This window comes from Salvelinus namaycush, unplaced genomic scaffold (assembly GCF_016432855.1).
Source record: "Salvelinus namaycush isolate Seneca unplaced genomic scaffold, SaNama_1.0 Scaffold21, whole genome shotgun sequence".
Classification (NCBI taxonomy): Eukaryota; Metazoa; Chordata; class Actinopteri; order Salmoniformes; family Salmonidae; genus Salvelinus; species Salvelinus namaycush.
In genome coordinates this window covers 374,980-447,068 of record NW_024058897.1, presented here as the reverse complement: position 1 = coordinate 447,068, position 72,089 = coordinate 374,980, and the positions used below count along the sequence as shown (strand labels likewise).

The following is a 72,089-nucleotide window of genomic DNA, read 5'->3' as shown; positions in this document are numbered from 1 at the left end:
TCTCTGGTCTGATGGGTCCCTTTAGTGGTGACCTTGAACACAACACTCTCTGGTCTGATGGGTCCCTCTAGTGGTGACCTTGACACAACACTCTCTGGTCTGATGGGTCCCTTAAGTGGTGACCTAGAACACAACACTCTGGTCTGATGGGTCCCTTTAGTGGTGACCTTGAACACAACACTCTCTGGTCTGATGTGTCCCTCTAGTGGTGACCTTGAACCTAACACTCTCTGGTCTGATGGGTCCCTCTAGTGGTGACCTTGAACAGAAAACTCTCTGCTCTGATGGGTCCCTTTAGCAGTGACCTTGAACAGAAAACTCTCTGGTCTGATGGGTCCCTCTAGTGGTGACCTTGAACACAACACTCTGGTCTGATGGTCCCTCTAGCGGTGACCTTGAACACAACACTCTCTGGTCTGATGGGTCCCTCTAGTGGTGACCTTGAACACAACACTCTGGTCTGATGGTCCCTCTAGTGGTGACCTTGAACACAACACTCTCTGGTCTGATGGGTCCCTCTAGTGGTGACCTTGAACACAACACTCTGGTCTGATGGTCCCTCTAGTGGTGACCTTGAACACAACACTCTCTGGTCTGATGGGTCCCTCTAGTGGTGACCTTGAACACAACACTCTGGTCTGATGGGTCCCTTTAGTGGTGACCTTGAACACAACACTCTCTGGTCTGATGGGTCCCTCTAGTGGTGACCTTGAACACAACACTCTGGTCTGATGGTCCCTCTAGTGGTGACCTTGAACACAACACTCTCTGTTCTGATGGTTCCCTTTAGTGGTGACCTTGAACACAACACTCTCTTCTCTGATGGGTCCCTTTATTGGTGACCTTGAACAGAAAACTCTCTGTTCTATGGTATATAGTCAAATATTTTATTTCCTCTGGGGTTGAGCGCTCTCATTGTTTGGATTTGAAAATACAACAGTTGTAATGGAAGGTGGCGGCTCTCAGGGGCTGAGCGTGTGAGAAAGGGTGCGTTACACAGCTAAAGCGAGGCGACGTAACAACCAATGGTTGCGTGCCACGTCACCAACTGTGTCATCGACTGGAGAACATATGCTATGGTTAGCTGATACTTAACTATCCAGGCGTTGTAAGATCTGTCAGGAGTCAACAATGTCTAAGCATAGGAATGCAACAAGGAGGAGAATCAACAGTAAAAGCACAGCCCCCTTCATTATCAACGCATCGTGCGAACAACATCAGAAAAGCCTTTCAAGACTGAAGTCAGCAGGGCGTTGAGTTAGTATCAGCCAGACTTGTTGCTGGGTTACAGGGTTAAATATTCATTCAACCAGTTTGGAAAAGAGAAAACAGAACCTTCTGCTCCATTGTTACACTCCCATTGTAAAGTGGAAGGGTTCCATTATATTAGAACACAACTGTACTTTAGAACCTTCTGCTCCATTGTTACATTCCCATTGTAAAGTGGAAGGGTTCCATTATATTAGAACACAACTGTACTTTAGAACCTTCTGCTCCATTGTTACACTCCCATTGTAAAGTGGAAGGGTTCCATTATATTAGAACACAACTGTACTTTAGAACCTTCTGCTCCATTGTTACACTCCCATTGTAAAGTGGAAGGGTTCCAATATATTAGAACACAACTGTACTTTAGAACTACAAGAGACTCCACTATCAAAATAAGAAATTATGGTCAACTGTATAGACACACTGTCACACCCTGGCCTTAGTTATCTTTGTTTTCATTATTTTTTTAGTTAGGTCAGGGTGTGACATGGTGAAGTATGTGTGTTTGTATTGTCTAGGGTGTTGTATGGTTTAGGGGGTTAAGTAGAGTAGATGGTTTAGTGTTCAGTGTAGGTGTCTAGGAAAGTCTATGGTTGCCTGAATTGGTTCTCAATTAGAGACAGCTGGTTATTGTTGTCTCTGATTGGGAGCCATATTTAAGGCAGCCATAGGCTTTAGCTGTTGTGGGTAATTGTCTAATGTGTAGTGTTTGTGTCAGGACTATCTGTATTATTAGCTTCACGGTCGTCAGTTTTGTTATTTTGTTCGTGATTAGTTGTTCGTTTCTTGTTTGTTTTTTCTCTCTTCTTCAAATAAAGAAGATGTATTTTGCACACGCTGCGCCTTGGTCCAAAAACTCACAGCAAGACGATCGTGACAGAATTACCCACCAATCCAGGACCAAGCGGCGTGTCAAGCGGCAACAGGACCCACCTACACAGGATTCATGGACATGGGAGGAGATATTGGATGGAAAGGGACCTTGGGCACAACCGGGAGAATATCGCCTCCCTCGTGAAGAGCTGGAGGCAGCTAAAGCCGAGAGGAGGCGATATGAGGAGGCAGAACGGAAGCAAGGCTGGAAGCCCGTGAGTACAACCCAAAATTTTCTTGGGGGGGGGCCTTAAAGGGAGTGTGGCGAAGTCAGGTAGGAAACCTGCGCCTACTCCCTGTACTTACTGTGGAGAGCGAGAGTACGGGCAGACACCGTGTTACGCAATAGAGCGCATGGTGTCTCCTGTACGCGTGCATAGCCCGGTTCGGTACATTCCAGCTCCACGTATCGGCCGGGCTAGATTGAGCGTTGAGCCGGATGTCATGAAGCCGGCCCAACGCATCTGGTCACCAGTGCGTCTCCTCGGGCCGGCTTATATGGCACCAGCCTTACGCATGGTGTCTCCGGTTCGCCTACATAGCCCGGTGCGGGTTATTCCACCTCCCCGCACTGGTCGGGCGACGGGGAGCATACAACCAGGTAAGGTTGGGCAGGCTCAGTGCTCAAGGGAGCCAGTACGCCTAAACGGTCCGGTATTTCCGGCGCCACCTCCCCGCCCCAACCCAGTACCACCAGTGCCTCCTCCACGCACTAGCCCTATGGCGCGTGTCTCCAGCCCTTTACCACCAGTGCCTAAACCACGCACCAAGCCTCCTGTGTGTCCCAAGAGTCCTGTGCGTCCTGTTGCTGCTCCCCGCACTAGCCCTGAGATGCGTGTCCCCAGCCCGGTACCACCAGTGCCGGCACCACGCACTAGGCCTAATGTGCGTCCCCAGGGTCCAGTATGCCCTGTTCCTTCTCCCCGCACTAGCCTGAAGGTGCGTGTCCTGAGCCCAGTGCCTCCAGTTCCGGCACCACGCACCAGGCCTACAGTGCGCCTCATCCGGCCAGAGCCATCCGTCTCCCCAGCGCCGTCTGAGCCGTCCGTCTCCCCAGCGCCGTCTGAGCCGTCCGTCTCCCCAGCGCCGTCTGAGCCGTCCGTCTCCCCAGCGCCGTCTGAGCCGTCCGTCTCCCCAGCGCCGTCTGAGCCGTCCGTCTCCCCAGCGCCGTCTGAGCCGTCCGTCTCCCCAGCGCCGTCTGAGCCGTCCGTCTGCCCAGCGCCGTCTGAGCCGCCCGTCTGCCCAGCGCCGTCTGAGCCGCCCGTCTGTCCCGAGCCGTCAGAGCCGTTAGTCAGGAGCCGCTAGAGCCATTCGTCAGTCAGGAGCCGCTAGAGCCATTCGTCAGTCAGGATCTGCCAGAGCCGCCAACCAGACAGGATCTGCCAGAGCCGCCAACCAGACAGGATCTGCCAGAGCCGCCAACCAGACAGGATCTGCCAGAGCCGCCAATCAGACAGGATCTGCCAGAGCCGCCAACCAGACAGGATCTGCCAGAGCCGCCAACCAGACAGGATCTGCCAGAGCCGCCAACCAGACAGGATCTGCCAGAGCCGCCAACCAGACAGGATCTGCCAGAGCCGCCAACCAGACAGGATCTGCCAGATCCGTCAGCCAGCCATGAGCAGCCAGAGCCGCCAGCCAGCCATGAGCAGCCAGATCCGTCAGCCAGCCATGAGCAGCCAGATCCGTCAGCCAGCCATGAGCAGCCAGATCCGTCAGCCAGCCATGAGCAGCCAGATCCGTCAGCCAGCCATGAGCAGCCAGATCCGTCAGCCAGCCATGAGCAGCCAGATCTGTCAGCCAGCCATGAGCAGCCAGATCCGTCAGCCAGCCATGAGCAGCCAGATCCGTCAGCCAGCCATGAGCCGTCCAGCCAGGATCCGCCAGAGCTGTCCAGCCAGGACCCGCCAGAGCCGTCATCCAGCCAGGATCCGTCCCTCAGTCCGGAGCTGCCGTCCCTCAGTCCGGAGCTGCCCCTTTTCCTGGTGCTGCCCCTTTTCCTGGTGCTGCCCCTTTTCCTGGTGCTGCCCCTTTTCCTGGTGCTGCCCCTTTTCCTGGTGCTGCCCCTTTTCCTGGTGCTGCCCCTTTTCCTGGTGCTGCCCCTTATCCTGGTGCTGCCCCTTATCCTGGTGCTGCCCCTTATCCTGGTGCTGCCCCTTATCCTGGTGCTGCCCCTTATCCTGGTGCTGCCCCTTAGTCCGGTGCTGCCCCTTAGTCCGGTGCTGCCCCTTAGTCCGGTGCTGCCCCTTAGTCCGGTGCTGCCCCTTAGTCCAGTGGGGTTAATGTGGAGGGTGGCCATTTGGAGGAGGCTACGAAAGCGGGTAGTGACTATGGTGGGGTGGGGACCACGACCAGTACCAGAGCCGCCACCGTGGACAGACGCTCACCCAGACCCTCCCCTCGACTTTAGGCTGGTGCGCCCGGAGTTCGCACCTTAAGGGGGGGGTTATGTCACACCCTGGCCTTAGTTATCTTTGTTTTCATTATTTTTTTAGTTAGGTCAGGGTGTGACATGGTGAAGTATGTGTGTTTGTATTGTCTAGGGTGTTGTATGGTTTAGGGGGTTAAGTAGAGTAGATGGTTTAGTGTTCAGTGTAGGTGTCTAGGAAAGTCTATGGTTGCCTGAATTGGTTCTCAATTAGAGACAGCTGGTTATTGTTGTCTCTGATTGGGAGCCATATTTAAGGCAGCCATAGGCTTTAGCTGTTGTGGGTAATTGTCTAATGTGTAGTGTTTGTCAGCACTATCTGTATTATTAGCTTCACGGTCGTCAGTTTTGTTATTTTGTTCGTGATTAGTTGTTCGTTTCTTGTTTGTTTTTTCTCTCTTCTTCAAATAAAGAAGATGTATTTTGCACACGCTGCGCCTTGGTCCAAAAACTCACAGCAAGACGATCATGACACACACATAGGCTGGGATTCAATCCAATACTGTATAGACACACATAGGCTGGGATTCAGTCCAATACCGTATAGACACACATAGGCTGAGATTCAATCCAATACCGTATAGACACACACAGGCTGGGATTCAATCCAATACCGTATAGACACACACAGGCTGAGATTCAATCCACTACCGTATAGACACACATAGGCTGGGATTCAATCCAATACTATATAGAGACACACAGGCTGGGATTCAATCCAATACTATATAGACACATATAGGCTGGGATTCAATCCAATACTATATAGACACACGTAGGCTGGGATTCAATCCAATACTATATAGACACACGTAGGCTAGGATTCAATACAAGGGGTGTTATAGAACACTAGACAGCTGACAATGCAACTTCAGCAGACATTCTTAGTTCTGCGTTTTTTGAACGGGGCATGCTTATCTAAGATGGTGAGGAAGTTACTTTTAAAGAATGACCAGGCATCCTCAACTGATGAGATGAGGTCAATATCCTTCCAGGATACCTGGGCCAGGTCAATTAGAAAGGCCACTCGCAGAAGTGTTTTAGGGAGCGTTTGACAGTGATGAGGGGTGGTCGTTTGACCCGTAGCGGATACAGGCAATGAGGCAGTGATCGCTGAGATCACAGCAGAGGTGTATTTGGAGGGCAAGTTGGTCAGGATAATGTCTATGAGGGTGCCCATGTTTACATATTTAGGGTTGTACCTGGTGGGTTCCTTGATGATTTGTGTGAGATTGAGGGCATCTAGCTTAGATTGTAGGACTGCCGGGGTGTTAAGCATATGCCAGGTTAGGTCACATAGCAGAACAAACTCTGAAGCTAGATGGGGGGTGATCAATTCACAAATGGTGTCCAGGGCACAGCTGGGAGCTGAGGGGGGTCGGTAGCAGGCGGCAACAGTGAGAGACTTATTTCTGGAGAGATTAATTTTTAAAATTAGAAGTTCGAACTGTTTGGGAATGGACCTGGAAAGTATGACATTACTTTGCAGACTATCTCTGCAGTAGATTGCAACTCCTCCCCCTTTGGCAATTCTATCTTGACGGAAAATGTTATAGTTGGGTATGGGGGAAAAAATTGTGGCCTTCCTGAGCCAGGATTCAGACACGGCTAGGACATCAGGGTTGGCAGAGTGTGCTAAAGCAGTAAGTAAAACAAACTTAGGGAGGAGGCTTCTGATGTTGACATGCATGAAACCAAGGCTTTTTTGATCACAGAAGTCAACAAATGAGGGTGCATGGGGACATGCCAGGCCTGGGTTTAGCTCCACATCACCCAAGGAACAGAGGAGGAGTAGGATGAGGGTGCGGCTAAAGGCTATCAAAACTGGTAATCTAGTGCATTGAGGACAAAGAATAAAAGGAGCAGATTTCTGGGCGTGGTAGAATAGATTCAGGGCATAATGTGCAGACAGGGGCATGGTGGGGTGCGGGTACAGTGGAGGTAAGCCCAGGCACTGAGTGATGATAAGAGAGATTGTATCTCTGGACATGCTGGTTATAATGAGTGAAGTCACCGCATGTATGGGAGGTAAGACAAAGGAGGTGTCAGAGGTATGAAGAGTGGAACTAGGGGCTCCATTGTAAACTAAAACAATGATAACTAACCTGAGCAACAGTATACAAGGCATATTGACAATTGAGAGAGACATACAGCGAGGCATAAAGTAATCGCAGGTATTGATTGGGAGAGCTAGCTAAGACAACAGGTGAGACAACAGCAGCTAATCAGCTAACACAACGACAGCAGGTAAAATGGTGATGACTACGCAGAGAGGTATCGGATTAACTACACCCAGAGCCTGAGTTCGCTGCTGGGGCCGACAGATAAAAAATAAAAATAAAAAATAAACAGAATGGAGTACCGTGATTAATGGACAGTCCAGCAGGCATCAGCTATGTAGCCAAGTGAACATAGTGTCCAGGGGGCAGCAGTAGATGGAACAGGGAAGCCGCGGAGTAGTCGCCACACGGCGTTTAAAGTTAGTAGCCCGGGGCTAGTGGGAGCGTCTGCTCCAACGGAGGCCGGTTGAAGGCACAGCGGGTGGAGTATTCGTTGGCAGACCAGTCTTGGTGGTGCGGCGGGGCGCCGTGTCGACAGAGGATCCAAGCCAGAAGGCGAAAGAGGTATTGTAGAATTTAGTTTGCTAGCCAGGAGATGCGCCTGGCTCACGGCTAACTGGTGCTAGCTCGTGGCAGGGGCGTTAGCCACTAGCTAGCTGTGAAGATCAGAAGTAGTGGTCCGGGGAATACAGCAGGAAACAGGAAACCGGCGTTGTAGTGGAGAGACAGTCCAATAGTGGTAGATTGGCGAGTATTATCCAGGCTAAAAACAGGGCTGGTATCTGTGCAGAAGGTAAAAGCCGCTAGCATTGGCTAATAATCCCTAAATAGCTTGTAGCTAATTAGCTGTTAGCTTCTTGTGGTTCTAGAATGTGTTCTAAATTTCAAAATAATAGCGATTCCGTATCACATTGGGTGAGGCAGGTTTCCGGAAGGTATAATGGAATTAAAATGGAAAAGAGTGAAAATAAAATAAAAATATATACAAAAAATAAGAAAAATACAAAGTACACGAGACGACAAACAAAAACACGTCTTCACTGCTACGCCATCATGGTAAAAAAAAAAAAAGTGATCTCTGTGAATGAGAAAATTGCCTTGGAGGCATTATCAGCTTTCTAGTACACTGCTCTGTTACATACCATGGATTGAATCCAGGCCGTAGTGCTGTTCTTTACTGCTACCTGAGGTCAGAGCATTGGGCCAGTAACTGAAAGGTCGCTGGTTCAACTCAAGGTGCAGACAAGGTGAAATATTTGGCCGTGTGCCCTTGAGCAAGGCACTTAACGTTATTTTCTCCAGGGATGCCGTTTTTAATCATGGCAGTTATCTACAGTTTCTCTTTCCCTGTTTGGAAACATGCAGAACTAGTTCATCATCGTTCCATTGGATAATAATGGACATGAGGAAACATGCAGAACTAGTTCATCATCGTTCCATTGGATAATAATGGACATGTGGTAACATACCGAACTAGTTCATCATCGTTCCATTGGATAATAATGGACATGTGATAACATACAGAACTAGTTCATCGTCGTTCCATTGGATAATAATGGACATGTGGTAACATACAGAACTAGTTCATCATCGTTCCATTGGATAATAATGGACATGTGGTAACATGCAGAACTAGTTCATCATCGTTCCATTGGATAATAATGGACATGTGGTAACATACCGAACTAGTTCATCATCGTTCCATTGGATAATAATGGACATGTGGTAACATACAGAACTAGTTCATCATCGTTCCATTGGATAATAATGGACATGTGGTAACATGCAGAACTAGTTCATCATCGTTCCATTGGATAATAATGGACATGTGGTAACATGCAGAACTAGTTCATCATCGTTCCATTGGATAATAATGGACATGTGGAAACATGCAGAACTAGTTCATCATCGTTCCATTGGATAATAATGGACATGTGGAAACATGCAGAACTAGTTCATCATCGTTCCATTGGATAATAATGGACATGTGGTAACATGCAGAACTAGTTCATCATCGTTCCATTGGATAATAATGGACATGTGGAAACATGCAGAACTAGTTCATCATCGTTCCATTGGATAATAATGGACATGTGGTAACATGCAGAACTAGTTCATCATCGTTCCATTGGATAATAATGGACATGTGGTAACATACCAAACTAGTTCATCATCGTTCCATTGGATAATAATGGACATGTGATAACATACAGAACTAGTTCATCATCGTTCCATTGGATAATAATGGACATGTGGTAACATGCAGAACTAGTTCCTCATCGTTCCATTGGATAATAATGGACATGTGGTAACATGCAGAACTAATTCATCATCGTTCCATTGGATAATAATGGACATGTGGTAACATGCAGAACTAGTTCATCATCGTTCCATTGGATAATAATGGACATGTGGTAAAAGATCAGATAAGTATCTAAAGAGACATCGGCACTTGTAGGAGGCGTCACAAATGGCACCATGTTCCCTTAATAGTGCACTACTTTAACCAGGACCCTAGTGCACTACTTTAACCAGGACCCTAGTGCACTACTTTAACCAGGACCCTAGTGCACTACTTTAACCAGGACCATAGTGCACTACTTTAACCAGGACCCTAGTGCACTACTTTAACCAGGACCCTAGTACACTACTTTAACCAGGACCCTAGTGCACTACTTTGACCAGGACCTTAGTGCACTACTTTGACCAGGTCCCTTTCCACTACTTTGACCCGGGCCCTAATGCACTATAAAGTAAACAGGGTGCCATTTGGGATAAACCCCACAGGTATCTCCCACAACACAAAGCCAATGGGGAAATGTAAGTTCCCTAAATCTCGTATTCAACATCAACACAATATTTAGAGTCTCTGTAATACACATGATATACAGTGTTCTATGTGTGACACTCAAGGTGCAGGTTTATAGTCAACAGACTTGTTATGGTTTGTTCTCATATCTGTTGATTTAGTGAATGACCATAACATCCAAGACTATAATAAAAAGAATTAATCTTGTTCTACACTTCCTGTATATACTCTTTGTTTCTTGGTAAAGTCTGTTTGTTCTGAGAGGTGGAGGAAAGAACAGGAGACAGAATGAGTGGAAATATATAGTCAAGAAGAAGGAGATTTAAGATGGCGTGTTGACAGTAACAGCATTTGTTCTGACGGTGGTACTGTAGCAGCACCAGTAGTAGTTCAGAAGGTGGTACTGTAGCAGCACCAGCAGTAGTTCAGAAGGTGGTACTGTAGCAGCACCAGTAGTAGTTCAGACGGTGGTACTGTAGCAGCAACAGTAGTAGTTCAGAAGGTGGTACTGTAGCAGCACCAGTAGTAGTTCAGAAGGTGGTACTGTAGCAGCACCAGTAGTAGTTCAGAAGGTGGTACTGTAGCAACACCAGTAGTAGTTCAGAAGGTGGTACTGTAGCAGCACCAGTAGTAGTTCAGAAGGTGTTACTGTAGCAGCACCAGTAGTAGATCAGAAGGTGGTACTGTAGCAGCACCAGTAGTAGTTCAGACGGTGGTACTGTAGCAGCACCAGTAGTAGTTCAGAAGGTGGTACTGTAGCAGCACCAGTGGTAGATCAGAAGGTGGTACTGTAGCAGCACCAGTAGTAGATCAGAAGGTGGTACTGTAGCAGCACCAGTAGTAGTTCAGAAGGTGGTACTGTAGCAGCACCAGTGGTAGATCAGAAGGTGGTACTGTAGCAGCACCAGTAGTAGATCAGAAGGTGGTACTGTAGCAGCACCAGTAGTAGTTCAGAAGGTGGTACTGTAGCAGCACCCGTAGTAGATCAGAAGGTGGTAGCAGCACCAGTAGTAGTTCAGAAGGTGGTACTGTAGCAGCACCAGTAGCAGTTCAGAAGGTGGTACTGTAGAAGCACCAGTAGTAGATCAGAAGGTGGTACTGTAGAAGCACCAGTAGTAGATCAGAAGGTGGTACTGTATTAGCACCAGTAGCAGTTCAGAAGGTGGTACTGTAGCAGCACCAGTAGTAGTTCAGACGGTGGTACTACTGTAGCAGCACCAGTAGTAGATCAGAAGGTGGTAGCAGCACCAGTAGTAGATCAGAAGGTGGTACTGTATTAGCACCAGTAGTAGTTCAGAAGGTGGTACTGTAGCAGCACCAGTAGTAGATCAGAAGGTGGTAGCAGCACCAGTAGTAGTTCAGAAGGTGGTACTGTAGCAGCACCAGTAGTAGTTCAGAAGGTGGTACTGTAGCAGCACCAGTAGTAGTTCAGAAGGTGGTACTGTAGCAGCACCAGTAGTAGTTCAGAAGGTGGTACTGTAGCAGCACCAGTAGTAGTTCAGAAGGTGGTACTGTAGCAGCACCAGTAGTAGTTCAGAAGGTGGTACTGTAGCAGCACCAGTAGTAGTTCAGAAGGTGGTACTGTAGCAGCACCAGTAGTAGATCAGACGGTGGTACTGTAGCGACATCAGTAGTAGTTCAGAAGGTGGTAGCAGCACCAGTAGTAGTTCAGAAGGTGGTACTGTAGCAGCACCAGTAGTAGTTCAGACGGTGGTACTGTAGCAGCACCAGTAGTAGTTCAGACGGTGGTACTGTAGCAGCATCAGTAGTAGTTCAGAAGGTGGTAGCAGCACCAGTAGTAGTTCAGAAGGTGGTACTGTAGCAGCACCAGTAGCAGTTCAGAAGGTGGTACTGTAGCAGCACCAGTAGTAGATCAGAAGGTGGTACTGTAGCAGCACCAGTAGTAGTTCAGAAGGTGGTACTGTAGCAGCACCAGTAGTAGATCAGAAGGTGGTAGCAGCACCAGTAGTAGATCAGAAGGTGGTACTGTATTAGCACCAGTAGTAGTTCAGAAGTTGGTACTGTAGCAGCACCAGTAGTAGATCAGAAGGTGGTAGCAGCACCAGTAGTAGATCAGAAGGTAGTACTGTATTAGCACCAGTAGTAGTTCAGAAGGTGGTACTGTAGCAGCACCAGTAGTAGTTCAGAAGGTGGTACTGTAGCAGCACCAGTAGTAGTTCAGAAGGTGGTACTGTAGCAGCACCAGTAGTAGTTCAGACGGTGGTACTGTAGCAGCACCAGTAGTAGATCAGAAGGTGGAAGCAGCACCAGTAGTAGTTCAGAAGGTGGTACTGTAGCAGCACCAGTAGTAGTTCAGAAGGTGGTACTGTAGCAGCACCAGTAGTAGTTCAGAAGGTGGTACTGTAGCAGCACCAGTAGTAGTTCAGACGGTGGTACTGTAGCAGCATCAGTAGTAGTTCAGAAGGTGGTACTGTAGCAGCACCATTAGTAGTTCAGAAGGTGGTACTGTAGCAGCACCAGTAGTAGTTCAGACGGTGGTACTGTAGCAGCACCAGTAGTAGTTCAGACGGTGGTACTGTAGCAGCACCAGTAGTAGATCCTCTTGCAGGTGTTTTATCGGTGTACATTTTTGTGGTTCAAAGGCTTTAAAAAGACTGAAAGATCCTGACATATAAAGATGTGGAAGATAAGAGGTTGGAGTGGGAAAACACTCAGAGTGATTTAAGTGTAGCAGTAGAGTAGATTAATACTGTACAATGAGAATCAACAGACGTCAGATACACTGAGTGCAGACACACGTATTTTCTTTTTACATACAATGATTGGTAACACTTTACTTGACATCCAGCATCATAACAGGTTATGACACGGTCATAATCATGTATTAATATGTCATAACAGGTTGTAACACGGTCATAATAATGTATTAATATGTCATAACAGCTGACATAACGTGTCATAATAGGGTCATAACACTGTCATGACACATGTATTTAGATCTCTTGTAACATATATTGCAATATTTTATGGCTGGTTATGACACCTACATAAGAGTGTCAAAACCCACACAATCTACCACACAAGACAAACATTCCATTACACCATAGCCTACTTGTCAACAGTAGGTTTATGTCAGATAACATTTTCTGAAATGTACCATATTAAATTATCATTGTAATTGCTCACACGTTGATGTCAGACAAGCACCTACCCCAATGCTCTGTTGCTGATGACTGGGATGAATGCAGGAGCAGATTTCAGGAACAGGACAAGACACACTCTTTTTGACTGATGACTGACATACTGTAAGGGTATGATAGGCCTATCTGGCATAAATGATTATGATGACCATAATGCCTTATCACAGTGACATAATGCCTTATCACAGTGACATAATGCTTTATCACAGTGACATAATGCTTTATCACGGTGACATAATGCTTTTATCACAGTGACATAATGCTTTATCACAGTGACATAATGCTTTATCACAGTGACATAATGCTTTATCACAGTGACATAATGCTTTATCACAGTGTCATAATGCCTTATCACAGTGACATAATGCCTTTTCACAGTGACATAATGCCTTATCACAGTGACATAATGCCTTATCACAGTGACATAATGCCTTATCACAGTGACATAATGCCTTATCACAGTGACATAATGCCTTATCACAGTGACATAATGCTTTATCACAGTGACATAAAGCCTTATCACAGTGACATAATGCCTTATCACAGTGACATAATGCCTTATCACAGTGACACAATGCCTTATAACAGTGACATAATGCTTTATCACATTGTCATAATGCCTTATCACAGTGACATAATGCTTTATCACAGTGTCATAATGCCTTATCACAGTGACATAATGCCTTATCACATTGACATAACGTGTATTTTCTTAGTCCAAGTAAAGGGACACAGGAGCGACATAATGCTTTATTTTGAGACAATGTTTAATTTAAAATATGATTAAAAAATAGAATTCATTACAACAACAAGGACTTAAGAAACACTTTCAAACGAAAGGAAACTTCTTGGCAGGGTCATAACCAGTCATTAAATAACGCAATATACGTCACAAGAGGTGTAAATATATGGGTCATAACAGTGTTAGGACCATATTATGACAGGTTATGCCAATTTATGTCAGCTGTTATGACATTATGATATGGTTAAAAACATGTTTTTTCCTCATAATCTTATGTAGGTGTCATAATCAGCCACTACAGTGGTAAGTTCTGTGGGGTTTGTCTCTTATGTAGGTGTCATACCCAGCCATAAAATAATGCAATATATGTTACAAACGTGTCTACATATATGTCAAGACAGTGTTATGACCATATTATGACATGACATGGTTATGGTTATGGTTATATATCATAATATGTTTTGATGCTGGGAGTAAAGTATAGTGTTACCATTTTAAGTGTTTCTAAAATCCTCTATGTGAAAAATGAATGGTGGGAAAATGATTGGAACCATTTCCCTGTTTGACAGCTGGGTTTTATGGGTATTATGACTCATACTGTGGTAATCTATGGAGTTGGAAGGAGAACAAACAGATCTGGGACCAGGCTAGACAAGTATAACATTACATTTGAAAATGTAGGTTAATTTGTTATTTAATTTGTAACTTTTTTCTCCCAGGAGACGTCAATGTCTTTCATTTTATCTGATTCTGGCAAGCAGCCAAGGTTAAAAAGTGACACCAAATCAGGATTCAGATCCTACCTGTCCTGAGTAGAATAATGTTTGCCTAGCAACACTCTCTCATTGGCTAGAAATGACTAGTTTCTGTGAAAAGGAAACTTAACAGAATGTAAGGTGCAGCACATTGGGCGCTTTAGTTACGCATTAGTTTTAGACCATTCGATTGGTCCTTAAGGTAAATCTCCACCCACCAGGGGGACCTGGCTATGCAAAACCAGCAGGCCCACTGCTTCAGGTCTCTCAGTGACAGCAGGGGACAACAATATACAGTATTCTGTACCTTGTTTAGAGCAGAGATTGTGCAGTATACTGTACCTTGTTTAGTGCAGAGATAGTGCAGTATACTGTATCTTGTTTAGTGCAGACATAGTGCAGTATACTGTATCTTGTTTAGTGCAGACATAGTGCAGTATACTGTATCTTGTTTAGTGCAGAGATAGTGCAGTATACCGTATCTTGTTTAGTGCAGAGATAGTGCAGTATACTGTACCTTGTTTAGTGCAGAGATAGTGCAGTATACTTTACCTTGTTTAGTGCAGAGATAGTGCAGTATACTGTACCTTGTTTAGTGCAGAGATAGTGCAGTATACTGTACCTTGGTTAGTGCAGAGATAGTGCAGTATACTGTACCTTGGTTAGTGCAGAGATAGTGCAGCATACTGTACCTTGTTTAGTGCAGAGATAATGCAGAATACTGTACCTTGTTTAGTGCAGAGATAGTGCAGTATACTGGACCTTGTTTAGTGCAGAGATAGTGCAGTATACTGTATCTTGGGTCAACACCCATCATATTGCAGGTTGTTGCTGTGAGGGACACACCTGGAGGTTTTTATCAGTACTGACTAAGGTTGCATTCCACTGCTTAGACGTTGCATGCATCAACCAATGGTTGACTGACAGACTGCTGAAACACACGATGTGGTTAGCTGATATGTAAAATACCTATCCAGGCGTTGTAAGATCTGGTGTCAGCAACGTCTGAACAGAGGAACAGAGGAACACATGCTTTGTGTTCAGACACCTCCTGATTTACACATTAAGTACTGGTTTCAGTTAATCTGATTACACTTAATTATTGTCTGAACTCTTCCTGTCTGTCTACACAGTAGCTGTGCTGTTTGATGGTAATGGAACACGACCTCTAACTGGTCTACCTGGTCTTAACAGCAGCAGCCAGGAAACGGTAGAATAATAACCATGTTTAGAATGTCATTTGCTACACATGTGAGTACGTTATGTTCACCTGATGTAGGCTACTTTGTTAACTTCTTGTCAATATGGGGGCGCTGTTTCCCCATTGGAAAAAATCGTGCCCAAATTAAACTGCCTCGTACTCAATTCTAGATCATACGATATGCATATTATTATTACTATTGGATAGAAAACACTCTGAAGTTTCTAAAACTGTTTGAATTATATATGTGATTAAAACAAAAATCATTTGGCAGCAAACTTCCAAACAGGAAGGGAAAATTCTGAAAATGGGGCTCTGTGTCAGGGCTTGCCTATTCAATTGCCTTATATTTATGGATCTGTATGCACTTCATACGCCTTCCACTAGATGTCAACAGGCAGTAGAATGTTGAATGGGGTGTCTAGCTTGATGTGAGACCGAATGAGAGCTTTTGGAGTGACAGGTCCGCCCTATTGGCAGTATTCAGCTGCGCACAAGGGAACACGACATTGTCTTCTGAAATGCGTTAGGTATACACGACGAAATGCTCCATCTCGGACTTTAATGGATACATATGAGAAAATTATCATAAAGATTGATTTTCAACTGAGTTTGACCAGTTTATTCAACGTTTATTGTGACTTTTGAAATTTTTCGTTCCATGCGCCAAGAGTTGATGGACATGTGCCCTCCACAATGCTAGCCAAAGTTGCTAATTTGACAGAAGAAATGGACATTTTAAAACAAAACAACGATGTATTGTGGAACTAGGACTCCTTGCACTACATTCTGATGGAAGATCATCAAAAGTAAGAGAATATTTATGATGTTATTTCGTATTTTTGTGGAATATGTTGGCTCCAACATGGCGGAGAATTGCTGGGCGCTGTCTCAGAATATTGCATGCTGTACTTTGTACTAAAGTTATTTTTTTAAATCTAACACAGCGGTTGCATTAAGAACCAGTGTATCTTTCATTTGCTGTACAACATGTATTTTTTAGTAAAGTTTATGATGAGTTTTTTTGGTTAGATTATGTGACTGTCCAAAATTTCTCCGGACAATTTGGTGCATCATGGCTACGTATTCACAATGTAAAACCACGATTTGTACCTCTAAATATGCACATTTTTGAACAAAACATAAATGTATTGTATAACATGATGTTATAAGACTGTCATCTGATGAAGTTGTTCAAAGGTTAGTGATTCATTTTATCTCTATTTGTGGGTTTTGTGAAAGCTATGTTGGCGGTGAATAAATGGCGTTGTGTGTTTGGCTATTGTGGTTAGCTAATATAAATATATATTGTGTTTTCGCTGTAAAACACTTTAAAAATCGGAAATATTGTCTGGATTCACAAGATGTTTATCTTTCATTTGCTGTACAACATGTATTTTTCATAAATGTTTTATGATGGGTATTTAGGTATTTCACGTTGCTCTCTGTAATTATTCTGGCTGTTTTGGTGCTATTTGTGATGGTGGCTGCAATGTAAAACTACAATTTATACCTATAAATATGCACATTTTTGAACAAAACATAAATGTATTGTATAACATGATGTTATAAGACTGTCATCTGATGAAGTTGTTCAAAGGTTAGTGATTCATTTTATCTCTATTTGTGGGTTTTGTGAAAGCTATGTTTGCGGTGAAAACATGGTGTTGTGTGTTTAGCTATTGTGGTGAGCTAACATAAATATATATTGTGTTTTTGCTGTAAAACATTTTAAAAACCGGACATGTTGGCTGGATTCACAAGATTTGTATCTTTCATTTGCTGTATTGGACTTGTTAATGTGTGGAAGTTAAATATTTCAAAAAAATATTTTTGAATTTCGCGCGACGCGAAGGCAGCGGAATGTTTTGGGTGTTCCGCTAGCGGAACCCCGGGGCGAGAAAGGTTAACATGAGTATGGAAAGAGAGTTTACAGTCTAGCCAGACACCCAGGCATGTCTAGTGATGTCATCGTTTGATTATGTCTGTATAAATGTCAACAGATGTCAACAGGTTAAAAATGTGTCAATGTGCCCTTGAGCAAGGCACTTAACCCTAATTGTTCCTGTAAGTCACTCTGGATCAGACCGTCTGCTAAATGACATAAAATGTAAAAACATAAAAAACATATTTGAGGTTCTAGACAGCATTTTGTTTCTCTATAAACTGAGCAGGACAGTTATGACTAAAACAATGACATTAGAATACCTAGGCAACTATGAGCCTTAGTGCCAGTCTGTCATTAAATCTCCTTCTCACTCATTGTCATGGCTTGATAGTGATCATTGGAGTTGGAAAGAGAGCAAACTGATCTGGGACCAGGCTAGACAACTACATAGTTACATTTGAAAATGTCTTATTTGCTATTTTAATTGTAACCTTTTTCCCAGAAGAAGATGTCTGTGTCCAACACATTTCATTTTACCCAGAGTTGTGGCTAATCCAAGGTTGAGTTGTCAGAAGAGGTTGATAATAGTGACACCCAATCAGAATTCAGCCTCTGCCTGTCCTGAGGTGAATTCTTTCTCTCATTGGCTAGAAATTATTAGTTACAGGTGAAACGAAACTTAACTCAGACTATAAGGTGCAGCACATAGCTTCAGCTCTCACAGTCACAACAGGGGACAACAATTAACAGATACGTGCAACTACACTAAAAGTGAGTATTCAACTACCTTACTAATTAAATGTACAACAATGTATTGTAATCACTGTAGCACAATATTGAGTAAACATTTTATTTATACCAGGTTTGTTGACATTGATGCATACATAATCAAACGATGACATCACTAGACATGTCAAGACAATAATGAATTATTAATTATTAATTAATATTGTATAACAATGAAAGGAGAATTATGTTTTTCACTTTTACCTGAAACATTTATCTTGTTTTATTGAATAGAAACCAGAGGGTCTAGGACAAGGTAGTGCAGCACAGGTGTTACGTTCCCCAGTTTCTGTGTTCTGTTTTGTATTTTAGTGTGTGTATTTCAGGAGATGGCTTCCTGAAGTACTCCCCAACCAGCTGATTGGTCAACCCCAGGCTAATTGGTGATTGGAGCTGACCCCGCCCCCTCGTCAAGAAGCAGCTGACTCTAATCACCATTGCCACCTGAAGATAAAAGCCAGTGTTCTGCCCAAGGAAGAGAGAGTAGAGGAGAGAGATGAGATAAGGAGTAGAGATTTGGAGATTGAGAGAGAGAAAAATTAGATTGTGATATGGTGTGGGTTGTGTATCAGAAAGTGTGGTATGTACTGTTGTTGTTGGTAGCAGTTTTTCTATGTCCTGTGTTTGTGAGTGTTTGTGAAATCGTTAATAATTACTCTGTTTCATTTGTTCCCAGGGGGGAAGGAGAAGGCACTTTGGGAGTGTTTAGGCAAGAGGCCCGAGGGCATACATATACGCGTAGTATATTTACTGTCTAGGCACACTAGGTAAGACCTGGGCGGACCACCCCCTGTATTTTGGTTAGGGCACCAGGCGGTGTTAAGTTAGGTAAGTTAAGTGGGTAGGCAGGTTAGATAGGAGAGGGGGAACTTTGATATTTACTTTCTTTGCTTTGGTTCCGTCCAGCCCCTTTTCCCCATATTACCGTGTAAGAAAATAAATTCTAGTAAACGGTAAATTCTGCTTTTGTGTCATCCTTACTCGCACCTGCAGTCCATACCTCTTGCACTTCAGAGAGTTGAGTTGTAGCAGGGAGTTGCGTTCCCTCTTCTCAGAGGCGTGCGTAACATAATGGGGGCTCATCCGGGATTCCATTAAACCCACCGGACCCTGCTGCACTGAGCTCTCTGTGGTTAGTGATTGAGGTGTGATGGTAGGTTGTGAGTTTGGATGACTTGTTTAGTTTGTGTGTTCAGTAGATTGTTGTGTACAAGATGGCTGCCTCAGCCATCTCCAAGTTCATTGAAGCGCCCTCTATTGATTGTTTGGTAAGGTTTCGAAAAGTAGACCTTATAGCTATAGCTGACCATTATGGATTTGTTATCCCTGAGAAAGCCCTAAAGGCTGAGCTTTTGGTGCTAGTCAGGGAGGGATTAGTAAGAGAAAGAATTCTCTCATTGAAAGGAGAGGAGACGGGTAGACTTTCCGATGCCAAGTCGGAGGACAGGGCAGAGGAAGGGGTTGCTCGTACCCCCTTTACATTGCCTCGATTCGATCCTTTATCTTCTGCTTCAGGTCGTTCAGACGGGACCGCTAGACTGAAGGTGAGGCTGGCCCGGTTAGAAATGGAGCAAAAAGATAAAGAGAGACAAATGCATTTTGATCTTGAAATTAGGAAAATAGAAGCCGACAAGGAGGTGAGGATCCGACAACTGGAGCTAGATGCTGGCTCCAGTGTGACTCCAAAAGCTGCTCATTATCAAGCCCACTTTGATGTAAGTAAAAATATAGCTTTAGTCCCACCATTCCGAGAGTCGGAAGTGGATTCCTATTTTTCTGCATTTGAGCGTGTGGCCGCTGCGCTGCATTGGCCACTCAAGGTTTGGCCACTCCTGTTGCAATGTAAATTGTCTGGGAAAGACCAGGAAGTATTAGCTGCTCTCTCCCTGGAAGACAGTTTACACTATGATACAGTTAAAACTACCGTGTTGCGGGCTTATGAGTTGGTGCCTGAAGCTTATAGACAGCGCTTCAGGAACCACAAGAAACCCTCTCACCATACTTTTGTTGAGTTTGCTAGGGACAAAGAGTCTCTGTTTAATCGATGGTGTTCAGCCAGCAAAGCTAACACCTTTGCTGATATTCGGGAGTTGATGCTGTTGGAGGATTTTAAAAACAACCTCCCTGATAGAATTGTAGTTCATTTAAATGAACAGAAAGTGGTGACATTGGCCCAGGCAGCAGTGTTGGCAGATGAGTACGCTTTGACACACAAGACTGTCTTTGGTGCACCTCGTTTTGAAGGTAGACTGATTACGTCATCAGTGCCTCATTCAGGTCGGTTTTCCTCTGACAAGTCTTTTCATGAAATCCGTGAATGTTTTTACTGTCACCAAAAGGGTCACGTGATTGCGGACTGCCCAGTTTTGAAAAATAAACCGAAACAGTCCCAGTCACCGTCCCCAAAAAGGAAAAGTTTGGGTTTAGTCAAGTCTTTGGCTCGTCTGTTGGTCCGAGGTATTGATTCAGCATTTGAGAAACCGGATCCTGTTTATGCTCCGTTTATTTCTGCCGGTTGTGTTTCCTTAACTGGAGAACAAGCTGATCAAAAGCCAATTAAAATCTTACGAGACACCGGGGCGGCGCAGTCAGTAATTATTACTGATGCTTTACCCTGGTCTCCTGAAACGTATTGTGGCTCACATGTTATATTACAGGGCATAGAGACAAAAACAGTACCTGTACCATTACACTGGGTCCACTTAGTGTCAGATTTGGTGATCCAGGTCTATGATATTTACCTAAGAGAGTTCAAGGGTTAAGTAGCCTGCAGGGATCATCAGCTAGATTCAGCCACGTTACGATAGTTTTTTCTGGAGGGGACGGTCGGGGGTCGGAACATAATTACAAATCATTTGTAGACTGCAAATTGACCGCAAGAAGCCCAAACAGATATGTTGACTAAAACATAATAATTTCATAACTTGCTTACATTTGTGTACGATCACATCTCTATGTTATTCGTGAGAATACTTGGGAACAGATTTCTTAAATAAAAATGTATTGGAGCCGATTTCCTCGTGTTGTTTCAGTCTTAATGTTTTGCTCATAAAAATTGGTGGGACAAATTAAACCACCTGCGGGCCAAATTCAGCCTGTGTTCTGCGAGTTGGGTAACCCTGCTATATATCTTATTGAAGTGGGCAAACCTTGAGTCAACACAACTTATAGCAGGTTGTTGCTGTGAGGGACTGACCTGCAGGTTTCTTGGTACTGAGGGACTGACCTGCAGGTTTCTTGGTACTGAGGGACTGACCTGCAGGTTTCTTGGTACTGAGGGACTGACCTGCAGGTTTCTTGGTACTGAGGGACACACCTGCAGGTTTCTTGGTACTGAGGGACACACCTGCAGGTTTCTTGGTACTGAGGGACACACCTGCAGGTTTCTTGGTACTGAGGGACACACCTGCAGGTTTCTTGGTACTGAGGGACTGACCTGCAGGTTTCTTGGTACTGAGGGACACACCTGCAAGGTTTCTTGGTACTGAGGGACACACCTGCAGGTTTCTTGGTACTGAGGGACTGACCTGCAGGTTTCTTGGTACTGAGGGACACACCTGCAGGTTTCTTGGTACTGAGGGACACACCTGCAGGTTTCTTGGTACTGAGGGACTGACCTGCAGGTTTCTTGGTACTGAGGGACTGACCTGCAGGTTTCTTGGTACTGAGGGACTGACCTGCAGGTTTCTTGGTACTGAGGGACTGACCTGCAGGTTTCTTGGTACTGAGGGACACACCTGCAGGTTTCTTGGTACTGAGCATCTCCATTCATCTGGGGTCTGTTTGGAGACTTTGAGTGCATTCCTGACTGACTACATTGATGATGCATGACAGATATTACAACGCCTGGATAGGTATTTTACATACCAGACAGAGGAGGCTGGTGGGAGGAGCCGTAGGAGGGATGGCTTATTGTAATGGCTGGAATGGAATACATTTAATGTTACCGACACATCAAACACATGGAAACAACGTGTTTGACACCGTTACAGCCATTACAATGAGACCCTCCTCCTATAAATTATCCCACCAGCCTCCACTGATATCAGATATCGACATCATATGCTATAGCAATCTGGTGCCCGACAGCACAGTTGATGATGTTCCATGCAACCATTGGTTGATGCAATGAAACTCCTGTGCAGGGAACCGCGATCATACTTTAGCCCCAGCTAACACACCTGACTCAAATAATCAACTAATGATGGTCTTCAGGTTAGAATGTAATTAGTTGAATCAGGTGTTTTAGCTGTAGGGCTGGGGGAAAAGTGTGACACCAATCAGGCCCCAGAGAATTGGAGTTGCCCATCCCTGGTGTACAGGAACTGGTCCATCTGGTCCCAACACACTGCAGAATGTCAACTGTAGAATGATAAGCATGTTTAGAATGTCATTTGACACCCCCTATATGAGTACATTGTGTTCACCTGATGCTGGTTATGTTGTTAGAGAATGTACTTTGTTTTACAACAGTTACACCACATAGCATCACTCTTCTTATAGTTCACATTGTTTTAAAGCGAAATAGCTGAGAAGAAATTCCAATTTAGTTCATGTGGACTTAGTTTTTGTCATGAGGTTATCGTCTGTTTCTGATTGTTTTTGATTGGCTGACTGTAGAAGCAATGGAACGAGGAAGAGGAGGGACTCTGAAGATTCTGTTCCTGTTGACACTCTGTCTGCTAACCTTCACTTGTCAATGCCAAGGTACAGAACACACACCCACGTACACACATGCGTGCACGTACACACACCAGGGCAATGCACAGACCTTTCAGGGGCAGGTGCTCAAAATTAGAAATAAAATAAAAATTGCCTCTGTAGTGTACATTTTAAAGGTTATTTATTTCTGCAACAACACACTCAGTTCAGTGCCTCCTAAAGACATGATTGACATGGGGAAAAGACGACGGGCTATCAGCTCATCATTGATGTTGATGATTGATGTTAATCTTCTTGTTTTATTTTTTTTATTAGCTTTATTTATTTTACTGATTGTAATTTACCTTTGTTTTTTCTTACCCTCTCTGCTGCTCCTATTAGCCAATCAGACTGAATACAGATGATGATGTAGGCTAAATCAAGCGTTAAACAAATGTTAAGGTCTCTCAAGCTGGGCGTCTCCTTACAGGGTAGACTGGGAAACAAGCACAACCAGTAGACGGGGTTGAACTTAACAACTTGCGAGCGGTGGGTTCTGAACAACAATGGCAGACACATTTGTAAAATGGCGCCGGAAGGAATGGCAGCAGTTTTACGAGCGCCCAACCAATTGTGTTATTATGTGCTTTTTTCCGCAATATTTGTAAATTATTTTGTACATAATGTTTCTGCAACCATATCTTACGGCAGAAAAGAGCTTCTGGATATCAGGACAGCGATCACTCACCTCGGATTAGACAAAGATTTTTTCAACAACAAGCAGGACTCACACGATATTCTCCAAACACCCGGCAGGTCCAACATCCCATTTATTCGCAAGAGGAAGCGACGCAGGTACAGAGGACAAAGAGCCAGATGCCTCGTCCGGACCCGCAGAAGGCAACTAGGAAAGCTGCCGTTACCGTCAATATTACCCGCCAACGTGCAATCATTGGACAATAAATTAGACGAGGTACGATATCCTACCATAGCGAATATCCTACCAACGGGACATCAAAAACTGTAATATCCTATGTTTCACGGAATCGTTGCTGGACGACATGGATATTCAGCTAGCGGGATACACGCTGCACCGGCAGGATAGAACAGCACACAGTAGGATGAGGGGGGGGGGGGGGTGGCGGTCTGTGCATATTTGTAAACAACAGCTGGTGCACGAAATCTAAGGAAGTCTCTAGATTTTGCTCGCATGAAGTAGAGTATATTGTTATAAATTCCAGGCCACACTACTTGCCTAGAGAGTTCTCAGCTATACTTTTCGCGGCTGTTTATTTACCACCACAAACAGATGCTGGCACTAAGACCGCACTCAGTCAGCTGTATAAGGAAATAAGCAAACAAGAAACCACTCACCCAGATGCGGAGCTCCTTGTGGCCGGAGACTTTAATGCAGGGATACTTAGTTCAATCAGTTCAACCAAATCTCTATAAACATGTTAAATGTGCAACCAGAGGGAAAAAATTCTGGATCACCTGTACTCCACACACAGAGACGTGTACAAAGCTCTCACTCGCTCTCCATTTGGTAAATCCGACCACAACTCTATCCTCCTGATTCCTGCCTACAAGCAAAAATTAAAGCAGGAAGCACCAGTGACTCGGTCTAAAAAAGTGGTCAGATGAAGCAGATGCTAAACTACAGGACTATTTTGCTATCACAGACTGGAAAATGTTCCGGGATCCTTCCGATGACATTGAGGAATACACCACATCAGTCACTGGCTTTATCAATAAGTGTATTGAGGACGTCGTCCCCACAGTGACTGTACGTACATACCCCAACCAGAAGCCATGGATTACAGGCAACATTCGCACTGAGCTAAAGGGTAGAGCTGCCGCTTTCAAGGTGCAGGACTCTAACCCGGAAGCTTACAAGAAATCCCGCTATGCCCTGCGACGAACCATCAAACAGGCAAAGCGTCAATACAGGGCTAAGATTGAATCATAATACACCGGCTCCGACACTCGTCGGATGTGGCAGGGCTTGCAAACTATTACAGACTACAAAGGGAAGCACAGCCACGACCTGCCCAGTGACACGAGCCTACCAGATGAGCTAAATCACTTCTATGCTCACTTCGAGGCAAGCAACACTGAGGCATGCATGAGAGCATCAGCTGTTCCGGACGACTGTGTGATCACGCTCTCCATAGCCGACGTGAGTAAGACCTTTAAACAGGTCAACATACACAAGGCTGCGGGGCCAGACGGAATCCTAGGACGTGTGCTCCGGGCATGTGCTGACCAACTGGCAGGTGTCTTCACTGACATTTTCAACATGTCCCTGATTGAGTCTGTAAAACCAACATGTTTCAAGCAGACCACCATAGTTCCTGTGCCCAAGAACACAAAGGCAATCTGCCTAAATGACTACAGACCTGTAGCACTCACGTCCGTAGCCATGAAGTGCTTTGAAAGGCTGGTAATGGCTCACATCAACACCATTATCCCAGAGACCCTAGACCCACTCCAATTTGCATACCGCCCAAACAGATCCACAGATGACACATTCTCTATTGCACTCCACACTGCCCTTTCCCACCTGGACAAAAGGAACACCTATGTGAGAATGCTATTCATTGACTACAGCTCAGCGTTCAACACCATAGTACCCTCAAAGCTCATCACTAAGCTAAGGAACCTGGGACTAAACACCTCCCTCTGCAACTGGATCCTGGACTTCCTGACGGGCCGCCCCCAGGTGGTGAGGGTAGGTAGCAACACATCTGTCACGCTGATCCTCAACACTGGAGCTCCCCAGGGGTGCATGCTCAGTCCCCTCCTGTACTCCCTGTTGTGAAGAGGGCACGACAAAGCCTACTCCCCCTCAGGAAACTAAAATGATTAATATGGGTCCTGAGATCCTCAAAAGGTTCTACAGCTGCAACATCGAGAGCATCCTGACCGGTTGCATCACTGCCTGGTACTGCAATTGCTCGGCCTTCGACCGCAAGGCAATTCAGAGGGTAGTGCGTACGGCCCAGTACATCACTGGGGCAAAGCTGCCTGCCATCCAAGACCTCTACACCAGGCAGTGTCAGAGGAAGGCCCTAAAAATTGTCAAAGACCCCAGCCACCCCATTCATAGACTGTTCCCTCTACTACCGCATGGCAAGCGGTACCGGAGTGCCAAGTCTAGGACAAAAAGGCTTCTCAACAGTTTTTACCCCCAAGCCATAAGTCTCCTGAACAGGTAACCAAATGGTTACCCGGACTATTTGCATTGTGTGCCCCCTCCCAACCCCTCTTTTACACTGCTGCTACTCTCTGTTTATCTTATATGCAAAGTCACTTTAACTATACATTCATGTACATACTACCTCAATTGGCCTGACCAACCAGTGCTCGGACTATTTGCTTGGCTATCTGCATTGTGTCCCACCACCTGCCAACCCCTCTTTTTACGCTACTGCTACTCTCTGTTCATCATATATGCATGGTCACTTTAACCATACCTACATGTACATACTACCTCAATAAGCCTGACTAACTGGTGTCTGTATATAGCCTTGCTACTCTTATTTTCAAATGTCTTTTAACTGTTGTTTTATTTCTTTACTTACCTACACACACACATACCTTTTTTTCACACTATTGGTTAGAGATTGTAAGTAAGCATTTCACTGTAATGTCTACACCTGTTTTATTCGTTGCACGCGACAAATAAACTTTGATTTGATTTATCTTGTCTGTTTTCACAGATTCAGGGCATTCCTCTGAACTGAGGATTGTTCTGGTAGGGAAGACTGGATCAGGGAAGAGTGCAACAGGAAACACCATCCTGGGGAGAAAGTCGTTTAGAGAAGCCTTCTCCCCTAAGTCTGTCACTGATCACTGTGAGAAACAGAGTGGCGTGGTGGATGGGAGGGAGACTGATGTCATCGACACCCCGGGGCTCTATGACACAACAATGTCTCAAGAAGAGATGAAAAGTCAAATAGAGAAAGCCATCTACATGTCAGTCCCAGGACCCCACGCCTTCCTGCTGGTGATCAGACTGGGGAGGTTCACAGAGGAGGAGCAGAACACTGTGAAGTGGATCCAGGAGAACTTTGGAGAAGATGCCTCAATGTACACAATCATTCTGTTCACCGGTGGAGACCAGCTGAAGGACGTATCAGTGGAGAACTTTGTGAATCAGAGTCAGGAGCTTAAGAAACTCGTCAAGGTCTTTAAGGGAAGATATCATGTCTTCAATAATATAAAGAAGAATGACAGAAATCAGGTCACAGAGCTGCTGAAGAAGATAGATGAGATGGTGATGAAGAATGGAGGACAACACTACACCAACGAGACGTACCAGGAGGTTCAGAGGAAGATCAAAGAAGAGGAGGAGAGGAAGAAACAGGAGGAGATCAGGAAACAGGTAGACGAAGCGAGAGAGGAGGAAAGGAAGACCCAGGAGGAGATCAGGAAACAGGCAGACAAGGCGAGAGAGATAGAGAAGGCGAGAGAGAAGTCAATGGACCTATTGGGAAAGGTTTTGGGATTGGTAGCAACTGTTGTCACAGCGGTGGTAGCAGGACCAGCAGCAATTCCAGTTGGAATTGCTGTACTTACAAAAGAGGTAGTTGAAGTTGTAGTTGAACATTTTCAAGATTCTCAGTAAGTAAAGATGAGGAAGAGGAGGCAGTGTGAAGTACCACTCTCTTCCTCATCTTAATGTCAAGTAGTAGCAGTTGATTAATACTGTACAATGACAACCATCAGGGATTGTTCATCACTTTCTAATATGATCAGTTATATAACATGTTTATCATTCAGAGGCTCAGGGATAATAACATAGGAGGCTGTTCAGAAAAAATGTGTTCTCCCTCTACCCTCCCTCCCTGGTCTGTGTTCTCCCTCCCTGGTCTGTGTTCTCCCTCTACCCTTCCTCTATCCTCCCTCCCTGGTCTGTGTTCTCCCTCTACCTTCCCTCCCTGGTCTGTGTTCTCCCTCCCTGGTCTGTGTTCTCCCTCTACCCTTCCTCTATCCTCCCTCCCTGGTCTGTGTTCTCCCTCTACCCTTCCTCTATCCTCCCTCCCTGGTCTGTGTTCTCCCTCTACCCTTCCTCTATCCTCCCTCCCTGGTCTGTGTTCTCCCTCTACCCTTCCTCTATCCTCCCTGCCTGGTCTGTGTTCTCCCTCTACCCTTCCTCTATCCTCCCTCCCTGGTCTGTGTTCTCCCTCTACCCTCCCTCCCTGGTCTGTGTTCTCCCTCTCTGGTCTGTGTTCTCCCTCTACCCTCCCTCCCTGGTCTGTGTTCTCACTCCCTGGTCTGTGTTCTCCCTCCCTGGTCTGTGTTCTCCCTCCCTGGTCTGTGTACTCCCTCCCTGGTCTGTGTTCTCCCTCCCTGGTCTGTGTTCTCCCTCCCTGATCTGTGTTCTCCCTCCCTGGTCTGTGTACTCCCTCCCTGGTCTGTGTTCTCCCTCCCTGGTCTGTGTTCTCCCTCCCTGGTCTGTGTACTCCCTCCCTGGTCTGTGTTCTCCCTCCCTGGTCTGTGTACTCCCTCCCTGGTCTGTGTTCTCCCTCCCTGGTCTGTGTTCTCCCTCCCTGGTCTGTGTACTCCCTCCCTGGTCTGTGTTCTCCCTCCCTGGTCTGTGTTCTCCCTCCCTGGTCTGTGTACTCCCTCTATCCTCCCTCCCTGGTCTGTGTTCTCCCTCTACCCTCCCTCCCTGGTCTGTGTTCTCCCTCCCTGATTTGTGTTCTCCCTCCCTGATCTGTGTTCTCCCTCCCTGCATTTATTAAAATGCATTTTGGGATAGAAATGCCTTCTCAAACATGTGAACTTCATGTGCCTTAATAAAAAACGTGTATGCCATCTGTAAATACGAATACAATTGTTAAATTACGAGCCTAGGTGGTTTAGCCAAAGAAAAAGTTGGCAACCTTCCCGCTAGCCATGATTGGCTGAGATAATGAGTGGGCTGGACATGCCGAGAGATAAGTTTGGATTGGTCTGCCATTTAGCATGCTTCTGTCTCTTTGAGCTGGTCAGTATGTCTAGGTAATCCTTTCTAACGTGTTTAAAAAACAAATGTATTGTGTATTAAAACTTCTTGACACACGGATCCCTTTAGCGGGATCATTTTCGTTAACAACCACTGAATTGCAGAGTGCCAAATTAAAAGAAAATTGCAAAAAATATTTATATTCATGAAATCACAAGTGCAATATAGCAAAACACAGTTTAGCTTGTTGTTAATCCACCTGTCGTGTCAGATTTTGAAAATATGCTTTACATCGAAAGCAATCCAAGCATTTGTGTGAGTTTATCAATCACTAGACAAAACATTAAGAACACCTAGCAGCAATGTATATTGGTCACAAAAGCCAGAAAAGCAATCAAATGAATCGCTTACCTTAGATGATCTTTGAATGTTTGCACTCACGAGACTCCCAGTTACACAATAAATGTTCCTTTTGTTCGATAAAGAATATTTTTATATAAAAAAACCTCCATTTGTTTGGCGCGTTATGTTCAGTATTCCACAGCCTTAGGCAGGTCATCAAGGCTTGACGAAAATTCCAAATAGTATCCGTAAAGTTCGTAGAAACATGTCAAACGTTTTTAATAATCAATCCTCAGGTTGTTTTTAACATCAATAATCGATAATATTTCAACCGGACTGTAAACTATTCAATACTGGAGAGAAAGAAAATGTCGAGCAACCAGTGTCGAGCCCATGAACTAATGTAAGGACATCCGTGTATCCACTGACGTGTTTTGATAAATCTCTCTCATTTTTCAGAATAAAAGCTTGAAACTATGTCTAAAGACTGTTCACACCCTGAGGAAGCCATTGGAAAAGGAATCTGGTTGATATCCCTTTAAGTGGACGAAAGGAAGAGAGTCACTTCCGGGTTGGATTTCCTCAGGTTTTCGCCTGCAAAATCAGTTCTGTTATACTCACAGACAATATTTTGACAGTTTTAGAAACTTTAGAGTGTTTTCTATCCTACTCTGTCAATTATATGCATATTCTAGTATCTGGACCTGAAAAATAGGCAGCTTACATTGGGAACGTTATTTTTCCAAACATAAAAATTCTGCCCCCTAGCTTCAAGAGGTTAAAACTGCATTAGTGTTGCTCTCCACTTTCTGGAGGACTGAGTTTTGAAATCAGTGGAATTCAAGTATGATAGCTAAGGAGATGGGGAAAACACCTGTCGCCGGATTAAATCTTCAAACTAAGGGCAACCATGGCATCCGACAGGAGATGCGTCCAACCATGAATGATGTATACTTGTAAAATTGTCTAGCTAGCTACATTTTCAGATATTACACGTTTCTAATTTTGACAGAAAGAGACATTTACTTGGCTAGCTATAGCCTAATGTTAGCTAGCTAACATTGAACCTGGTTGGTTAGCTACCTGCAGATTCATGTAGGGTAGTAACATCATGAGTTGTGATTATGGTTAATTGTTTACCTAGCTAGCTAATGGTAGCTGGCTGGCTCGCTAGCTAACGTTACGTATGACCTTATTATTCATATCTCAGAGCTATTTGCTTGGCTAGCTATAGCCTAATGTTAACTAGCTAACATTGAACCTGTTTGGTTAGATATCTGCAGATTCATGCAGGGTAGTAACGTCATGAGTTGGGATTATGGTTCATTGTTTAGCTATCTACATGTCTTAACAAAAGACTCCACTATGGAAGTAAACATTTCGGGTGCATTCGTAAATTCAGTCTGGCAATCTACTCCGATTTCAGAGCACTCTAGTCTCAGTGTGCCAGAGAGAGCAATTTACGAACGCTCAACACCCATTGAATATGGCCGTTGTCAGTAAACGTCGGCAAATATGTTAAATTAAATTGTTGCCAGCAGCACAGTTACAGTCACCAACGCTCTCGATAATATAAAAACAGCCTAACCAGCTCTGCTAGGGTGGGTAAAATGGTCAGAGTGGGGTGTTCTCTCATTATGTGTCTGGAAGTAGCTAGCCAATGTTAGCCAGTTAGCTTGGGTGCTTGACTGCAGTTGTGAGGTCAGAATGTTCGGATCAACCCTACTCATCGCCTAGAGCGTCCGCTGTGCACTCTGAACTAGAAATGCTCTGATTTTATGAATGTACAGTCTGACAGCACAGTTGTAGTCACCACAGCTCAGAGATTTAACAATGCTCCTGTGAAAGGTTCTAACAATGAACAGAGCTTTTTAGGAAACCGGGCCCTGGTCTCTTTGACACAAGGCAATGAAGAGTGAGATGGATGTATAGACAAGCCAGGACACGTTGCTGCTGGTGATCAGACTGACAAAGTTCACAGACGAAGAGAGGAACACTGAAGTGGATCCAGGAGAACTTTGGAGAAGACGCCTCAAAATATACTATTCTAGAATTACTCTTAATTTAAAACCAATGGCTTGCGTTTTAATTTTTACTTTTCATGTTTGGTTTACAGATTCAGGGCAGCCTTCAAAATATACTATTCTATTATTCACTGGTGAAGATCATTTAAATGGTAATCAGTCAAAGTTTGTGGGAGAAAATTATGAGCTTCGGGATCTTATAAACATCTGTGGATTTAGAAATCACTCTCTCAACAACCAGACAAAAGATCGCTCTCAGGACACAGAGCTGCTGAGGAAGATAGAGGAGATGGTGGAGGAGAATGGAGCACAGTACTACACCAGTGAGATGATAGAGGAGATGGTGGAGGGGAATGGAGGACAGTACTACACCAGTGAGATGATAGAGGAGAGGGTGGAGGAGAATGGAGGACAGTACTACACCAGTGAGATGGTGGAGGAGATGGTGGAGGGGAATGGAGGACAGTACTACACCAGTGAGATGATAGAGGAGATGGTGGAGGGGAATGGAGGACAGTACTACACCAGTGAGATGATAGAGGAGATGGTGGAGGGGAATGGAGGACAGTACTACACCAGTGAGATGATAGAGGAGATGGTGGAGGACAATAATACACCAGTGAGATGATAGAGGAGATGGTGGAGGAGAAGTTAGGACAGACTACACCAGTGAGATGATAGAGGAGATGGTGGAGGAGAATGGAGGACAGTACTACACCAGTGAGATGGTGGAGGAGATGGTGGAGGGGAATGGAGGACAGTAAAACACCAGTGAGATGATAGAGGATATGGTGGAGGGGAATGGAGGACAGTACTACACCAGTGAGATGATAGAGGAGATGGTGGAGGGGAAGCTAGGACAGTACTACACCAGTGAGATGATAGAGGTGATGGTGGAGGGGAATGGAGGACAGTACTACACCAGTGAGATGATAGAGGAGATGGTGGAGGAGAATGGATGACAGTACTACACCAGTGAGATGATCAAGGTGATGGTGGAGGGGAATGGAGGACAGTACTACACCAGTGAGATGATAGAGGAGATGGTGGAGGGGAATGGAGGACAGTACTACACAAGTGAGATGATAGAGGAGATGGTGGAGGAGAATGGAGGACAGTAATACACCAGTGGGATGTATCAGGAAGCTCTGAGAGCCCAAGAACAGACAGACAGTTGGAGAAAGATTGAAAAGTTATGGAAAGCCGTAGCAAAGGCAGGAACTTGTTTTTTAATTGCTGGAACAGCAGAGCTTGTGTCACCAATTGAGTTGCCGACAACATCAGTAGCGATTATAATTAGTTTTGGTAGCAGGATGCATTTCACTGATTGTAACCACAGCCAATGACTTGTTATAGGGAGGGGAAAGCAACTAAAGATTCCTTTTCTGAAAATATCTACAAACAAACAGTAGTGTAAAGTTCTCTGTCACTTGTTTAGGTCAGACTGTCTTTTGTTTTTGCACAAAATTATTTCTGAAGGAAAAACATTTATGAAAATATATGCATTGTGAAGAGTTATTAATAAATACTATATAACAACTGAACTCATTATTGTTCTTTGGCTCTTTTTCTGATTTGGTCTGATGGGTCCCTCTAGTGGTGACCTTGAACACAACACTCTCTGGTCTGATGGGTCCCTCTAGTGGTGACCTTGAACACAACACTCTGGTCTGATGGGTCCCTCTAGTGGTGACCTTGAACACAACACTCTCTGATCTGATGTGTCCCTCTATTGGAGACCTTGAACACAACACTCTCTGGTCTGATGGGTCCCTCTATTGGAGACCTTGAACACAACACTCTCTGGTCTGATGGGTCCCTCTATTGGAGACCTTGAACACAACACTCTCTGGTCTGATGGGTCCCTCTAGTGGTGACCTTGAACACAACACTCTGGTCTGATGGGTCCCTCTAGTGGTGACCTTGAACACAACACTCTCTGGTCTGATGGGTCCCTCTAGTGGTGACCTTGAACACAACACTCTCTGGTCTGATGGGTCCCTCTAGTGGTGACCTTGAACACAACACTCTCTGGTCTGATGGGTCCCTCTAGTGGTGACATTGAACACAACACTCTCTGGTCTGATGGGTCCTTCTAGTGGTGACCTTAAACACAACACTCTCTGGTCTGATGGGTCCCTCTAGTGGTGACCTTGAACACAACACTCTCTGGTCTGATGGGTCCCTCTAGTGGTGACCTTGAACACAACACTAAATAAGAAAGCCAGTGTTTCTCAACCTTTTTCGGTTACTGTACCACCAAGTACATTTTGGTGTGCCCAGATTAATGCTGAAGAACCAGGTCATGTGATTTTACCAGTAAGCCTCATGAGTCTTCTCAAGTACTCTCTTTGGAAAGGCCAAGTACCCCCAGGGGTCCTACCAGCCCCGGTTGATATCCACTGGTGTAGGTCTACTGTAGGGACAGAGTCCTGGTTGATATCCACTGGTGGAGGTCTACTGTAGGGACAGAGTCCTGGTTGATATCCACTGGTGTAGGTCTACTGTAGAGACAGAGTCCTGGTTGAGAACCACTGGTGGAGGTCTACTGTAGGGACAGAGTCCTGGTTGATATCCACTGGTGGAGGTCTACTGTAGGGACAGAGTCCTGGTTGAGAACCACTGGTGTAGGTCTACTGTAGAGACAGAGTCCTGGTTGATATCCACTGGTGTAGGTCTACTGTAGGGACAGAGTCCTGGTTGAGAACCACTGGTGTAGGTCTACTGTAGGGACAGAGTCCTGGTTGATATCCACTGGTGTAGGTCTACTGTAGGGACAGAGTCCTGGTTGATATCCACTGGTGTAGGTCTACTGTAGGGACAGAGTCCTGGTTGAGAACCACTGGTGTAGGTCTACTGTAGAGACAGAGTCCTGGTTGAGAACCACTGGTGTAGGTCTACTGTAGGGACAGAGTCCTGGTTGATATCCACTGGTGTAGGTCTACTGTAGGGACAGAGTCCTGGTTGATATCCACTGGTGTAGGTCTACTGTAGGGACAGAGTCCTGGTTGATATCCACTGGTGTAGGTCTACTGTAGAGACAGAGTCCTGGTTGATATCCACTGGTGTAGGTCTACTGTAGAGACAGAGTCCTGGTTGATATTCACTGGTGTAGGTCTACTGTAGGGACAGAGTCCTGGTTGATATCCACTGGTGGAGGTCTACTGTAGAGACAGAGTCCTGGTTGATATCCACTGGTGTAGGTCTACTGTAGGGACAGAGTCCTGGTTGATATCCACTGGTGTAGGTCTACTGTAGGGACAGAGTCCTGGTTGAGAACCACTGGTGTAGGTCTACTGTAGAGACAGAGTCCTGGTTGATATCCACTGGTGTAGGTCTACTGTAGGGACAGAGTCCTGGTTGATATCCACTGGTGTAGGTCTACTGTAGGGACAGAGTCCTGGTTGAGAACCACTGGTGTAGGTCTACTGTAGAGACAGAGTCCTGGTTGATGTCCACTGGTGGAGGTCTACTGTAGGGACAGAGTCCTGGTTGATAACTACTGGTGTAGGTCTACTGTAGAGACAGAGTCCTGGTTGATATCCACTGGTGTAGGTCTACTGTAGAGACAGAGTCCTGGTTGATATCCACTGGTGGAGGTCTACTGTAGAGACAGAGTCCTGGTTGATATCCACTGGTGGAGGTCTACTGCAAGGGGCAAGGGTAGAGACAGGTAGAGTCTGATTTAACCTAACACAGCTAGAGTAAAATAGATGCCAGTGCGGGGTCCCAAAAAGTTTCTTTCAGACCCTGCTGAGGGTGTCTTCTTGTGGAAGAATGGTGTCACATCTCTCTAATAGACAGACACTTGTAGAATCTATGCCAAGGCACATTGAAGCAGTTCTGGCGTCTTGTGGCGCCCAACGTCCTATTAAGACTCATTATGTTGGTGTTTCCTTTATTTTGTCAGTTACCTGTAAGGTCCAGCTAATAGCTTCACCTCTCAGCAGGTGACAACAATTAACAGATTCATGCAACTACACTAACAGTGACTATTCAACTTAACTACCTTACTAACTAAATGATGTACAATGATTACATTAGAAGACCTAGGCCACTAATACCCTGAGTGCCAGTCTGTTTGTGCTATCATTACAACTCCTTCTCACTCATTGTCATGGCTTGATAGTGACCAATGGAGTTGGAAAGAGCACTAACAGATCTGGGACCAGGCAAAACAACTACAGTATGTAGTGATCAATGGAGTTGGAAAGAGCACAAACAGATCTGGGACCAGGCTAAACAACTACATAGTTACATTTTAAAATGCTGTAAAAAAAAAACCACACAAAAAAAATCAATCATATACCTTTTCCCCTAAAGGTGTCAGACACATTTCATTTTACTCAGAGATTTGGTATACCTTCTGACTCTGGGCAGACAGCCAAAGTTAATTTGTAAGGAGGAGGTTGATATGCAGCGACACCCAATCAGAATTCATCCTCTGCCTGTCCTGAATTGAATTATTTTTGCCTAGCAACACTCACCCATTGGCTAGAAATGACTAGTTACGAGGAAAACGAAACCTAACTGAATATAGGCTCTCACAGTCACAACAGGGGACAACAATCAACAGATTAGTACAACGACACTAAAAGTGAGTATTCAACTTAAGTACCTCACTAATTAAATGTACAACAATCTACAGTTCTTTAACAACTATAGCACAACATCAAGTAAATATTTAATTGATACCAGGTCTGTTGACGTTCATGCATAAATAACCATGTTTAGAATGTGATTTGATCTTGATACATGTTATGGGAACATTATGTTGACCTGGGAAGGGAATGTGTTTAACGACAGTTATACCACATAGCATTCATATTTTTTAGAGTTTAGATTTTTAGAAAGACAAATTGATGAGACAAATTATAATTAAGTGATAATGACGGACAAGGCAGTGTTAATGGCACGGGTGTTGTTAGGTGTTGCAAATCATGTCACAAAGCCAATATTTCCTCCAAACACCGGCTTCCAGGGCATTATCACTTTTATACAACGTGTTACCAGCATGTTAAAATAATGATTGACATATTTTCATTACATATCTAGGAGTTACATATCATTACTCTCTTTATGTAACGCGCTTCCTCCTTCTCCTCATCAGAAGAGGAGTAGCATGGATTTGACCAACGCGCAGCGGGTTGTGAATACATCATGAAACTTTATTTACAAGACAAAACTAAACACACGAAGAACACTTGAATATTTTACAAAACAACAAAACGAAGAAGACAGACCTGAACGAGAGTACTTACATAAAACACAAAGAACGCACGGACAGGGAAAACAGACTACACAAATACCGAACAAACGCTACAGTCCCGTGTGGTACACCGACAAGGACACAGGAGACAATCACCCACAAACAAACAGTGAGAACACCCTACCTTAATATGACTCTCAATTAGAGGAAAACGCAAAACACCTGCCTCTAATTAAGAGCCATACCAGGCAACCCAAAACCAACATAGAAACAGAAAACATAGACTGCCCACCCATAACTCACGCCCTGACCATCACACACATACAAAACAACAGAAAACAGGTCAGGAACGTGACAGAACCCCCCCCCTCAAGGTGCGAACGCCGGGCGCACCAGCACAAAGTCCAGGGGAGGGTCTGGGTGGGCATCTGACCATGGTGGTGGCTCAGGCTCCGGACGCTGTCCCCACACCACCATAGTCACTCCCCGCTTCTGTATTCCCCTCCCAATGACCACCCTCCAACTAAAACCACCTAAATGAAGGGGCAGCACCGGGATAAGGGGCGGCAGGTCCTGGCTGAGGGACTCTGGTAGGTCCTGGCTGAGGGACTCTGGCAGGTCTTGGCTGAGGGACTCTGGCAGGTCCGGGCTGAGGGACTCTGGCAGGTCCGGGCTGAGGGACTCTGGCAGGTCCGGGCTGAGGGACTCTGGCAGGTCCGGGCTGAGGGACTCTGGCAGGTCCGGGCTGAGGGACAGCTCCTAACTGTGGGGCAGCTCATGACTGTAGGGCAGCTCATGACTGTAGGGCAGCTCATGACTGTAGGGCAGCTCATGACTGTAGGGCAGCTCCTGACTGTAGGGCAGCTCCTGACTGGCTGGCGGCTCTGGCGGCTCCTGACTGGCTGGCGGCTCTGGCGGCTCCTGACTGGCTGGCGGCTCTGGCGGCTCCTGACTGACGGACGGCTCTAGCGGCTCCTGACTGACGGACGGCTCTAGCGGCTCCTGACTGACGGACGGCTCTAGCGGCTCCTGACTGACGGACGGCTCTAATGGCTCGTGGCAGACGGATGGCTCAGAAGGCGCTGTGCAGACGGATGGCTCAGAAGGCGCTGGGCAGACAGATGGCTCAGACGGCGCTGGGCAGACAGATGGCTCAGACGGCGCTGGGCAGACAGATGGCTCAGACGGCGCTGGGCAGACAGATGGCTCAGACGGCGCTGGGCAGACAGATGGCTCAGACGGCGCTGGGCAGACAGATGGCTCAGACGGCGCTGGGCAGACAGATGGCTCAGACGGCGCTGGGCAGACAGATGGCTCAGACGGCGCTGGGCAGACAGGCAGTGCAGAAGGCGTTGGGCAGACGGCCAACTCTGCCCTGCTGAGGCGCACAGTAGGCCTGCTGCGTGGTGCTGGAACTGGAGGTACCGGGATGACGGCACGCACCTCAAGGCTAGTGCGGGGAGCAGGAACAGGGCACACTGACCTCTCGAAGCGCACTATAGGCCTGGTGCGTGGTACCGGAACTGGAGGTACCGGGCTGAGGGCACGCACCTCAGGGCGAGTGCGGGGAGAAGGAACAGTGCGTACAGGGCTCTGGAGAACAACAGATGGCTTAGTGCGTGGTGCCGGAACTGGAGGCACTGGGCTGGAGACACGCACCATAGGGAGAGTGCGTGGAGGAGGAACAGGGCTCTTAAAACGCACTGGAAGCCTGGTGCGTGGTGTAGGCACTGGTGGTACTGGGCTGGGGCGAGGAGGTAGCGCCGGAAATACCGGACCGTGTAGGCGTACTGGCTCCCTTGAGCACTGAGCCTGCCCAACCTTACCTGGTTGCATGCTCCCCGTAGCCCATCCAGTGCGGGGAGGTGGAATAACCCGCACCGGGCTTTGTAGGCGAACCAGGGACACCATGCGTAACGCTGGTGCCATGTAAGCCGGCCCAAGGAGACGTACTGGTGGCCAGATATGTAGAGCCGGCTTCATGGCACTTGGCTCAATGCTCAAACTAGCTCTACCAGTGCGGGGAGGTGGAATAACCCGCACCGGGCTATGTACACGTACAGGAGACACCGTGCGCTCTACTGCGTAACACGGTGTCTGCCCGTACTCCCGCTCTCCACGGTTAGCCTGGGAAGTGGGCGCAGGTCTCCTACCTGCCCTTGGCCCACTACCTCTTAGCCCCCCCCAAGAAATTTTTGGGTAGTCGGGCTTCCGTGCTAGACGTGCCCCCTCATAATGCCGGTTCCTCTCTCCGGTCACCTCCGCTCTCCGAGCTGCCTCCCGCTGTTCCCATGGGCGGTGATTCACCTCCACTTTAGCCCATGGTCCCTTTCCTTCCATGATCTCCTCCCAAGACCATAAATCCTGCTTCGTGCGCTGTCCGTTAACCCGCTGCTTGATCTGGGTTTGGTGGGTGATTCTGTAACGCGCTTCCTCCTTCTCCTCATCAGAAGAGGAGTAGCATGGATTTGACCAACGCGCAGCGGGTTGTGAATACATCATGAAACTTTATTTACAAGACAAAACTAAACACACGAAGAACACTTGAATATTTTACAAAACAACAAAACGAAGAAGACAGACCTGAACGAGAGTACTTACATAAAACACAAAGAACGCACGGACAGGGAAAACAGACTACACAAATACCGAACAAACGCTACAGTCCCGTGTGGTACACCGACAAGGACACAGGAGACAATCACCCACAAACAAACAGTGAGAACACCCTACCTTAATATGACTCTCAATTAGAGGAAAACGCAAAACACCTGCCTCTAATTAAGAGCCATACCAGGCAACCCAAAACCAACATAGAAACAGAAAACATAGACTGCCCACCCAAAACCCACGCCCTGACCATCACACACATACAAAACAACAGAAAACAGGTCAGGAACGTGACACTTTATAGTCTCCACACATCTAGGACAGTTATACCACTTATCATTACTCTCTTTATAGTCTCCACACATCTAGGATTGTTTCCTCTACAGTTATTCCACATATCATTACTCTCTGTATAGTCTCCACACATCTAGGATTGTTACCTCTACAGTTATTCCACATATCATTACTCTCTTTATAGTCTCCACACATCTAGGACAGTTATACCACACATCATTACTCTCTTTATACTTTAGATTGTTTGAAAGTTAAATAGCCGAGAAGAAATTCTAATTTAGTTTATCCTCATTTGCAAAAAATGGAACTCGGACAAAAAAGATGAGGTCATTGTAATGAGGTCTTCGTCTTTTACCATGTTTTTGATTGGCCATTGTAACAGAGATGGAACGAGGAAAAGGAGGGACTCAGAGGACTATGTTCCTGTTGACACTCTGTCTGCAAGCCTTCACTGGTCAATGCCAAGGTACACACACACACACAGTTTTCAGTAGCCTTTAATCAAGACACTATCAACTCAAGCACTTCTTGTCTGTTTCCACAGTTTCAGGGCAGCTCTCTGACCTCAGGATAGTTCTGGTGGGGAAGACTGGATCAGGGAAGAGTGCAACAGGAAACACCATCCTGGGAAAAAAGGTGTTTAAAGTGGAGGCTTCTCCAGTGTCTGTGACTGCACAGACTGAGAAACAGAGTGGAGTGGTGAATGGGAGGAAGATTGATGTCATCGACACCCCGGGACTCTATGACACAACAATGTCTCAAGAAGAGATGAAAAGTGAAATAGAAAAGGCCATCTACATGTCAGTCCCAGGACCCCACGCCTTCCTGCTGGTGATCAGACTGGGGAGGTTCACAGAGGAGGAGAGGAACACTGTTATGTGGATCCAGGAGAACTTTGGAGAAGAAGCCTCAATGTACACCATCTTGCTGTTCACATATGGAGATCAACTGGAGGGTAAATCAGTGGAGGAGTTTCTGGCTGAGAGCAAAGAGTTACGGAAACTCATCAATATCTGTGGGGGCAGATATCACTCCCTAAATAATGACAAGAGAAAAGACAACACTCAGGTCCCAGAGCTGCTGAAGAAGATAGAGGAGATGGTGGAGAAGAATGGAGGACAACACTACACCAATGAGATGTACCAGGAGGTCCAGAGGAAGATCGAAGAAGAGAAGGAGAGGAAGAGACAGGAAAATGAGAAGAGAGAGAGAGAGAGGAGACAGGAAGAGGAAGAAAGAAGAAGAAGAGAAGAGAAATTGAATGACTGCAAGTGGTCAGCGCTTGCCAGTACGGCTGCATTGGGTTTGGGAGCCATGTTCAGCTCTCCATGGTCGTTAGCAGCAGGGGCTGCATTAGCCGCTGTTAAAGGTTATGAATGCATGGGCACCTATTTCACCTCAGAAGACCAGAAGAAATAAAATTTCCACATCCACCATCTCAGATTGTTTTGAAATGAAGATTAATTCTTGTGTTATATAATAAAAATATAATTTGATCTCTGAGAAATTAATCACATTTATTGCGCCCAAATTTGACATTTTAATTGATAGGATTCATATACTATTAAATAAATATAGTACCCAACATCTGATCTGGATCAATTTTTCCCCAACAATGATTAAGAACATGGAATGGTCAAAAGCCTCAGATCAGATGTTGGGTTTTATTTCACACTAATGCCTTGTTATCTGGAGGGCGGCCATTTGCATCTCCCCAATGGTCCTAATGTGGAATCCGTAACCATGCCGATATCATGGACAGTAATGGTTTGAGAACATGCCAAGATTTGGAAGATACATACACATGACCAGATACATACACATGACCAGATACATACACATGACCAGATACATACACATGACCAGATACATACACATGACCAGATACATACACATGACCAGATACATACACATGACCAGATACATACACATGACCAGATACATACACATCACCAGATACATACACATCACCAGATACATACACATCACCAGATACATACACATCACCAGATACATACACATTACCAGGCAACTCTTGTTGTTTATATTTACAACTCAGGTCAGCTATGTTAGCCTATAGTGGTACTTTAATAACCATTTAGCTTCAGCTGGACAATTATTAGAAAGGATCATCTCTGAAAATGCAAATCATTCTACTAGAATCCTCTAGTCACATGACCTTGTAGAGAACGATGCACTAACAGACACAGACTGTATCTTCATTTCCCCATTTGATGTCTATGATGTACTAAGTGTTATGATAAAGAGTGTAAATATATATATATATATCCATAGCTGATTCACATAATCCTTCTTACTCTGCACCACTGATCACAGAACCATTGACCCATAGGCGGAAATCCCAGGGGGGACGGGGGGGACACGACCCCCCCATCTTGGGAAAAATATGATTTGTCCCCCCCAATATATCACTGTAAACATAACTATGTAATTTCAATAATATTAATAATACGCAATGAAAGCACTTGTGCTGATTATAGACACTTAATAGCGCATTTAAATTTCAAAAGATTGCGACCCCCCCCGCCCTTTGCCGCACAATGGTTTGATCCACTGCCAGTTCTTTAGCTGGCAAGGTAATAGAGAGTTCGTATCTACTGTCCGAAAGGGACATGTACGTAACTGACGTGAGGTTAATCCAGTCAATCCATAGCAGGTCCATAGCAATGTTATTTATTTATTTTTATGTTGGCAGGGTTCACACACTAGGGGAATTTGCAGAGCTAGCGCGCAAACTAAAGCAAACATTAACTATTTTTATTTATTTTTATTTATTTCACCTTTATTTAACCAGGTAGGCTAGTTGAGAACAAGTTCTCATTTGCAACTGCGACCTGGCCAAGATAAAGCATAGCAGTGTGAACAGACAACAACACAGAGTTACACATGGAGTAAACAATAGACAAGTCAATAACATGGTAGAAAAAAGAGAATCTATATACAATGTGTGCAAAAGGCATGAGGTAGGCAATAAATCGAATAATTACAATTTAGCAGATTAACACTGGAGTGATAAATCATCAGATGATCATGTGCAAGAAGAGATACTGGTGTGCAAAAGAGCAGAAAAGTAAATAAATAAAAGCAGTATGGGGGTGAGGTAGGTAAGTTGGGTGGGTAGTTTACAGATGGACTATGTACAGCTGCAGCGATCGGTTAGCTGCTCGGATAGCAGATTTTTAAAGTTGTTGAGGGAGATAAAAGTCTCCAACTTCAGAGATTTTTGCAATTCGTTCCAGTCGCAGGCAGCAGAGAACTGGAAGGAAAGGCGTCCAAATGAGGTTTTGGCTTTAGGGATGATCAGTGAGATACACCTGCTGGAGCGCGTGCTACGGGTGGGTGTAGCCATCGTGACCAAATGACTTAAATGTAAATGTAAATGTGTATGTAGACTTCCGACTTCAACTGTATGTATACATCTCACTGAGGATGACATTTCAAGTGGAGTCATGTAGTTTCACTCTTATCAAAGAACTCACGCAATCTCAGATTACGGAAAACTTGAATAGATCTATCTGGACGTCAAAGTCATCAATGTATTCAGTGGGTACAAATTATAACCCCTTATTGAGAACACTGAGGTGAGCTGATGTCAGGGTCAAGACCCCTTATTGAGAACACTGAGGTGAGCTGATGTCAGGGTCATAACCCCTTATTGAGAACACTGAGGTGAGCTGATGTCAGGGTCATAACCCCTTATTGAGAACACTGAGGTGAGCTGATGTCAGGGTCATAACCCCTTATTGAGAACACTGAGGTGAGCTGATGTCAGGGTCAAGACCCCTTATTGAGAATACTGGGGTGAGCTGATGTCAGGGTCAAGACCCCTTATTGAGAATACTGGGGTGAGTTGATGTCAGGGTCATAACCCCTTATTGAGAACACTGAGGTGAGCTGATGTCAGGGTCAAGACCCCTTATTGAGAACACTGAGGTGAGAGGGTGTCAGGGTCAAGACCCCTTATTGAGAACACTGAGGTGAGCTGATGTCAGGGTCATAACCCCTTATTGAGAACACTGAGGTGAGCTGATGTCAGGGTCAAGACCCCTTATTGAGAACACTGAGGTGAGAGGATGTCAGGGTCAAGACCCCTTATTGAGAACACTGAGGTGAGCTGATGTCAGGGTCATAACCCCTTATTGAGAACACTGAGGTGAGCTGATGTCAGGGTCAAGACCCCTTATTGAGAACACTGAGGTGAGCTGATGTCAGGGTCAAGACCCCTTATTGAGAACACTGAGGTGAGAGGATGTCAGGGTCAAGACCCCTTATTGAGAACACTGAGGTGAGCTGATGTCAGGGTCAAGACCCCTTATTGAGAATACTGGGGTGAGCTGATGTCAGGGTCATAACCCCTTATTGAGAACACTGAGGTGAGCTGATGTCAGGGTCATAACCCCTTATTGAGAACACTGAGGTGAGCTGATGTCAGGGTCATAACCCCTTTTTGAGAACACTGAGGTGAGTTGATGTCAGGGTCAAGACCCCTTATTGAGAACACTGAGGTGAGAGGATGTCAGGGTCAAGACCCCTTATTGAGAACACTGAGGTGAGCTGATGTCAGGGTCATAACCCCTTATTGAGAACACTGAGGTGAGCTGATGTCAGGGTCATAACCCCTTATTGAGAACACTTAGGTGAGCTGATGTCAGGGTCATAACCCCTTATTGAGAACACTGAGGTGAGCTGGTGTCAGGGTCATAACCCCTTATTGAGAACACTGAGGTGAGCTGGTGTCAGGGTCATAACCCCGTATTGAGAACACTGAGGTGAGAGGATGTCAGGGTCATAACTCCTTATTGAGAACACTGAGGTGAGAGGATGTCAGGGTCATAACCCCTTATTGAGAACACTGAGGTGAGAGGATGTCAGGGTCATAACCCCTTATTGAGAACACTGAGGTGAGCTGATGTCAGGGTCATAACCCCTTATTGAGAACACTGAGGTGAGCTGGTGTCAGGGTCATAACCCCTTATTGAGAACACTGAGGTGAGCTGATGTCAGGGTCATAACCCCTTATTGAGAACACTGAGGTGAGCTGGTGTCAGGGTCATAACCCCTTATTGAGAACACTGAGGTGAGCTGGTGTCAGGGTCATAACCCCTTATTGAGAACACTGAGGGGAGCTGATGTCAGGGTCATAACCCCTTATTGAGAACACTGAGGTGAGCTGATGTCAGGGTCATAACCCCTTATTGAGAACACTGAGGTGAGCTGATGTCAGGGTCATAACCCCTTATTGAGAACACTGAGGTGAGCTGATGTCAGGGTCATAACCCCTTATTTAGATTACTGAGGTGAGCTGATGTCAGGGTAATAACCCCTTATTGAGAACACTGAGGTGAGCTGATGTCAGGGTCATAACCCCTTATTGAGAACACTGAGGTGAGCTGATGTCAGGGTCATAACCCCTTATGATTCACCCTCTTACGTGCTGGGAGTGTTGTCCTCGACGTTGTCCCCTGTGTCCCCGCCCCCTGTTGTAGAAAAACCACTCACCGTTGGTAGAGGAGCCAGAGTTAGAGCTGTCTGTGGATACACAGGCATTGAGCATGTTGCTCTACCAAGGAGAGGAGGTAACATGGAGATCCTACTACTACAAAGAGAGGCTTACTGGATATCCTATCTAAACACATTGACCCCTAGTGGTCTGAATATTGACTTTGACCTCAGGTCCTTCTTATGAACAATTCTCTCTTTTATGAACAAGTCTTATAAATTGATATATTGTTTCTACAGCTTTTTAGCGTAAACCCAATATGTTCCCCCTGTTGATGATGCTCATTATACATTAAGGTTGAACCAAAATATTACATGTAACAACAAAAAAATTATGAAATAGGAAACAATTAAATATGTTGAAATTGAATTTAAAAATAATGTACGTTGATGCTTATATAATGTACACTATTCAATTATGTTTCCATATGATAACAATACACTAATATATTCAATATGCCATTAACTATTGTTTTTTTAACAGTTTCACTCAATTAGTTATAATGAAAGTAATAATTATGACACACTCCTCACTATTGTTATTGGTTGCTACTAATTGCACTGTTTGTCTACATAACCTGGTTCAAGCATTCATGACATTACTCTGAAGAAGATGGTATAATATTTACTATACAAATGTTAAGCATGGTCATGACCAGATACATACACATTACCAGATACATACACATTACCAGATACATACACATTACCAGATACATACACATTACCAGGTACATACACATTACCAGATACATACACATTACCAGACCCTGAAGAAGGCACAGAGATGAAGAAATGTTGGTGATTTATCCAATAAATGACTGGGAGTTTATATATGGAGTGTGTGACAGTATTAATTTTTATAGCTTATAGTTTATTCTCCGTTAGTCAGCACCTCTACATAAAATACGTTTCTCTGGGTGTGCGTCAGCTCATGTTTTTTATTTGACTAATAACAGCTTAATAACATATGATGTGATTTATGAAAACATTTTGAAAAGTTCCATTCAATTAGAAAAACTGTACAGCTATAAATCTGAACCTGATATATAATTATACATGCATTGTTTTATGTCTACTATAGATTATTTTATTTTTATTTTATTTCACCTTTATTTAACCAGGTAGGCTAGTTGAGAACAAGTTCTCATTTACAACTGCGACCTGGCCAAGATAAAGCAAAGCAGTGCGACACACAAACAACAACACAGAGTTACACATGGATTAAACAAACGTACAGTCAATAACACAATAGAAAAAAAAAAAAGTCTATATACAGTGTGTGAAAATGGCGTGAGGAGGTATGGCAATAAATAGGCCATAGTAGCAGAGTAAATACAATTAAGCAAATTAACACTGGAGTGATAGATGATGATGTGCAAGTAGAAATATTAGTTCCTTTACTTGAGAAGGAAGGGACGACATACTTCGGTGAATGGTCAGAGAATTAATAAACCCCAATTCCCTCTGTTGTCAAACAGTGAATGTTTAACCTTTTTTATACTATAACAAACAGAATATGCACATCATCACCAAGCCAACCGATGTACAGAAATCCACATCACATTATTCTCTCATGAATAACGCATATTTCAGAGTATACTATTTAATACTTGAATCAATGTTGCAAAGATATTAGGACAAAACATTTCATTTCAGGTTCTGTAAATGGATACTGCCCACGTGAAAGATCCACAACCATAGGTGTTTCATCACCCTATCCCGTGGAGAATGACAGCCATGCAGGTAAGATAACAGTATCGGACAAATACAACTAGTGATGCAATAGCTAGTCTTCACTGTTGCTGTTAGCTGAATATGGTTCCTGTGATTCCTGTGAATCTAATTTAATTAATTTAGTAACTAACAATGATAACATGTGTTACCATTTGTATTTCCACAGATTCAGGACAGCCAGCTGATCTGAGGATAGTTCTGGTTGGGAAGACTGGATCAGGGAAGAGTGCAACAGGAAACACCATCCTGGGGTGGGAGGGGTTTAAAGTGGAGGCTTCTCTTGTGTCTGTGACTGATCACTGTGAGAAACAGAGTAGAGTGTTGGAAGGGAGGAAGATTGAAGTCATCGACACCCCGGGGCTCTATGACACAACGATGTCTCAAGAAGACATGAAAAGTGAGATAGTCAGGTGTATAGAAATGTCAGTCCCAGGACCCCACGCCTTCCTGCTGGTGATCAGACTGGGTGTGAGGTTCACAGAGGAGGAGCAGAACACTGTGAAGTGGATCCAGGAGAACTTTGGAGAAGAAGCCTCAAAGTACACCATCATTCTGTTCACTGGTAAAGATCAGTTGAAGGGGAAAACAGTTGAAGAGTGTCTGAAACATTGTGTTTCAATTCAGGAACTGATCAAAAGTTGTTGGGGAAGGTACCATTGTCTCAATAATGATCAGAGTGCTGCTGAAGAAGATAGAAGAGATGGTGGAGATGAATGGGGGAGAGCACTACACCAATGAGATGTACCAGGAGGTTCAGAGGAAATTGAGAGAGGAGGAAGAGAGAAAGAAACAGGAGATGGAGGAGGAGAAGAGAAGGGAGGAGGATATACGGGAGCCAGAATGGAGGAGACGTGATGAAGAAAAGAGGAAATGGAAAAGAGCAACAAGAGAAACTTTTGCAATAGGTTTAACTTCAGTAGCAGCTGTTGGGGCAATATTAGCTGAGGCTAAATTACTTGTTGCTGCTAAAGCAGCAGTGGCCTTGATACAGGACCAATTCTGTTGGCTGGGGTATGTGGTATAGCAGCTATTGCTATTTTGGTAAAGAAGAGAATAGAGCAAGAAACAGTAAAAAAACAGTAGTACCACAGATGGAAATGGTCCTTGATGAATTAACAAACACATTAGGTGATAAATAATAACATGTGTATTGTAGGTGATTATGAATAAAAAAATCTGATCAAACCATTTAATTAATAATTTAATTAACCATTGAATGAATCTATTTGTGATTCAAAAAGGTTTAAAGAGGTAAACTTCTGATGTAAAATTGCCATGTTGTTAGACAATTGTGCCTTTTATCGTCTATGATTTTTATATACATGTATTCTACTCGGCTAAGGAAACATTAAATGTATTTTACATTTGTCAAATAAAATCAATTAATTCATTCAATCTTCATGACTTGATACTGTAACTGTGTAGTTCTACCAATTTTGAGCCTTTTGAGAAGTGTAACTTGGTAAAAAAAACGACTTTATATTTCACCTAATTTTAACATTCAAAGTGCCTATTAAGTGCCAAATAAAGTAACAGGGTTGACTAAACCAGGGTTGACTAAACCAGGGTTGACTAAACCAGGGTTGACTAAACCAGGGTTGACTAAACCAGGGTTGACTAAAACCGGGTTGACGATTTCATCTTATTAAATCAGCCATAAATTCCTTTGTGACAGAGGGAATGAATGCATAGTGTGTGCAATTGAATTCAAGCTTCACACATTTATTTTATATGATCTAAGTAGCATAAGAATACAAAATCCCCCATAAAAACCTTTCTGTTTAAGTTAGAGATATCTGTTTCTCAATACACGTCATCCACAGAGGAAGTGGCAGAGATATTCATTTGTTCATTTGTTAAAAACTTCCATGACTTTGTCAATCAACTTGTTCTATGGTCACGTCCTGACCATAGTTCTTATGTGTTTTGCTTGTTTAGTGTTGGTCAGGACGTGAGCTGGGTGGGAATTCTATGTTGTGTGTCTAGTTTGTCTGTTTCTGTGTTCAGCCTAATATGGTTCTCAATCAGAGGCAGCTGTCAATCGTTGTCCCTGATTGAGAATCATATATAGGTGGCTTGTTTTGTGTTGTGATTTGGTGGGTGGTTGTTTCCTGTCTTTGTGTTTTGTCTGCACCAGATAGGACTGTTTCGGTTTGCCACTTTTTTGTTATTTTGTATCGCTGTAAGTGTTCACTGTTTCGTTTAATTAAACATGTTGAGCACTGGCTACGCTGCGTGTTGGTCCGATCCCTGCTACACTCTCTCTTCTAGTTAAGAGAGGGAAGGCTGCCGTTGCAGTTCTGAACAAAATAAGGTACACAAGGAAGACCTTGTGTACCTTATGTCTACGGTTATAAGTGGTTATAACTAGGTATGACCATGTATAACATCTAAATGACCTTATATAAATGCTTAGTTTCAGTCAGAACAGCTCAGTGGTATAAATACTCAGTAGAACTGTAATACAGAGACCAGCTACCCTCTGAATGTACACATAGTGGTGTGTATTCTCAGAATATTTGTTATTCTATGGGAAATGTTATATAAATACCACAATTCCTATAATATCCTTTCCCTCTACCCTCCCTACAAACAGAAGATGGCACATCGATGGTATCAACTTTAGATTAGTCCTGACATCGGGTGCTGTATGGGTCTCATTGATGAAATAAAAAATGTAAATACTAAACTCGCTCCAAAATAACTTCACAGAGTCACAAACATAAAATGTGTATGATAGTTTCTCCTTCTTTATCACAGTAAAGCCATATGTCTTCCAAATCCATGAATTTAGAAGTTATTGCAAGGATATATTTTGTGCAATATTTTAAAGTGAATCTCTTTTACTTTATTTGATATACAACATTTGAACAACCAGGCTTTCTTCCATTCAATTTCAGTAATATGTGCGTTCCAGAAGAATTTCCCTCTAGGAGAGATCTTGTTTTTGAGTGAAAAAGTTCTTTATGAATGTATTATTATATTTCTTATCCAGCAGGGGGAAACCTAACATAAGTTGTGCATTTATCGTGACGTTCGCCAAAACACAAATGAGAGTTCATTAATTGATTAAGTCCTGAAGGTATTGCTTTGCATATAGAATTAAATTATTTCTAATATATTGGTAAATTCTATGTTTCTAAGAACTTCCTATAAGAGAGTATATTTCCATCTTTATCAAATAAATCAAGCACAAAAATAATATTATTTCGAACCACTTAGGAAAGAAATATTTAATGTTTTTAACAACAATATCTTTGTTGTTCCACAGAAGTGCCTTGTGTGGGGAGATGCTGTGGACATAACATAGTTCACAGGCGAAAAGGGCTTGGTCATGAAATATGGACAATTTGAGGGGTCATTTTGTTGGAGAATAATTGAACTTCCACAAACATTGAAGACCACCCAATTTCATAAAAATATGACAGGGAATGAAGTACAGTATAGATTCCAAGCTAAGCATACATCTTTTTTTAATCTATTTCACTTTAAAGGTATTGTTGATATCAATGACATCTAGTACTTCAAGCCCACCATCGGCTCTTTGGTTTGATATTACAGACTTATGTTTGTGTTGTTTATTTTTCTATATAAAGTCGTGACAGACCCTCTGATTTGGGAAATTAAACCCTTCCAGTACTAGAAAGGTCACATTGGAGACAGTTATTAAAGATGGATTTTGTTTTCTTTAGTCTCTGAGAGAAATTGAGTTGTTGACGGACAATATGGTTTTTCACCATGTAAAATATGTCACATTATCTTTCACAGGAATAACCTCAAAAGGTTGGTAATTTGAGTCATGCAGGGACACTATTTCACATGTATTTAAATTCAGTTCCAGACCAGAAGCAGAAGAGAATGATTTGATGATATTAAGTGCAATAGCAACCTGATCCTTGTCTTTTAGAAATAGAGCTGTATCGTCTGCTAATTGAGATATTTTAAATTTATTTTCAAAATATTGAAATACCTTATAATTCAGGGTTGTTTAAAATGTTAATAGATAGTAATTCTACAACTAAAAGGACTAAGAATGCTGAAATAGGGCAAACCTGGCGTACACTACGGTGAATATTAAATATTTTAGATGTGTTATGATTATTCATAATACAACCATTAATATCTTTATAAAACATATTGATAACAGAGACAAAGTTAGTCCCGAAACCAGAAGTGTACAACGAATGTATTAGGAATTTGTGTTCAATTGTATCAAATGCTTTAGAAAAGTGGAGGAATAAAATAATAGTCAACTGAGTCAACTGAATCAGCGTAATCAATCAAGTCTAACACTAACCTAATGTTACAGCTGATGTGTTTAGGCCCATTTTAAGTCTATTAGCATATGCTAAAGTTATCAATTTATAATCTGTTTTTAATAATGTAATAGGTCTCCAATTATCTATGAAAAGGGGATCTTTATCAGGTTTTGGTATTAAGGAAATAACCCCTGGTTTCATGGTAGTAATCATCTCACCATTAGCTAGGCATTATTGAAAAAAGTCCACAGAAAGACAGTCTGTTCCAGGTGCTTTGCCCTTCTTCATAGATTTTAGAGCAACTCTATTCTCTACTATAGAAAACTCCTCTTCACATATTACTTCCATGTTTGTTTCTAAATCATTTGAGTTAATTAAACGAGTCTATGATCAAGTTCTTTATGCTCTTGTTCAAGACTGGATCATTTAGGAGTGAATTATTACGTTTCCAGTATCCTCGAATGCCACAATGTTTTTCAGAACATTCTAACTTCAATAATATCATTTTATGATCAGTCAAAGGAGCATGTTTATGATTTACTTCTTGTACATACTGTAAAAGTGGGGGAGAAATGAGAAACAGATCAATTCTGGATCTGACCGTCATTGACCTATTACACCAGGAGTATTTGTTTAAGTTCGTATTAAAGAAGAGCCATGTTTCAATCGCTGTCAGTTTAATGCAAATGAGGTGATGATGTCACTATTCTGAGATCTCTGAGCTATTCTAGGTGGAAATCTATCTAAAGAGTTATCAGGTGTTTCATTAAAGTCTCCAGCTATTATAAGCTGTGCATTTGTATACTTGTTTTGCAGCTCAGTAAGCTTATCAGCAAGATCCAAAAAGAAAGTCTTATACATTACATATAATAAAACAAGCATTATCTAGTTTTGAGATCAATATAACCTATCTCCCATTTTTGGACATACAAGACTCTGAAATATCACCTCATAGTACCAGCTGAGTGGTTAGACCCGTGACTGTAATAAACAGTATTACCAGCTGAGTGGTTAGACCCGTGACTATAATAAACAGTAGTACCAGCTGAGTGGTTAGACCCGTGACTATAATAAACAGTATTACCAGCTGAGTGGTTAGACCCGTGACTATAATAAACAGTAGTACCAGCTGAGTGGTTAGACCCGTGATTATAATAAACAGTAGTACCAGCTGAGTGGTTAGACCCGTGACTATAATAAACAGTAGTACCAGCTGAGTGGTTAGACCCGTGACTATAATAAACAGTAGTACCAGCTGAGTGGTTAGACCCGTGACTATAATAAACAGTATTACCAGCTGAGTGGTTAGACCCGTGACTATAATAAACAGTAGTACCAGCTGAGTGGTTAGACCCGTGACTGTAATAAACAGTATTACCAGCTGAGTGGTTAGACCCGTGACTATAATAAACAGTATTACCAGCTGAGTGGTTAGACCCGTGACTATAATAAACAGTATTACCAGCTGAGTGGTTAGACCCGTGACTATAATAAACAGTATTACCAGCTGAGTGGTTAGACCCGTGACTATAATAAACAGTATTACCAGCTGAGTGGTTAGACCCATGACTATAATAAACAGTATTACCAGCTGAGTGGTTAGACCCGTGACTATAATAAACAGTAGTACCAGCTGAGTGGTTAGACCCGTGACTATAATAAACAGTAGTACCAGCTGAGTGGTTAGACCCGTGACTATAATAAACAGTATTACCAGCTGAGTGGTTAGACCCATGACTATAATAAACAGTATTACCAGCTGAGTGGTTAGACCCGTGACTATAATAAACAGTATTACCAGCTGAGTGGTTAGACCCGTGACTATAATAAACAGTAGTACCAGCTGAGTGGTTAGACCCGTGACTATAATAAACAGTAGTACCAGCTGAGTGGTTAGACCCGTGACTATAATAAACAGTAGTACCAGCTGAGTGGTTAGACCCGTGACTATAATAAACAGTATTACCAGCTGAGTGGTTAGACCCATGACTATAATAAACAGTATTACCAGCTGAGTGGTTAGACCCGTGACTATAATAAACAGTATTACCAGCTGAGTGGTTAGACCCGTGACTGTAATAAACAGTATTACCAGCTGAGTGGTTAGACCCGTGACTGTAATAAACAGTATTACCAGCTGAGTGGTTAGACCCGTGACTATAATAAACAGTAGTACCAGCTGAGTGGTTAGACCCGTGACTATAATAAACAGTAGTACCAGCTGAGTGGTTAGACCCGTGACTATAATAAACAGAGGTACCAGCTGAGTGGTTAGACCCATGACTATAATAAACAGTAGTACCAGCTGAGTGGTTAGACCCGTGACTATAATAAACAGAGGTACCAGCTGAGTGGTTAGACCCATGACTATAATAAACAGTAGTACCAGCTGAGTGGTTAGACCCGTGATTATAATAAACAGTAGTACCAGCTGAGTGGTTAGACCCGTGACTATAATAAACAGAGGTACCAGCTGAGTGGTTAGACCCATGACTATAATAAACAGTAGTACCAGCTGAGTGGTTAGACCCGTGATTATAATAAACAGTAGTACCAGCTGAGTGGTTAGACCCATGACTATAATAAACAGAGGTACCAGCTGAGTGGTTAGACCCGTGACTATAATAAACAGTAGTACCAGCTGAGTGGTTAGACCCGTGACTATAATAAACAGTAGTACCAGCTGAGTGGTTAGACCCGTGACTATAATAAACAGTATTACCAGCTGAGTGGTTAGACCCGTTACTGTAATAAACAGTAGTACCAGCTGAGTGGTTAGACCCGTGATTATAATAAACAGTATTACCAGCTGAGTGGTTAGACCCGTGACTATAATAAACAGTATTACCAGCTGAGTGGTTAGACCCGTGACTATAATAAACAGTAGTACCAGCTGAGTGGTTAGACCCGTGACTGTAATAAACAGTATTACCAGCTGAGTGGTTAGACCCGTGACTATAATAAACAGTATTACCAGCTGAGTGGTTAGACCCGTGACTATAATAAACAGTATTACCAGCTGAGTGGTTAGACCCGTGACTATAATAAACAGTATTACCAGCTGAGTGGTTAGACCCGTGACTATAATAAACAGTATTACCAGCTGAGTGGTTAGACCCATGACTATAATAAACAGTATTACCAGCTGAGTGGTTAGACCCGTGACTATAATAAACAGTAGTACCAGCTGAGTGGTTAGACCCGTGACTATAATAAACAGTAGTACCAGCTGAGTGGTTAGACCCGTGACTATAATAAACAGTATTACCAGCTGAGTGGTTAGACCCATGACTATAATAAACAGTATTACCAGCTGAGTGGTTAGACCCGTGACTATAATAAACAGTATTACCAGCTGAGTGGTTAGACCCGTGACTATAATAAACAGTAGTACCAGCTGAGTGGTTAGACCCGTGACTATAATAAACAGTAGTACCAGCTGAGTGGTTAGACCCGTGACTATAATAAACAGTAGTACCAGCTGAGTGGTTAGACCCGTGACTATAATAAACAGTATTACCAGCTGAGTGGTTAGACCCATGACTATAATAAACAGTATTACCAGCTGAGTGGTTAGACCCGTGACTATAATAAACAGTATTACCAGCTGAGTGGTTAGACCCGTGACTGTAATAAACAGTATTACCAGCTGAGTGGTTAGACCCGTGACTGTAATAAACAGTATTACCAGCTGAGTGGTTAGACCCGTGACTATAATAAACAGTAGTACCAGCTGAGTGGTTAGACCCGTGACTATAATAAACAGTAGTACCAGCTGAGTGGTTAGACCCGTGACTATAATAAACAGAGGTACCAGCTGAGTGGTTAGACCCATGACTATAATAAACAGTAGTACCAGCTGAGTGGTTAGACCCGTGACTATAATAAACAGAGGTACCAGCTGAGTGGTTAGACCCATGACTATAATAAACAGTAGTACCAGCTGAGTGGTTAGACCCGTGATTATAATAAACAGTAGTACCAGCTGAGTGGTTAGACCCGTGACTATAATAAACAGAGGTACCAGCTGAGTGGTTAGACCCATGACTATAATAAACAGTAGTACCAGCTGAGTGGTTAGACCCGTGATTATAATAAACAGTAGTACCAGCTGAGTGGTTAGACCCATGACTATAATAAACAGAGGTACCAGCTGAGTGGTTAGACCCGTGACTATAATAAACAGTAGTACCAGCTGAGTGGTTAGACCCGTGACTATAATAAACAGTAGTACCAGCTGAGTGGTTAGACCCGTGACTATAATAAACAGTATTACCAGCTGAGTGGTTAGACCCGTTACTGTAATAAACAGTTTTACCAGCTGAGTGGTTAGACCCGTGACTATAATAAACAGTATTACCAGCTGAGTGGTTAGACCCGTGACTATAATAAACAGTATTACCAGCTGAGTGGTTAGACCCGTGACTATAATAAACAGTAGTACCAGCTGAGTGGTTAGACCCGTGACTATAATAAACAGTAGTACCAGCTGAGTGGTTAGACCCGTGACTATAATAAACAGTATTACCAGCTGAGTGGTTAGACCTGTGACTATAATAAACAGTACAACCAGCTGAGTGGTTAGACCCGTGACTATAATAAACAGTAGTACCAGCTGAGTGGTTAGACCTGTGACTATAATAAACAGTACTACCAGCTGAGTGGTTAGACCCGTGACTATAATAAACAGTAGTACCAGCTGAGTGGTTAGACCTGTGACTATAATAAACAGTACTACCAGCTGAGTGGTTAGACCCGTGACTTTAATAAACAGTAGTACCAGCTGAGTGGTTAGACCCGTGACTATAATAAACAGTATTACCAGCTGAGTGGTTAGACCCGTGACTATAATAAACAGTACTACCAGCTGAGTGGTTAGACCCGTGACTATAATAAACAGTATTACCAGCTGAGTGGTTAGACCCGTGATTATAATAAACAGTAGTACCAGCTGAGTGGTTAGACCCGTGACTATAATAAACAGTAGTACCAGCTGAGTGGTTAGACCCGTGACTATAATAAACAGTATTTTCCATTGTGATTTCCAGAAACTAGAATCTGACTAGTTAACCTTTTATGCATATCACTACACTGTATTTGTCTTATTTTTACTTTATTTTTGTCAAGTTATGCAATGTTTTGAATTCAATGCACTAAACATTGTATCTCTAAATGCCAGGGGTTTACGAAACATAACTAAAAGAAAATCACTTTTTTTATTTTGTAAACACTAATACGTTTTATTTTTTTTTAAATAATTTTTATTAAACACATTTACCACTGTCTTAGTTATTTTTAGTAGAGTAGAATAAAAGTAGAATAAAATCTGAATTAGTGTTTACAAAATAAAAAAAGTGATTTTCTTTTAGTTATGTTTCGTAAACCCCTGGCATTTAGAGATACAATGCTAGCCTGCTAGCTTTGTGGAGTCTGCCACTAGCACAGTCAGTGTAGTCAGCTCAGCTACCCCCATTGAGACTGTGTCTGTTCCTCAATCTAGGTTGAGCAAAAGTTAACATGGCGGTGTTCTCTTTAGTAATCTCACTGGAATAAAGACCTCCTCTATTGCTGTTAATTACCCCCCCCCCCCAAAAAAAGAAATTACTGCATTTTTGTCTTTTGAGCTTCTAATCATGAAATATATGCAGCCTACTCAATCACTTTTTAAAGCTACTGTTTACAGGCCTCCTGGGCCGTAAACAGAGTTTCTTACTGAGTTCTCTGAATTCCTATCAGACCTTGTCGTCAAGGCAGATAATATTAACATTTTTGACTTTAATAATCACATGGAAAAGTCGACTCAGTGGGTTTTGTCCAATATGTCTCCGGACCTACTCATTGCCACAGTCATACCCTGGATCTAGTTTTGTCCCGTGGAATAAATATTGTGGATCTAAATGTTTTTCCTCATAATCCTGGACTATCGGACCACCATTTTATTACATTTGCAAATCATCTGCTCAGACCCCAACCAAGGATCATCAAAAGCTGAGCTATAAATTCTCAGACAACCCAAAGATTCCTAGATGCCCTTCCAGCCTCCCTCCACCTACCCAAGGACGTTGGAGTACAAAAATCAGTAAACCACCTAACTGAGGATCTAAATTTAACGTTGCATAATACCCTAGATGCAGTCGCACCCCTAAAAACAAAAACATTTGTCACAAGAAACTAGCTCCCTGGTACACAGAAAATACCCGAGCTCTGAAGCAAGCTTCCAGAAAATTGGAACAGAAATGGTGCTCCACCAAACTGGAAGTATTCCTACTAGCTTGGAAAGAAAGTACAGTGCAGTATCGAAGAGCCTCACTGCTGCTCGATCATCCTATTTTTCCAAGCTAATTGAGGAGAATAAGAACAATCCAAAATGTATATTTGATACTGTCGCTAAGCTAACTAGAAAGGAGCATTCCCCAAGAGAGGATGCCTTTCACTTCAGCAGTGATGAATTCATGAACTTCTATGAAAAAAATCATGATCATTAGAAAGCAAATTATGGACACCTCTTTGAATCTGCGTATTTCGCCCAAGCTCAGCTGTCCTGATTCTGCACAAAACTGCCAGGACCTAGATCAATGGAGACAATCAAGTTTTTTTTAATCTTATTGCTAATCCTATTGACACATTCATGAAAATTGTCATGGCCTCTAAACTTTCAACCTGCATACTGGACCCTATTTCAACTAAACTCCTGAAAGAGCTACAGTTGAAGTCTGTAGTTAACATACACCTGAGCCAAATACATTTAAACACATCTTTTCACAATTCCTGACATTTAATCTTAGCAAAAATTCCCTGTCTTAGGTCAGTTAGGACCACCTCTTTATTTTAAGAATGTGAAATGTCAGAATAATAGTAGAGAGAATTATTTATTTCAGCTTTTATTTCTTTCATCACATTCCCAGTGGGTCAGAAGTTTACATACACTCAATTAGTATTGGGTAGAATTGCCTTTACATTGTTTGACTTGGGTCAAATGTTCTGGGTAGCCTTCCACAAGCTTTCCACAACAAATTGGGGAATTTTGGCACATTCCTCCTGACAGAGCTGGTGTAACTGAGTCAGGTTTGTAGGCCTGTTTGCTCGAACACACTTTTTCAGTTCTGCCCACAAATGTTTTATGGGATTGAGGTCAGGGCTTTGTGATGGCCACTCCCATACCTTGACTTTGTTGTCCTTAAGCCATTTTGCCACAACTTTGGAAGTATGCTTGGGGTCATTGTTCATTTGGAAGACCCATTTGCGACCAAGCTTTAACTTCCTGACTGATGTCTTGAGATGTTGCTTCAATATTGATAGGTGAGAAATGTCTATTAATTGAATGATTAGAATATTCCGCCCTGAAACATATAGTTGTATGGAATTGATTAGAATGTATAAAATCATAATCAATAAATGTGTAGTCCTAGTCAGAATTAGGGTAAAACAATATGTCTTTATGGTATTTTAAACACAGACTGTCTGAGCTTGGTGCCGACCTGACTAGAGATTTGGGAGAGAACGGGGAGTACGTGTCAAGGACAAGGTCACTATCTCTGTCGGCTGGGTAGTGAGACAGACAGTGTGTGCGTAGCAGGACATGTGTGTGCATGTGTGTGTGGGTATGTGTGTATGTGCGTCTGTTTGTGTGTGTGTGTGTGCATATGGCTGTGTGTATGTGTGGGCGTGAGAAGTCAGTATAAAATAAATTGATTTGTATTCTTGACTTCAGAACATTCCCGTGAATAAACATTTAACTGTGGTAGACTGGGCCTCTGTCTGTTTTCATTTGACCAGGATCTTTCAAGTTCTGTTTTGCAGACTGAAAGTATTATAATTAACTTGGGTGATGTACCTGGAGAACATAATTCTCTTATCAAATATATCCACATAATTTTCCTTCCTCATGATGCCATCTATTTGTGATGTGCACCAGTCCCTCCTGCAGCAAAGCACCCCCACAACATGATGCTGCCACCCCCGTGCTTCACAGTTGGGATGGTGTTCTTCGGGTTGCAAGCCTCCCTCTTTTTCCTCCAAACAAAATGATGGTCATTATGGCCAAACAGTTCTGTTTTTATTTCATCAGATCAGAGGACATTTCTCCAAAAAGTACGATCTTTATCCCCATGTGCAGTTGCAAACCGTAGTCTGGCTTTTTTATGGCGGTTTGGAAGCAGTGGCTTCTTCCTTGCTGTGTAGCCTTTCAGGTTATTTCGATATAGGACTTGCTTTACTGTGGATATAGATACTTTATACCTGTTTCCTCCAGCATCTTCACAAGGTCCTTTGCTTTTGTTCTGGGATTGATTTGCACTTTTCACACCAAAGTACATTCCTCTCTAGGAGACAGAATGCTTCTCCTTCCTGAGCAGTCTGATGGCTGCATGATCCCATGGTGGTTATACTTGTGTACTATTGTTTGTACAGATGAACATGGTAACTTCAGGCATTTGGAAATTGCTCCCAAGGATGAACCAGACTTGTGCATGCCAACAAATGTTTTTCTGAGGTCTTGGCTGATTTCTTTTGATTTTCCCATGATGTCAAGCAAAGAGGGCCCTGAGTTTGAAGGTGGGCCTTGAAATACATCCACAGGTACACCTCCAATTGACTCAAATGATGTCAATTAGCCTATCAGAAGCTTCTAATGTCATGATGTCATTTTCTGGAATTTTCCAAGCTGTTTAAAGCACAGTCAAGTTAGTGTATGTAAACTTCTGACCCACTGGAATTGGGATACAGTGAATTATAAGTGAAATATTGTGTCTGTAAACAATTGTTGGAAAAATTAATTGTGTCATGCACAAAGTAGATTTCCTAACCGACTCCATAAATTTGTGGAGTGGTTGAAAAATGAGTTTTTATGACTCCAACCTAAGTGTATGTAAACTTCCTACTTCAACTGTATTTCCTGTGCTTGACCCTCCTATACTGACCGTAAAAAATGTCTCCCTATCCACTGGATGTGTACCAAACTCACTAAAAGTGGCAGTAATAAAGCCTCTCTGGAAAAAGCCAAACCATGTAAAAAAATATCGGCCCATATCGAATCTCCCATTGCTCTCAAAAATTCTGGAAAAAGCTGTCACGCTGCAACACACTGCCTTCCTGAAGACAAATAATGAATGCGAAACGCTTCATTCTGGTTTTAGACCCCATCATAGCACTGAGACTGCACTCGTGAAGGTGGTAAATTACCTTTTAATGAGGTCAGACCAAGGCTCTGCATCTGTCATCGTGCTTTAAAACCTTGGTGCTGCTTTTGACACCATCGATAGCCATATTCTATTGGAAACATTCATTGGTCTACAAGGACAAGTTCTTGCCTGGTTTAGATCTTATCTGTCAGAAAGATATCAGTTCCTCTCTGTGGATGGTTTGTCCTCTGACAAATCAACTGTTAGTTTCAGATTTCCTCAAGGTTCCTTTTTAGGACCACTATTGTTTTCACTATATACTTCTTGGTGATCTCATTAGGAAACACAATGTTAACTTCCATTGCTGTGCAGACGACACACAGCTGTACATCTCGATGAAACATGGAGAAGCCCCAAAATTGCCTACCCTAGAAACCTATGTTTCAGACAAGGAAGTGGATGGCGGAAAATGTTTACTTTTAAACTCGGACAAAACAGAGATGCTAGTTCTAGGTCCCAAGAAACAAAGATATCTTCTGTTGGATCTGACAAATAATGTTGATTGTTGTACAATCCTCCCCCAAAAAACTGTGAAGGACCTCGACGTTACTCTGGACCCTGATCTCTCTTTTGACAAACATATCAACAATATTTCAATGACAGCTTTTTTCCATCATTCTTAGCATTGCAAAAATCTGAATCTTTTTGTCCAAAAATGATGCACAAAAGCTAATCCATGCTTTTGTCAGTTCTAGATTAGACTACTGCAATGCTCTACTCTCCGTCTACCTGGATAAAGCATGAAATATACATCAGTTAGTGTTAAACTCGGCTGCTAGAATCTTGACTAGAACCAAAAAATGTGATCATATTACTGCCGTGCTAGCCTCTCTACCCTGGCTTCCTGTTAAAGCTATGGATGATTTCAAGGTTTTAATGCTAACCTACAAAGCATTACATGGGCTTGCTCCTACCTATCTCTCCGATTTGGTCCTGCCGTACATACCTACACGTACATTTCGGTCACAAGACGCAGGCCTCCTTATTGTCACTAGAATTTCTAAGCAAACAGCTGGAGGCAGGGCTTTCTCCTATAGAGCTCCCTTTTTATGGAATGGTCTGCCTATCGATGTGAGAGACGCAGACTCGGTCTCAACCTTTAAGACTTTATTGAAGACTCATCTCTTCACTAGGTCCTGTAGGTCCACTAGGTCTTCAGACGAAGAGGAGGAGTAGGGATTGGACCAAAGCGCAGCGTTGTTATATGACATACTGATTTATTTAAATGATAGACGAAACACGAAAACTCCTTAACAAACTACAAAACAAATAAACGATGTAGACAGACCTGGACTTGAGAACTTACAAATAAACGAAGAACGCACAAACAGGAACAGACTACATACACGAACGACAAACGAAAAAATCCCGTATGGTAAACACACAGACACGGAAGACAACCACCCACAAACAAACAGAGTGAAACAGCCTACCTATATATGATTCTCAATCAGAGGAAATGAATAACACCTGTCACTGATTGAGAACCATATAAGGCTAACAAACAACGAACCTAAACATAGTCACACGTAACATAGAATGCCCACCCCAACTCACGCCCTGACCAACTAAACACATACAAAAATAAGAGAAAACAGGTCAGGAACGTGTCAAGGTCCTATGATTGAGTGTAGTCTGGCCAAGGGGTGCGAAGGTGAGCGGCAAGACACTGGAGCGACGAACTGCCTCTGACCCTATTACGGGGGCTGAGTCACTGGTTTACTGGTGCTTTCCATCCCGTCCCTAGGAGGGGTGTGTCACTTGAGTCACTGATGTGATCTTCCTGTCTGTTTTGTGGCCCCCTCAGTCTTGTGCAGTGGATGGGATGTTCGTGGGGTATACTCAGCCTTGTCTCAGGGTTGTAGGTTGGTGGTCTGTTGATATCCCTCTGGTGGTGTTGGGGCTGTGCTTTGGCGGAGTGGATAGGATTATATCCTGCCTGGTTGGCCCTGTCTGGGGTATTGTCGGACGGGTCCACAGTGTTTCTCGACACCCCCCTGTCTCAGCCTCCAGTATCTATGCTGCAATAGTCTATGTGCCGGGGTGCTATGCTCAATTTGTTATATCAGGTGTTATTATCTGGTGTCCTGTGTGATTTTAAGTATGCTCCCTCTAATTCCCTCTCCCACTCTCCCTCCCTTCCCGGAGGACCTGAGCCCTAGGACCATGCTTCAGGACTACCTGGCCTGATGACTCCTTGCTGACCCCAGTCCACCTGGTCGTGCTGTGGCACCAGTTTCAACTCTTCTGCCTGCGGCTAGGGAACCTTAACCTGTTCACCGGACATGCCACCTTATCCCAGACCTGCTGTTTTCAACTCTCTCTAACACACCTGCTAGTTCAACATCTAAATGCCCGGGTATGAAAAGCCAAGTGACATTTACTCCTGATGTACTTACCTGTTGCAACCTCTTCAACCACTGTGATTATTATTTGACCCTGCTGGTCATCTATGAACATTTGAATATCTTGGAGAAAGATCTGGCCTTAATGGCCATGTACTCTTATAATCTCCACTCGGCACAGCCAGAAGGGGACCGGCCACCGCTCAGAACCTAGTTCATCTCTAGGTTTCTTCCTAGTTTGCTGCCTTTCTAGGGAGTTTTTCCTAGCCACCGTGCTTCTACATCTGCATTGCTTGCTGTTTGGGGTTTTAGGCTGGCTTTCTGTATAGCACTTTGTGACATTGGCTGTGTCACGTTCCTGACCTGTTTTCTGTTGTTTTGTATGTGTTTAGTTGGTCAGGACGTGAGCTGGGTGGGAATTCTATGCTGTGTGTCTAGTTTGTCTGTTTCTATGTCAGCCTAGTGTGGGTTCTCAATCAGAGACAGATGGTAGTCGTTGTCTCTGATTGAGACTCATATATAGGCTTGTTTTGTGTTGGGATTTTGTGGGTGTTTGTTACCTGTCTCTGTGTTTGTGTTCTGCACCAGATAGGTCTGTATCGGGTTTTCACGGTTTGTTGTTTTGTATTGTTGTACGTGTTCACTGTTTACTGTCAAATTAAACATGTTGAACACTAACCGCGCTGCACTTTGGTCCTCTCCTTCACCCCTGGAAGAAAACCTTTACAGGCTGATGTAAAACATTTGATTGATTGACTGATGTACTCATAGCCCTTAGGGCGAATCTTAATGGCATGTCTTTGTTTCCTTGCACACTCTCTCCTCACCTCCTTCGCAATACCCATTGGATGAGAAGTTCAGAGGGGCGGGACCTGTAACCTTCTCATCCAATGAATTTTTCTCCCTTAGCAGTGAGGGGATTAGACCATCTGGCCCGGGTTGCGCTTCAACCACTGTGATTATTATTTGACCCTGCTGGTCATCTATGAACGTTTGAACATCTTGAAGAACAATCTGGCCTTAATGGCCATGTACTCTTATAATCTCCACCCGGCACAGCCAGAAGGGGACCGGCCACCCCTCAGAACCTAGTTCCTCTCTAGGTTTCTTCCTAGTTTGCTGCCTTTCTAGGGAGTTTTTCCTAGCCACCGTGCTTCTACACCTGCATTGCTCGCTGTTTGGGGTTTTAAGCTGGGTTTCTGTATAGCACTTTGTGACATTGGCTGATATAAAACATTTGATTGATTGACTGATGTACTCATAGCACTTAGGGCGAATCTTAATGGCATTTCTTCGTTTCCTTGCACACTCTCTCCTCACCTCCTTCGCAATACCCATTGGATGAGAAGTTCAGAGGGGCGGGACCTGTAACCTTCTCATCCAATGAATTTTTCTCCCTTAGCAGTGAGGGGATTAGACCATCTGGCCCGGGTTGCGCTGGTGGGAGGAATTTGCACCGGGTGAAAAGTGATTGCATTCGTTTTGGAACCATGTGCCTCCAGGGCCTCACTTTCAACAAAGGTGATGTAGGTTAACCACAGAGAGAAATTAGAAGGATTCTGCGTTTTCACATTCGAAAGTGATTGTTTTTGATATAAACGCTTTAGCTGACCTCCCATTGAAAACCAGTCAGAAAATTCAAACATATATTTTATGGCAAAAGAGTCCACCCCCTCACTCCTCCTCTCCTCCTGTTCCGTCCACCACCTTCCTCCTCCTTTCTTCTCTCCTCATATTCTGTCCACTACTGGCCCCCTTTTCTATTCTCTCCTCATATTCTGTCCACTACTGGCCCCCTTTTCTATTCTCTCCTCATATTCTGTCCACTACTGGCCCCCTTTTCTATTCTCTCCTCATATTCTGTGCACCACCACCTGCCTCCCCCTCTCTCATCTTCTCTTCTTCTGCATCATCACCATCTACAGGACAATAAGTAAAACTGCAGGACAGTTATGGTTTATTTTTGATTGCTAATTATGATGCCACACGTTTTAATTGTAAACAAATAACCAAAATGATTCAGCTTTTACTCTTGGGTGTGTAGAGGGTTGCCCCTTTCTGTCCAATAAGGTCCAATTCCTGGACCCTTTTTGGTTCTACTAAGTCATATTGAACTGTTTTAGGAATATCACTCCATGGATCATTTAACTATTTGATTTAGAATTTTATGAACCCTTGAAGTATACTCAAACAATCCAAAAATATTATTAGCCCATACAAAGGCATTGGATAACAGATTCACTACATGGCACAACAGATAGTCTCTCCGAAAGGAAGTTTGCTCTGAAGTGTCTGTTCTACATCTGAGAGATATGAGAAAGATCAGGAAGCATGTATATATTTTTTTACATGTTTTTAAACGCTTATTTTTTGCACTATACATTCTCCATATATACTTCCATTAATGTTTTCAACTGATGTTCAACTGATGTTCCGATGAGTCTTGTGAGGCCTGTGGGAGTCCTAGAGCAAACCAACCAACATGTATGTGTTCACGAGAGTCTCACCTTTCAGCAGGGGGTCATATTAGTGGGTAGCCCAAACTGTTTGGACGTTACAGACAGAAGTTGGCAGACTGCCTGTACCAAGTTCAGACGAGTCCCAAGACTCTTGTGGGGGTCGTAGAGAAAAACAGAGTGAGAGTCATCTTTCCATAGACGGGTTGTCGTGGCAGAATCAGAATCCTTTAGGTAACATTTATAAATAAGATGTTTTATTCATTTTCATAAGCATGCTTATGTGGGAAAAGTTACTTGGGCCCAGAGAGGAGAGAGGTCGGGTTAGTCTTATCTGTGAATGTGTCTGTAAACTATTCCTAAACCATGTGAAGGGATGGTGTGATTAATGGGGAACCAGTTAGGTGGCTCCACAATGTCTGTGTGCCAGTCACTCCTCTGTAAGCTTGTCCAGGAGGGGTTGTATTTTTTATGGGAGTATCTAGAAATTGGCAATTGATATATGCCATTGGATGAGGTAATGTCTGGGTCCTAAGTGGTACCAAGAACGAGATAAGAGCTTCGTTTAGGAGACCAAACTGAACGATAATTTATTTATAATTTATAGCCAATGCTGTCTGGCTATGGGATACTCCTGTCTGAAGTAAAGTCGTTCTTTGTATAATGTTCCTAAGATCTGTTATTCGTCATGTGAGTTTTGATGGGTGTGTCTTGGCTATAAAAGATACTAAGGACTGTTTTGTAAGCACTCTCAGAGAATTCATTTATAGACACTGAATTGATCTGAGAGTCACAGGGCTATGGTGAAGCTCATATAATTAAAGATGGACTTTATGATAACTCTGACTTGTGTGTGGTTTGCTCCCTCATGATTTGGTAATACAGGACATTTCCACAACAGGGTCATAATAGTTTGTAGTTTATTCGGACACTACAGACGGTGTTGTGAGTAGACTGATTTTCAGGACATCTCATGGTCTGACAAACACTGCTCTAGCTCTGTGATCTTTCACCGCAGATGCGGAAGTACGACATAGGCTTTTCTTATATTTTTTTTTTATTGCATTACGCAAACATTGTACAAAATCATATACAGATATCACAAATAACAAAAAAACTGTATTAATAAATAGAAGAAAAATAAATTTTTTATCCAGAGACTAAAAAAGTGTATTAAGCTATAGAAAATGCACATTTAGACAAATACTATAAACACTTCTTTGATAATTTGGTATTTATATATTTAAGGTATGTTATATAATATTGTAAATCAATTACAAAAATATTCCATTTAAAAAAAAAACTCATTTTATGGATGAAACGTTTTCCCAACAAAATTCACGAAGTATTGGCAGTCACTGTGAGTGTATGTAAAATAAAAAAAGATCACATTTGGTCATTCTTAACCTTGAACACAACACTCTCTGGTCTGATAGGTCCCTCTAGTGGTGACCTTGAACACAACACGCTCTGGTCTGATGGGTCCCTCTAGTGGTGACCTTGAACACAACACTCTCTGGCCTGATGGGTCCCTCTAGTGGTGACCTTGAACACAACACTCTGGTCTGATGGGTCCCTCTAGTGGTGACCTTGAACACAACACTCTGGTCTGATGGGTCCCTCTAGTGGTGACCTTGAACACAACACTCTCTGGTCTGATGGGTCCCTCTAGTGGTGAATGCAACACTAGACAAGAAAAGTGAGCTTTGTTATGATACATGCTAAGAGGCATCCTTGGGTCCAACTCTGACATCACCCCATTGAAATTGCCATTTAAAACGTTTAAGGTTAGGGTTAGGGTAGGGGTGTGTGTAGGGTAGGTCTACTGCAGGGAAAGAGGTAGAGGCTCACCACTGAGCAGTATAATTATGACAAACACTTACATTAGAGGATCTAGGCAGCTATTAACCTGAGTTCCAGTCTGTTTGTGCTCTTTCCAACTCCTTGTCACTCATTGTCATGGCTTGATAGTGATGAATGTAGTTGGAAAGAGCACAAACAGACCTGGGACCATGGTTTCAGGCTTTTAATCAAAACAGAATGTTAAAAAATAAGCAATAAAGGTTGTGAAGTATTTGTTCTATATCTCGGAGATATAAGAAAGCTCACAAAATATTTTTAAACATTTTAAATATGTAATCCCTTATTTTTGTTGGCACAAAACTACTTCAATAAAATGTAACTGGTACCGGGTTACCTTCAGACAAGTGCCGTGACATTTGTGGGGCCGTAGAGCCAAAAACCATAATACCGTAACAAAACCATAATAACAGTGCAATTACAGTTGCTTTCATTACTATTGGTACCCTTGCATCATTCAATATTTTTTCTAAATAAATTGAAATTGAAAAAAAAATGTTGGTCCACAGGCCCAAGAAAAAATAAGTAACAAAAATATTCAGAATTCAAATTATTTTGGTTGGAGGCAATTGATTTTTGTTTACAGTGCAATTTATCTCACCTGTGGTAAATTGCATGTATCCTAGCTGACACGAACCACGTGGTGTACTGTACAACGAGGAAGAGCTGTAACTCACTGGTCTGTACAAGAAGCCGTTAATGCAATATTCTCTCAGACGCATTGATTGGTTCTTTCAAAAGTTTTTATTATATAATTTTTTTTATTCGGGAGTTGAGACCTCTCATTGTTTGGATTTAAAAATCCAACAGTTGTAATGGAAGGTGGTGGCGCTCGGGCTGTGTGTGTGTGTGAGTGAGAAATGGTGCATTCCACAGCTAAGGCGAGACGACGCAACAACCCAAGGTTGCGTGCCACGTCATTGACTGTGTCATTGATTGGAAAATTGCTATGACATATGATGTGTACTTAAAATATCTATCCAGACATTGTAAGATCTGTCAGGTGTCAGCAATGTCTAAGCATAGGAATGCAACAAGGAGGAGAGACAACCAGTAAAATCACAGCTCACTTCATTATTACATTTACATTTAAGTCATTTAGCAGACGCTCTTATCCAGAGCGACTTACAAATTGGTGCATTCACCTTATGACATCCAGTGGAACAGCCACTTTACAATAGTGCATCTAAATCTTTTAAGGGGGGGGGGGGGGGTCAGAAGGATTACTTTATCCTATCCTAGGTATTCATTATCAACACATCATGCTGAAACATCACATAGCTTTTCAAGACTAAAGTCAGGAGGACTTTGAGTTAGTATCAGCCAGACTTGTTGCTGGGTTACAGGGTTAAATATTCATTCAACCAGTTTGGAAAAGAGAAAACAGAACATTCTGCTCCCATTGTAAAGTCAAAGGGTTCCATTATACTGTTTTTTATTTCATTTTTTATTTTACCCAATTTTTTCTCCCCAATTTTGTGGTATCCAATTGTTAGTAGCTAATATCTTGTCTCATCGCTACAACTCCCGTACGGGCTCGGGAGAGACGAAAGTCATGCATCCTCCGATACACAACCCAACCAAGCCGCACTGCTTCTTAACACAGCGCGCATCCAACCCGGAAGCCAGCCGCACCAATGTGTCGGAGGAAATTTTGTGCACCTGGCAACCTTTGTTGGCGTGCACTGCGCCCGGCCTGCCACAGGAGTCGCTGGTGTGCGATGAGACAAGGATATCCCTACCGGCCAAACCCTCCCTAACCCGGACGATGCTAGGCCAATTGTGCGTCGCCCCACGGACCTCCCGGTCGCGGCCGGTTTCGACAGAGCCTGGGCGCGAACCCAGAGTCTCTGGTGGCACAGCCCTTAACCACTGCACCTCCCGGGAGGCCCCATTATACTGTATTTGAACGCAACTGTGCATTAGAACTAAACCCAGCAAAAAAGAAACGTCCCTTTTTCAGGACCCTGTCTTTCAAAGATAATTCGTAAAAATCCAAGTAACTTCACAGATCTTCATTGTAAAGGGTTTAAACACTGTTTCCCATGCTTGTTCAATGAACCATAAACAATTAATGAACATGCACCTGTGAAATGGGCGTTAACCTGTCTGGCCCAGGGGTTCCGCTAGCGGAACTCCTCCCACATTCCACTGAAAAGGCAGAGCGCGAAATTCAAAAAATATTTTGGAGAAATATTTAACTTTCACACATTAACAAGTCCAATACAGCAAATGAAAGATACACATCTTGTGAATCCAGTCAATATGTCCGATTTTTTAAATGTTTTACAGCAAAAACAGCACGTATATTTATGTTAGCTCACCACCAAATACAAAAAAAGGACAGACATTTTTCACAGCACAGGTAGCATGCACAAAGCCAACCTAACTAACCAAGAACCAACCAAACTAACCAAGAAACAAGTTCATCAGATGACAGTCTTATAACATGTTACACAATAAATCTATGTTTTGTTCGAAAAATGTGCATATTTGAGCTATAAATCAGTTTTAGATTGCAGCTACCATCACAGCTACCGTCAGAAATAGCACCGAAGCAGCCAGAGTAATTATAGAGACCAACGTGGAATACCTAAATACTCATCATAAAACATTTCTGAAAAATGCATCGTGTACAGCAAATGAAAGACAAGCATCTGTGAATCCAGACAATATTTCAGATTTTTTAAGTGTTTTACAGCGAAAACACAATATAGCATTATATTAGCTTACTACAATAGCCTACCACACTACCGCATTCATTCATCAAGGCACGTTAGCGATATCATCAAGGCACGTTAGCGATCTTAACAAACCAGCAAAAGATATATAATTTTTGACTAACCTTGATAAGCTCCATCAGATGACAGTCCTATAACATCAGGTTATACATACACTTATGTTTTGTTCGAAAATGTGCATATTTAGAGCTGAAATCAGTGGTTACACACTGTGCTAACGTAGCATCTTTTTCCCAGAATGTGCGGATATTTCTATTAGACTCTCACCTATTCTGACCAAATAACTATTCATAAACATTACAAAAAAATACATGTTGTATAGGAAATGATAGATACACTAGTTCTTAATGCAATCGCAGTGTTAGAATTCTAAAAATAACTTCTTTACGACATAAGGCTTACGTTATGGCGAGGTAGTGACCAAAACCTGAGCGCAAAACTAATAGTACACAGTTCGACAGATATATGAAATAGAATCATAAAATGAGTCCTACTTTTTATGAGCTTCCATCAGAATGTTGTACAAGAGGTCCTTTGTCGGGAACAATCGTTGTTTGGTTTTAGAATGTCCTTTGTCCCTCTTGAATTAGCAAGCACACTCGCCAAGTGGCACGAAACTCTCCATCGTCAACAAACACAGACAACGCAACACGCCTAACGTCCCGAAAAAATTTCAATAATCTAATAAAACTATATTGAAAAAACATGCTTTACGATGATATTGTGACATGTATCAAATAAAATGAAAACCGGAGATAGTAGTCGCCTATAACGACGGCTTTTCAGAAGGCAATTACAGGTCCCTCCACGCGCCTTCCAGAAAACCGAAAATGGAGGACACGTCATTCCAAGAGGGTTCATTCCATCTCAGGCCAAGATAATCAACTCATTTCTTCTCTCACTTCCTCTTGACATCTAGGGGAAGGTGTATGACGTGCACGTATAGTCATACGTATCATGCCCATTTATAGGCAGGTCCTTAAACAGAGCATCGAATTCAGACTTTCCACTTCCTGGTCAGAAAGTGTGCTGCCAAATGAGTTCTGTTTTACCCACAGACAAAATTCAAACGGTTTTAGAAACTAGAGAGTGTTTTCTATCCAATAGTAATAATAATATGCATATTGTAAGAGCAAGAATTGAGTACGAGGCCGTTTAAATTGGGCACGATTTTCCCCCAAAGTGAAAATAGCACCCTCTGTCCTCAACAGGTTTTAAGATACTAACAGCTTATAGACGGTAGGCAATTAAGATCAAAGTTATGAAAACTTAGGACACTAAAGAGGCCTTTCTACTGACTCTGAAAAACACCAAAAGAAAGATGCCCACGGTCCCTACCCATCTGCGTGAACGTGCCTTAGGCATGCTGCAAGGAGGCATGAGAACTGCTAATGTGGCCAGGGCAATAAATTGCAATGTCCAGGAGGTTATTCCTTTGAGTAATGAAGAAGTACTGGCATCTTGAATGAGTGTCACGTTATGTGTACTGTTTGATAGTTGCGCAAGACCAGAAAGGTAGCGTTAGTTTGTCTTCCTGTATTGAACACAGATAGTCCCGTCTTCAATTTTATCGATTATTAACGTTTAAAAAAAACTAAAGTTGTATTACAAAAGTAGTTTGAAATGTTTTGGCAAAGTTTACAGGTAACTTTTGAGATATTTTGTAGTGACGTTGCGCAAATTGGAAGCTGTTTTTCTGGATCAAACGCCAAATAAATGGACATTTTGGATATATATCGACGGAATTAATCGAACAAAAGGACCATTTGTGATGTTTATGGGACATATTGGAGTGCCAACAAAAGAAGCTCGTCAAAGGTAAGGCATGATTTATATTTTATTTCTTGGTTTTGTGTAGCGCCTGCAGGGTTGAAATATGCTACTCTCTTTGTTTACTGTTGTGCTATTATCAGATAATAGCATCTTATGCTTTCGTCGAAAAGACTTTTTGAAATCTGACATGTTGGCTGGATACTCAACGAGTGTAGCTTTAATTTGGTATCTTACATGTGTGATTTAATGAAAGTTTGAATTTTATAGTATTTTATTTGAATTTGGTGCTCTACATTTTCCCTGGCTATTGGCCAAGTGGGACGCAAGCGTCCCGCCTATCCCAGGGAGGTTTTAAGATAAGGGGAGTATACAGAATACTAAGACTACACAAGGGTTAAATGAATGTTTTTTAATGTCAGCAAGCTGAAGAGGTTACAACAAACTTAATGCACAAAGTACAGGTCTGTCAGGAGCTCCACCGGGGCAGTCCTTCCAGTTATTCTTTATACTGCTGCTCAAACAAGTTTCCTAAGCGTGACTAAGCAGACACAGATGCAATGAATTAGTATCAGGGTGGGAAAGTGAGAGGCTTATCTATTCAGGCTGAGTCTCAAGTTGGAGGAGAGAGGTCTTTGTCTAAGGCCTTTTCTGGGCGTTGGCTACATCTAGAGCTATTGTTTCAATCTAGCTCTTCTTCTTGTCACAAGACAAACATCCTTCTTATAGACCTAATAGTAAAGCATTTACCATATGCAGCAAGTGTCTGAAATACCTGCCTATTGTATAAACAGGTGGGGCCCATAATTACCTATATATAGGTAGGGCCCATAATAGACAGTTCTCTTGGTACAGAATACATTCATACTATAGGCATAAATTAAGAAACTTTCACTTCTTCAGCAAGCCAACACTAGAATGAATGTGGTCCAACAAGAAAGACAGCAGAAAAAACTTGTTACAACACAACACTTAAAATGAAAATGGTACACCTTTCTCGAATCCAGATTCTCACTTCTCTAAACCGTGATGTAGGAGTGAGTTAAATTTCATCCCTTCCATCTTAGTCTGTTCACTATCACAAAGACAGATGAGATTCTTGCAGAAAGCATTTATGCTTTTTAGACATACAGTACCAGTCAAAAGTTTGAGTTTTTCTTTAATTTACTATTTTCTA

The 72,089-nt window shown here is 43.2% G+C and overlaps 2 protein-coding genes and 1 pseudogene across 2 annotated transcripts; all 3 read left to right on the top strand.

Annotated features, from left to right (window-relative positions):
* The first annotated feature begins 22,597 nt into the window (after positions 1–22,597).
* On the top strand, positions 22,598–31,560 carry LOC120038190 (GTPase IMAP family member 9-like). The gene is made up of 3 exons (XM_038984050.1): positions 22,598–22,679; positions 26,336–27,114; positions 31,174–31,560. The coding sequence occupies exons 1-3, from the start codon at positions 22,598–22,600 to the stop codon at positions 31,558–31,560; spliced, it is 1,248 nt and encodes a 415-aa protein (XP_038839978.1).
* Positions 31,561–35,445: 3,885 nt separating this feature from the next.
* Positions 35,446–40,620, top strand: LOC120038202 (GTPase IMAP family member 7-like). The gene is made up of 3 exons (XM_038984062.1): positions 35,446–35,529; positions 39,428–39,511; positions 39,590–40,620. The coding sequence occupies exons 2-3, from the start codon at positions 39,430–39,432 to the stop codon at positions 40,462–40,464; spliced, it is 957 nt and encodes a 318-aa protein (XP_038839990.1). The 5' UTR covers positions 35,446–35,529; positions 39,428–39,429; the 3' UTR covers positions 40,465–40,620.
* Positions 40,621–40,799: 179 nt separating this feature from the next.
* On the top strand, positions 40,800–47,101 carry LOC120038189 (annotated as a pseudogene).
* Positions 47,102–72,089: the final 24,988 nt, after the last annotated feature.

Coding starts and splice junctions, on each gene's coding strand:
- LOC120038202 (XM_038984062.1), top strand. CDS start 39,430: ATGGAACGAGGAAAAGGAGGGACTCAGAGGACTATGTTCCTGTTGACA. Junction 39,512..39,589: donor CTTCACTGGTCAATGCCAAG/GTACACACACAC, acceptor CTGTTTCCACAG/TTTCAGGGCAGCTCTCTGAC.
- LOC120038190 (XM_038984050.1), top strand. CDS start 22,598: ATGGAACGAGGAAGAGGAGGGACTCTGAAGATTCTGTTCCTGTTGACA. Junction 22,680..26,335: donor CTTCACTTGTCAATGCCAAG/GTACAGAACACA, acceptor CTGTTTTCACAG/ATTCAGGGCATTCCTCTGAA. Junction 27,115..31,173: donor CAATGGACCTATTGGGAAAG/GTTTTGGGATTG, acceptor CTCAACAACCAG/ACAAAAGATCGCTCTCAGGA.